Source organism: Gadus morhua, chromosome 13 (assembly GCF_902167405.1).
Source record: "Gadus morhua chromosome 13, gadMor3.0, whole genome shotgun sequence".
Lineage (NCBI taxonomy): Eukaryota > Metazoa > Chordata > Actinopteri > Gadiformes > Gadidae > Gadus > Gadus morhua.
Genome location: NC_044060.1, coordinates 17,629,939 through 17,700,112, shown reverse-complemented (window position 1 = coordinate 17,700,112; position 70,174 = coordinate 17,629,939). Strand labels below are relative to the sequence as shown.

Here is a 70,174-nt window from a genome sequence, read left to right as displayed (position 1 = left end):
GTGATCCAGGCCCATGCAGGGATCTTTTGGAGGGCAGTTAATCAAGGATAAAGGGGGGCATTTTTTCTTCCAAGTCCCCTTCAATGCGTCTGAATGATTTGTGTTTGATTTGGCTCTCAAATCAGATTTTGGCACTCAAGATATTTTTCGCTAACAATACTCCATTTTAGCCTGCAGAGTAACTGATATCCAAATAGTTTCAACAGTTTTCCCCGTAGGAGTGTCAGCCAAAAGTGGGGGAGAAAAGGAGAAAAGAGAACGATTTTAACTGAATTTATGTGTTTCTACTGGTTACTATGTGATTAAAGAAACAGCTCAAAAAAACACATTTATTAACTCTTCCCCACATCTAAAACACAAATGTTTTCTCCATCTACCATTGGAATACAAAGAGCAGATCTGTGTGTTGTGCATTGCAGTATTGTGTCTAGTAGTAAATTAAAAGTGTGTGTTCAATTGCTTTCATAAGTCTGTTCAGTTCAGTTCTGATTCCCTCCAAGACTGGACGAGACCAAATCATGGCCTGGAAAATCTGAAAAACATTCACCTCTGGTACAACATATGGTTTGTAGAGGCATATCTTTTCCCTCAATCATGTTCCTGGATGCTCCCATAAATGAATGCATTTCTGCTGGAAGGCAATTTTAACTTACAAGAAGCAAAAAACAACAGCATTAAAATTAATTATACATAATTTTTAATCAGATATTCTCATATCTCGGTATGAAGAAATAGTGCAGTTCCCGAGAATCAAAACCTCCTATTCCTGAATTCTTTGTGTGGGATTAATACAGGACTATCTTATCGTGTTACCCAGAGCCGGTGACTGGTAAAGCACACACCTAAAAGGGGACTCAAGATAAAAGTGCCTCTATTTCCGACGACAAACCTACATTTAGCGAGCTTGAACGTTTTAAACCGTGGTCAATAGGCCAGAAGCTGATAAGAAACTCGTTTATTAAAACGTATTAACATGATCAAATACAGTCTCCTCAACATGAAACGTATTCATGAAGGCATCTGAAACATGTCAACTCTGGACTGCAGCGATCCCAAGAGGAGCGGACTTGGTGAAAAGGCAATCTCCCGTCTTAATGGAGAGGATGACCGGGGAGCCAGGCAGTGGCTCCGCCCTCCTCCGCCCTAGAGAAGAGGTGCAGCTGGGCACACCGGAGAGCCATGCAGGGCCTCCGCTGGCTCCATCTAAAAGACCCAGCATTTGCGATGCCGTCCAAGCAGCTGAGTGGCACAGCTGTCGGCCTTACTAAGTCTATTTTTGACCACATTGGTCGCTTACTATGTGACAATCATGGAAAAGATTACCACACCATTAATGAAGCGAGGCGGCCCGCTGTGGAAGAACTCAGCTCGGGTAAACCTGCCGGGTGGAATAATGTTGTGCGCCGTTGACCCAGGAATGGAGAGCATCATTGACCGAGATGGATGGCCACACCTTTGTGTCGTAGCAGCAGAGATGCCCTCAGAGCATGACACAGGGAATTTTTCACAAAAACAATCCGATCATCATAACATTAGTTGAAACCTGAATTAACACAATGTTTATATTGACATCTTTTGCATTTTCACAGATCATGAAGTTTATGAACTGTTTATTTATAGCTCACAGGAGGTGAAAAAATAATTGATACCAACCAGCAACCTGTTATTGGGTGGAGAATAGCCCTTGACCGAGGATGTATGTCGCTGGGGAGCCTAACCTGGAAGAAGAACAGATAACCACCGTAGCTCTGGAGGTCTCACTGGCGTTTGGTTGTTTGTCTGTTCTGTTTCTCTGACCAGTGCAGATGTTCCTTCCACTCCTGGCCTCCATGAGACCTGGGACAGCAGTCTGGACAACATAGAGGCATAGAATGAGAAGAGGAGCAGCTGGATGTGATCTCTTTCGCCCCCCGACCCCCAGAGGTGGGAGGTTATTGTTATGACTGTTTAAGACAAACGCTATATTCGAGCTTTGTACGTTTAGACCTGCTGAGACCAGCCAAGAGAAGCAGAATCCACCGTCTGAGATTCCTGTCTTCCCAAGGGAGGTTCCCAGGACTAGGATGGTCCTTTGGAGAATTTAGCTTTACAGATCAATGTAGTCAGAGCTAGTTGTTTATTAAGTTAATCACTTGCTTAACTCCATTCATTTACCCCGTTTTTCTAACCTAATATTATTAATACAACCTCTATAATTAATCATATTGTGTAGAGAATTCGCACATTATGATGAATGAACAAGGACTTTGGCAAACCTGTTGGCAAACCAGCAGAGGGCATCCTGTCTGTCTTTCTAAAGGCCTATGCATGACTCATACACGTTCGTGTAATATACAACAACAATGGGAGTTAAATTACATGAGTATAAGTGCATCGCATCACTAGTAATATTCTTATTAACTCGATGGCCTATGGGAGATCCTTGAACCACACCCCACCAAGCCAATGAGCTCAATGCGTTTCCTCATGACGCGGAGTGATGCTTGGGGGCCAGGAGGCTGGCGAAGAAAGTCCTGGGGGGTCCCACTCATTTACCCTCCCCCCACCCCTCCGGCTCGCTGGGAGGTAAGGATCAAGTCGGCATCCAGCCCGCATCCAGCGAAGTGCTACTTCCCGGCAGCGAGCCAGAAAGCGAGACAGCTGTCGCAATGTGCGTCTCAATTCTCTCTCTCACACTACATTTAGCATTAAATACTACGAGTGTGTTAGTAGTCTCCTGTTGTCTCCCAAATGGCAGTTGCAGAATAGTGTGAACAGGGGAAGATGTCTCACATCAGAGTTTCCTCTCTAGGCCTCTACCTGCGAGGAGGAAGTAGGCCTACCATCAGCATTCGGGACACACTTCAAAAGAGCTGACTAATTGTTTAGGAATTTGTGTGAAGCGATCTAGTTACGTATTCTCCATACGACTATTATATGTTGGATTAGATATCACCCGTTTGTCAACATGATGGAAACTTTATTTAAAAATGTTGCATTCAATTGGTTGGAAGAGTCTACATGCCACTGATACTGAGCAAGGCTGCCCCCTATCGTCATAGAGTGGGCATCACAGGTCACACCCCGGGCCCTTCACATCAATATTCTATTTTTTTCTTGACCGTCCAAACCCTAAGCTTTACTTTTATAACCGATTACAACGAAAACTGGGACTACTCTTAACTATGTCATACTTTACTTTCATTTTTGGCGGACTATTTCAAAAGCATCATGGGGAAATTACAAGTTAACAATTCCTCAAAAGCGACTCGAGCCATTAACGTCAATGACTCCATGACATTACATGACATCACATCTACTTTCATCTCAATAATGACATGGTAACCCGACAGTATTTAGCACCGTAGCAATGTTGTTAGCCACATGCATTAATTATGTGTCCTACTGGCTGCTCAGCATCCATTCCATTATCACATAGGGGGGCTGACTTGAGGTCGCACCATGTTCAAATCAATGTAAGTTTACGGCACAACTTTTTGAGCATTTGAAGAAGTACCATGTTATCCCATTGCATAACAACTTTATAATTACTTAATCTGTGATATTTTCATCATTGCTGCCATTATGGCCTATTCTAACTATATAAATATTTAAACAATGCATCAATATGTCGATAGTAGGCCTATATTTATTTATAGATATCTAATATTTAGTTCACACATTTATTAGGCCTATACCATATGATGTGTTTCTATAATAATAATAATAATAATAATAATATATATAACATATCCATAATTGTTAGGTAAACTTTTATTTGTAGTGTTGTCTATTCATATAACCGATTTTCAAAAAAATGTAGTGCCCTCACCACTTTTCCTTTTTCTTTATCAACTATGTCCCTCATTGGTACAGTCTGACCAGCAGAGGGCGCCAGGTCGCCATTTAGTCAGTTTTGTCTGTAATGTTGGTCACGTCTGTGCAATAAAACGAAGTTGTTCATAATTGACAAACTCAAACCACATGCCTAAAACCGAATACATCCGTGACTAAAACAGGTAATATTTGTATTTAACCGTTACACATTACATATTTGGACGAATGTGGATGAACCTGAAAAATATATTTTTTGGTCTGCTCCTCAGGTCTCAAAGTAAAGGTAGTTAAAATAAAAAAACGGAAACAAATGGGCATTTAAATAGGAGTTTCTCACTGACAGGAAAAGGGCTATCAGAAAGGAAATGGAAGTAAGAGCGTGTCACACACACACACACACACGCACACACACACACACACACACACACACACACACACACACACACACACACACACACACACACACACACACACACACACACACACACACACACACACACACACACACACACAAACAAACACACAGGCACACACACAGACACACACACATACACATGAGGCTCCGCCTACAGCCCTTGGCTGGCCATCCTGTAGCGTGTTTCTGAGAACAGTTTGAGGCAGGAACCCCCCCCCCCCCTCCCATCTGCATGAGCCATGGCTGCCTGCTTGTATTTTGGTAATCGTCATCCTCCCTGACCTGCTGGCCCGATCCTGGCGCCAGAAGTCTCCGAGCCCCCCCCCCTCCCTCAGACCCCGCGGATAATTTAAACCAGCTGTTGCAAGGTGCCTCACTTGGTCCCACCCACCACACACACTCACACTTGCCTTCTCCGGAGCCCCCCCGGGGTCGTCCATGGAAAACACCAGTAGGCCGCCCGGGGCTCTGGAAGCCTTGCATGGGGTCTCTCTCTGGTCTTGACTAACTGAATCCAAATCCCATTCCTTCACTGTAACAGACCTCCCGTAAAGTGTTGTTGTGTGACTGTGTGTGCATGTGTGTATGTCTGTCTGTGTGCAGGTGTGTGTGTTTGCGAGAGAGTGTGTGTGTGTGATTGTTACATTTACATTTACATTTAGGGCATTTAGCAGACGCTTTTATCCAAAGCGACTTAGAATAAGTACATTTGTCATTAGAAGTGCATCAATATATCGCTGTCGGTACAGTAAGGATGTTCATAGAACCAAGTGCAAGTACAACAATCGCTAGGCTAACCAATTCCCCGTGTTACCGCAATGATAGCAGCTACTGCAGTTGCTACACAGTTAAGAACTACGTATGTTTGTGTGTGTGTGTGTGTGTGTGTGTGTGTGTGTGTGTGTGTGTGTGTGTGTGTGTGTGTGTGTGTGTGTGTGTGTTTGGTGCGCGTCTGTTTGGTGTGTGTGTGTGTGTGTGTGTGTGTGTGTGGATGGACTGCTGCTGTATATTAAAACATACATTACTGTGAGTGTGCCGTCAGTGTCATGGGGTTTATGGTTGTTGTTGTTGTTGTTGTTGTTGTCATTGTGCTCAGTACAGTTACACTAGTAGTAAGAGTGACCCACATTCCCAAAACCATTCACCCCTGATCGTATGGAATGTGTTTCGCTAATATGGAATCACAGAGCACACTGATTCGATTTATCATTTTTCGCTCTGCTTGTTGTTTGTGAGCCTCTCTCTATCTCCGGCCCCTCGATTGGAGTCACATGAAGAGCATGATGAGTGCCCTCGGTGATCCAGAGATACTGGGGAGGGCATTCAGATACGCCATTGGTGGAAGGGATGAGAGAACCAGAGAGAGGGAGAGAGAGAGATAGACAGAGAAAAAGAGAGAGAGAGCGCAAGAGAGAGAGAGAGAGAGAGAGAGACAGAGAGAGAGAGAGAGAGAGAGAAAGTCCTCAATGTGCCATGAATAACTTTCCCCCTGAAAGAAATTTCTGGAGCAGAGGACAGGAAGTGTGTGAGTGTGTGTGTGCGTGTGAGTGAGTGCTTGTGTATGTGTCTGCATGTGTGTGCGTGTCTTTGTGTGTGCATCAGTATGTGCACCTTCATCCATTTGAATGGGCTTTTCCTATGATATGCACGATTTTGTCTGGTGTGGCAGCACTCTGTGCGAGAGGTGCCTCACTGTCTAAGGCCTGACCGCAGTGGGACCCAGCTCCAAGGATCTGGGGAACCCAATGCGTTTGATCCCCTCTCCCCCAAATCCAACCTCACTGCTGAGTAATGGATTGTTGGGGGTTCTGCGGGTGTGAGTTTGTGTGTCTCTGTTAGTACGTGTGTGTGTGTGTGTGTGTGTGTGTGTGTGTGTGTGTGTGTGTGTGTGTGTGTGTGTGTGTGTGTATATGCATAACAAAGAAAGAACAGTCACGCAGACGGAAATAAATAAAGAAAGACGGAAAACAGACAGAGAGAAAGACAGGCTGTCGGAAAAAAATATTGTGAGAATGAAACAACGAATTAACAACAAAAGCAAACATCTGGATCAGAATCCTTCGTGGATGGGAAGGTGGGGGGTCGGTGGTTGGGGGGGGGCAGTAAGTTTGTTGCTGGGCAAAGTCTAGCTTCTATGGGAAGAGTACTGGTTTGCAGCGAGGGTCTGAGGGCAGGATGGAGGGGGCGTGAGACTGGTACAAAGGCTCGTTCTGCTGGAGAACTATGGAGGAAAAAAAATAGTTCATGCTGCTTTGGGATTTCCTGCCTTTGCCCTGACTGCCCCCCTCCCCCTCTGATCGGGCCCGGCCCATACGTGGCTCTTTAGTTGACAATAGTTTCCAGAGCAGAGACGTATAGCAACAGTCCGGGCTTCAAATAGAACCTTAAAAGAACTGCAAGTGTAATACAGTCTCCAGACCTTGAGGTTCTGAGCTAGACCTTTTGCCGGGCCGTTTTGCATACTTCCATTACTTCCCCCCCCCCCCCCCCTCGAACCTCCACCCTCCACTTTTGAGCCCATGAATAGTTTAGAACGGATCGCCACATCAACACTTGTCTCCTCCACTCTCGGTTGTGCTGTGCTTCTTGGCATTCCCTGCTTTTAGCTTAGGACGGCGATATCTGATATGTGATCAACTACAGCTGGAATACACATCAGCCCCCCTCCCGTCCCCCCATCCCCCCCTTCCCCAAACCCCCCTGTCGCCTGTGAACACACACGCACGGCGGCCCGTGACCTCTGCACACACAAACACACTCACCCGCCACTGGCGTTAGAGCGCAGGGGAAAGGAGTGGGGGGACAGGTGCCTTCCCATTTGTCGCCCCCGCAGACGTGTCGCCTGGGTGTCAAACTGGAGGTGGTTGGTGGGTTGAGGATGGGGAGGACAGGGGGGGGGGCTCTGTGCCAGTATTGAGGGATGAAGGGGACGGCATAATGTAGTACAAACCACCCCCCCCCCCCCCCCATCCCAGCAGCCCTTCTCTGCAGGGGGCTTTGATCTTAGGTGTGAGTGTCACAGCTCGAGGGACATGTGTTGTTCATTAGCGGCGTGGTGAGAGTGCGGGAGGACTAGCCGCTGGACCCCCACCACCACCACCCCCACCACCCCCACCCCCCCAGACTGCCCCCACCAAACACCTCTCTGTCGCCTCTTTGTTTGGGACACAGTGGCGTGGAAGTGGCCGCGAAGATAAAGCTCAGCCATATTATTGCACTTCCCGCCCTCTAGCGCTGCTCAGCCGTGTTAAAGGCGTGAAGGCATTGGGTCTTCGGCCACAGTGTGGTCTGACACAAAAGTCACCTCCTATACCTCAGCTCACCTTTGTGCTTGTGTGTGTGTGTGTCTGTGTGTGTGTCTGTGTGTGTGTGTTTTGTTCACGTTGACTGGATTCAATATAGAACAGTGGTGTGTTTTTGTGTGTTTTTGTGTGTTTTTGTGTGTGTGTGGGGTGGGAAGTGTGTGTGTGTGTGTGTGTGTGTGTGTGTGTGTGTGTGTGTGTGTGTGTGTGTGTGTCGATGCCGACCCGATAAGGGAAGGAAGTCCAATAGACGGGTTTCATTGAGGAGAGCCGCTGCCAACAGGGCCTATCCTGCTAGAGGAGGGGGGGAAATGGAGACCAGATGTCTGAGATCCAGCATGAACATGTCATAGCCCTGAGACCCTGTACGCTCCTCCTCGGCGCGGTATTGGTGGAAGCCGGGCTGTTCTGCGTGCTGTCATCGGGAACATGCCTCGGCCCCTCTACCACCTTGCCTCTCCTCTGATGGATGGACGGCGTCTCCAGAACCGTTCGCGGAGAGAATCATGGAAGTCCACCCTTCTAGAATCAAAGCAGTCCCAGCGGTTCTCTGGGCTGCCTTTCTACTGCTGTTCTTTAGGTTTCATGCCTCTCCACATTCCTCACATTTCAGGCTAACTTCCCATATCCTTGGGCCTCGGATGGCAGATCTCTCAGCGCTCTCTCAGAGTTCTTTCTCTTGTTGGGGAAAATAACAAGCAACGGAGTAATGACTTAACAAGCAACAGGATAATAGCTTCAGCATGTGCAGGGTGGTGTTTGTCTATCTGTGTGCATGTGTGTGTGTGTGTGTGTGTGTGTGTGTGTGTGTGTGTGTGTGTGTGTGTGTGTGTCTGTGTGCGTGTCAGCGTTCACATGTGTGTGTGTGTGTGTTTGTGTGTGTGTGTGTGTCAGCGTTCACATGTGTGTGTGTGTGTGTGTGTGTTTGCACGTGCACTCTTGTGCGTGCTTGGCCGTTGTGTGTTTGAGTGTGCGAGTGTGTAAGTGTGCCTCTCCCTGGGTCCATTGTTTGCACAACACAGGCGGTGAAAAAGCCCCGGCACTTGGGGAGCACTGCATGAGAAGCTCCAGCGCTGATGAATACGCTGCACCCTGCCAGGGACTGTCAGGGGCCTTGACTCAGTTTAACGGAGGGCCGCCGGACCCCCTGGCCCGCCACTGCGACTTGGATGATCTGGGAGGGGGGCGGGGGGGGGGGGGGGGGGGGGGGGACACTAAGGGTACTTTCCATCGTAAACGGCTGCTGCCTCGGACTCCCACACTTAGAAGGAACGACTTGCTTTTCAGACATGCTATGTTGCAGTGGTGTGTTTGATGCATGAGAGTTTTGAGAGTCTGTGAGTGTGTGTGTGTGAGAGTATGTTAGTGTGTGTGTGTGTGTGTGTGTGTGTGTGTGTGTGTGTGTGTGTGTGTGTGTGTGTGTGTGTGTGTGTGTGTGTGTGTGTGTGTGTGTTTGAGTGTATGTGTGTGTGTGTGTGTGTGTGTGTGTGTGTGTGTGTGTGTGTGTGTATGTGTGTATGTGAGTGTGTGTGTGAAGAGTGTGGGCGGGTGAATGACTGAGTCAATATGACAGCTGTTCATACTGTAAGAGTGAGTGTGTGAGTATGGTGGGATTGTTAGTGTTTGAATGAGTTGGACTGTCTCCCCCTCCGTCGTCGGGTGTTTTGAGGCGCCGCATCTGCTCCTGGATCAGCGTCTCAGCTGTTTCCTGGGCCTCCATTCTCTTTGATCCCCCCCTCCCCCCTTCCTGGTGACAAATGGGCACGGTCACCTCAGCCTTAGCAGTGACAAACCGATCTGGCTCTTTTTCCCACCGTCGACTCGTCAGTCTCCTTCACACATCTCACCAACCGAGAGTCTGCCAAGGCACCTTTGTCAGACTCAAGAAAAAAAGAGCGACATGAATCAACAACCACTCCGTTGTGGGTCTTTCTTTTTGTTCGTCAAACTCAACATAACAGTGCCAGCGCGTGATCCAACACGTCTCCCTCTGCCTCTTTCTCCTCCTCTTCCTCGCAAACAACAAGCTTTTTTAACCGTTATCCAACAAGGAACTCCCTTGAAAGTCTCAGCGTCAAGGGCCGTCGCGGAGCCAAATCAGTTTCCCATCGCACCAGCCCGAGCTGATGTAGCTCACACACACAGGCTGCAGGTCCTGACACGACTGCAGAATCGTTTACACCGGCTCTGTTTCATTTTTTCTTTTTTCTTTCTCTCCCTGCCATGGCCTCTGGCGAGGATCTCAACGCAGCTCCGCTCCTTCTCTGTCCTGGGAAAATAAGTTCAGGTGCATTACACCGTACGCTGACGAACAGGTGCCGTCTGTCCTGGTGTGTCAGGTGGAGAAGAGAACCGGTAAACAGGCAATGAGCAACAAGCCACGCTCTACATTGTGCTCTTTGTTTCCCCTCAAGCACCCAAGCCAGGACTCTTTGACCTAGGATAGACCCCTCAATGATACACCGTGTGTTTGGGGTCCGCTTTTAGGGTCCTCCTTTTGTTAGAAGCTTTTCAAGAAAGATATTTTCTTAGTAGTTGTTTATGTTTTTCTATGTGAATAGGATTATTGAGCAAGCATCCTGTGCACATCCTGTGCTGAGATGCCACACAGGAATTTGGGAGTAACGTTAGTCAAGGAGTTTGGGTCAAGCTACTCTCTGAGAATCTCTTGTTTCCTGTCTCTGATTCTGACTTGAGTTTATTTTCTCCTTACTCCTCCTAGTTCTGCTCCAATCCAATCCGGCCCATAGTGAGGCAACTCCTGGAAGGGAAAAGAGAGAGAGCGAGAGAGAGGGAGAGAGAGAGAGAGAGCAAAGAAAGAAAGGGGGACAGAGGAAAAGCATAAAGCTCAGGCGCCATCCGTTCCCTTAAGTTCTCCCACCTCTCCCTCGCTCTCTCTCTCTCTCTCTCTCTCTCTCTCTCTCTCTCTCTCTCTCTCTCTCTCTCGCTCTCTCTCTCTCTCTCTCTCTCTCTCTCTCTCTCTCTCTCTCTCTCTTTCTCTCTCTCTCTCTCTCTCTCTCTCTCACTCTCTCTCTTTCTCTCGCACTGTGTGCTTCTCACTGGCATGGAGTCTACAGAAACACATGTCTCTGATCAACTCCAGCCTGCGTCATCAGTTAGTAAACTCCAGGCTCCAGGAAAACCAACAGAGAGCACATTCATAGCCGGCGACCCTGTGACTGAGTGTGTGATTCATTACTCTTTAATATGCACCACCCCCCCGCCATCCCCCCCTCCCCCCCTCTTCATACACACACACACACACACACACACACACACACACACACACACACACACAGACACACACACACACACACACACACACACACACACACACACACACACACACACACACAGACACACACACACACACACACACACACACACACAGACACAGACACACACACGCACACACACACACACACACACAGACACACACACACACACACAACCCCATCCTTTTCCTTACCAACCACGACCACCACCTCTTCAATCCTAGCCCTCCCAGCCATGCCCTGGCCGGGTTGAATCCATCATTAGACATACTTGTGGTGTCGGCACCGCTGTCCTCTCTCTCTCTCTCTCTCTCTCTCTCTCTCTCTCCCTCTCTCTCTCTCTCTCTCTCTCTCTCTCTCTCTCTCTCTCTCTCTCTCTCTCTCTCACTCTCTCTCTCTATCTCTCTCCCCCTCTCTATCCCCCAGATGTGGTGCGTCATCGCCCTTGGTAGGTCGGTTATTCCTTCAGCTGAAAAAGAGTGAGATCCTCACTTTCAGCGGAAGTTGGTGCTAAGTCAGCTAATATGCCGCAAGATGGAGGCAGCAATGATAAAGCAGGAAGATATCCCATGGGGGCGTTTGCTGAAGGGCTCTCTAGAAATGGGACCTAATGGTGGCATTGTGCATCGAGAAATGATTGTACTTGCTGAGGTTTTTATGATGGCGGACCGGGGTAATGAATGAATGTGATGAGGTGAGGGGAGGTCCGGGGAGGGGGGTGCAGGAGGCCACAAACCAACTGGAAGCATCGAAAATTCGCATTGGCCTAATTTTCCGGAAAATTGTTTTTCAGGTTGAGAATATGCATTTGAACTATCAAGGGTACGCACACTATCTATATGCTTGCCATAAAAAAGGGCTCTTTGGTTTGGTCTAGACAGAGGAGATTTCCTGGGGGAAAACGTCCTAGGTTGCACGTGTTATAGCGAGAGTCATGTTTATAGGATGCTGACAGCTACTTCCTGTCAGACCAGGGGAGCTGCAGGACGGCCACTCCCTGGGCTGCAAAAGAGAGACAGAGGACCTACGTGGTATCCTCTGCTGATTAGCTATTTGCTTTGAAACAAAAACAAAAACAGCAACAATAACAAAGAACAAAATGGCCCCTGCACGGCCACGGGATGGCTCTGCACGAGCTCAGCCCTGAGTCTGTGTACTTCCCGTCTATCGTGCAGCCTTAGCACGGCTGCACCGGGAGTGAGAGCTGCCCGCCGCTCAGCTGGACAATATGGCGATGTGTGCTCTCTCTCTCTCTCTCTGTTGCTATTAGCTCCGGGGTCCCGGCCCCTCTGCAGCATCTCATACCCTAAACTTCCCCCACCACCTCAACCCCCACCGACAACTACCATCCGCCGTCAGCCGGCCACCCCGCCCTGAGGAAAGAAGCCTGCGAGGCTGCTTGGGTGGGACGTCCAGTGGGGGGAGGGGAGGCAGTGCTGGCTGGGAGAGGAAGGAGGGAGAGGAGCAAAGGAGGAGGGCTTAGCGGCTGCAGCAGCAGAAACATACACAGCACTGGGGGCTGGATCTCTGGACTTTTTTTCCTTTCTTTCCTTTTTTGCAAAGTAGGACAGCATAAACTCCCTCTTCCTGTCGGCCTTGTCTCGGAGGGGGGAGAGACGATCCTTCTGGGGAAGCAATGGCTGCTTCTCGACAGGGACCCGGCGGCAAATACACACACACACACACACACACACACACGCACACACACACACACACACACACAACTCAACGTATACTTACACACACACACAGACACAGGAACGCTGATACATAAATAGAAATGCAGCTGTAGAGGCAGGCAAAGTGAACGGCAAAGAGAGAGAGAGGGAGAGAGCAGGAGAGAGAGCGAGAGAGCGAGAGAGCGAGAGAGCGAGCACTACACAAACACAGTGGGCTTGAGGAATGTTAAACACATGCTTTATGGAATAAATAGCAGGCACTTTTGGTAAATTACAGTGAGTGTTCTGGCAGTGTTAGCAGCGCTGCAGGAAAGAGCTCTCCGATTTCAGACTCCACCGACCTCCCATCTCCCCCGGAGGAGCACGCGGAGGAGCCATGATGTATTTTAATTTCTCTATAAAAAAAAGAGAGGGAAAAAACAGTTAAAACAGTACTTTATGATGTAGCAAAGAGCCCCTTACAGTAGGGAGTACAGATCGCTGTTGTCGCATCGTACGAAGCACTGCGTGGGAGAAAACGGAAAATAAATGGAGCGAGTTGACTTGGTCAAAGTTTGAAAGTCATCACAAAAACCAAGGGGGGGCGGCGAGTGAGATGTGTGCGACGGAGGGGATGTAGACTTGATGCTGTGTTGCTCAAGCCTTCACCTAAGGACAACATGTCACCATCAGATTACATCAGCCAGTCACATATCTGACAACGCACTCGCACACACACACACACACACACACACTCACTGTTTCCCATCAACAAAAAACATAATCAGATAGGCCTAAGTATATATTTATATATATATATATATAAATATAAACCACATTTGTTTTGTGGACTCACGAGTGTTATAGATAAATATATCTATGTTCATAGATATCTATAGATATATATAACTTCTTACCAAAATGAGGCCACAACTAAAGCGTCAGATTGGAGCCGGTTCACGCCTGCTCACAGATATGTGAGCATAGCACGACTCCGATTCCAAGTCTCCTTCGTGTGACCGGGAAACGCGGTGAATCACTTATTCACGCTAGGACTGTCTTCAACGCTGGCTGAGGTCGAACAGCACAGATTTCCCTGACTCATTGGGGAATAGAGAGAGAGAGAGAGAGAGAGAGAGAGAGAGAGAGAGAGAGAGAGAGAGAGAGAGAGAGAGAGAGAGCCAAAGAGAAGAAGAAGAGCTTGGAAGAGCTTACCTCACTTTCTTCTGGCCCCGTTCCTACGCCCACGCACCTCCCTCACAGACACGCAGACAGGCGAACAGGCAGACAGGGACCGGGCTGGTTGACTTAGCTGAGTTCAGCCGCAGTCTGAGCACTGTGTGGTGACTCACGGTCTATGCAAAGGAAATGGAGGAGAGCACTACGATAAACCAGAGGTTGAGACGCAACACCTTACAACACCAGGATGACAGCACGTCTTGTTTCATTAGAAACCAGTTAAAAAATGTGTTCAAACCTACTGACCTTCTAGGACGGTTCCGTATGCAGAACCAGGTTTTGGATCTTTCCAAACACACAATCCAATCTACATACACACACAAGAACTTGCACGCACGTACGCACACACAAACAAACACACATACCGAAAGTGCACACACATACACACAGCAGACAAGCAATTAGGCAATAAGACAAAAAAGGGAACAGCAGAAGCCAGAAGCTGGATTGCGTTACCCTTTAGTGTTTGTCTAGTGCGTCTGAGAACGTGTGGCAGGTGGACACCAGGAGCAGGTGCAAATCAGTTGTTCCTGTACATCGTTCGGTTCACCTCCAGTACAATGGTCTATTGACTTATAACACTAGAAATCAAAAGACCCCTCCTGTTGAGCCTAAGTCAACCAGTTAATGGTTAACAGGATAACCAACGGCACAATATGACAATTCCATTGGTATGCTGCTTTTTTACTGGGGGATTTTTTTCATAGTGGTTGGGATTGGTTTGAGTTGTTGCTATTCTTCCATTGGGAATTGGTAATCTGGATCAGAGGATTGGAAATCATGAGTTTTAATAAACATAAATTACTTTATTGAATGAGAATTCATCAGTTATGAAATATGACAAAAAACATAACACACAAGCATGGTATAAAATTGAAATAAGACATCTTAAAATTGCACAACAAAAAAGCCATAACATTGTAAGGAAAGTTTAAAATCCGTCTCCATACAGGCCATTTAGCGGTCCTGGTCACATATCAGGTGTCCACGTCTCCATGGAGTAAACAATAAAAAAAGGCACGTTCTTTGGTCCAAACCGACTTTTTTTCCAACTATCTGGTGCTAATTTCTACTAATACTGCAACTGACACTTGTATAAGAACACAACTTACCAAATGAGGTAAATTAAAAGGCACGTTTTTGGTTGTAACACGATTTCAAGGCAGAGAAACAATAGAACTCCTAAAAAACAAAATGGCTTTAGTAGGCATGGCCAACACTGTGGTAACCTGGAGTGCATAAATTGCATCGTCTTCCTCATCATTAGGAGGGCAGGCGACAATGGCTTTGCTATTTGCTCAAGTTCATCTGATTAGACTCGGATCTGGGTGTCATCAAAACATGGGCTTACAAGCCATCTACACTGGAGGAGAAAAAAATAAAAACAAAGAATAAAATCACGAAGGGACTAACTGATGCCATTCTTCTGTGTGGACACACTTCCTTCTTTTTCATGAGCTCACCCGGCCAGTGGAAGTCACCTGCTGACACTAGCAGCGAAGGTCATGGCTGTTGCACCTGTTGGCCCCTCGTCTCTCTGCACTATAGTACCAGCGACAGCTGTGTCACTTATGGGTGAGAGAGAGTGTGTGTGTGTGTGTGTGTGTGTGTGTGTGTGTGTGTGTGTGTGTGTGTGTGTGTGTGTGTGTGTGTGTGTGTGTGTGTGTGTGTGTGTGTGTGTGTGTGTGTTGAGAGATTTACCCCACCCACGCACTCCCCCCCGTCACTCTGGGCAGGTCGGACTAGATCCTGGTCCTGAGCTGGCCTGCCACTAAGCCCTTCTGATGATTTAACTTATTTGGTCTGTTTAAGAAGTGGCCCGTCAAAGAGGGCCAGCACCTGAGCAGAATCTCTCAACTCAGCACTGATCCAGCAGCCCATAAAGTATGAAGGACCAGAAAAAAAAAAAAAAATGAAAGAAGTCCAAAGTTCATAAACAAGATATTGTATCTGTTCCTTTTTTTCCGCGATCCAAATCCCGGCCGCAGCCTTTGGCTTGTCACGGTACGTTGGCCGTCCTCTCCAAATGAACCCTGAGCACCGCGAGTCATGCTCTGACGGCCCTGCTGGTGGTCCTCTGGGCTGCGTTCAGCCTTCCACTAGGCCTGAAGGCCTTCACACAGGTCCCTCCATTCCCCCCTCCAGGGGAGAGGGCCTCTCCCCCCCCCCCCCCGGCCCTCAGCCCGTGGCGGAGCTGGAGCAGCAGCCGGAGGAGCTGTGTTTCTGCAGCAGGGACATGCGGCTGAAGGTGCGAGAGCACACGCCGCACTGGTACTTCTTCACTTCGGCGTGCGTCTGCAGGTGGGCGCGCAGGTTGGAGCGGTCGGCGAACGCTCGGTTGCAGTGTGGGCAGGAGAACGGGCGCTCACCTAGAGCACAGGGAATGAGGAGGAGGAGTGGGGAGAAGGGGAAGGAAAACAAAGGGTCAGACACACATCATATGACTCGTTGCCTACGACTCCTTTTGTCCCTACTGGTGGATGGCCTTTTGGCAGGTGGTGCTAATGATTGCCCCCCCACCCCCCACCCCCCACCAACACAAAGAGCCAGTCAGGCGTCTCCGGCTTCACAGGAGTGGACCGTTAACACCTCTGAGGACCTGGGCTCCCAACACATTCTGAAGATAATGAGCAGGCACATGGTCACAGGCACCCACAGCCTGACTGATTTATCATGATTCAATCAAAGGCAAATGAGATTAGCGCAGTGATGAGTATGCAGTAGTATGGAAGTAAATGCTCAATGATTGCAGAGGAGGGGGGAATCCTAGATGTTCTTTGTACCCTTTGTCAGAGGAACTCTAACCCCTATCCTGTACTCCTCCAGAGCGTCTATAAGATAATGTTGCATGAACATTCAGGGAAACAAGGGATCAATGATTAAAAGATCCATACAGGGCCTGCCAGTGTGATTATATCAATCAACTCGACTCAAAAATCTTTTTTTCCCTTTTTTTCTTAAAAAGGCACCAGCCAATGACAGTCCCATCACCAACGTCTGTTGGCAAAAGCTCAGTAGAGGTGACCCTGCAGTGCCCGGCGGCCACGGTCTCACCTGTGTGCGTGCGGATGTGGCCGCGAAGCAGCCAGGGCCTGGAGAAGGCCTTGCCACACGTGGTGCACACGCAGGGCAGTGTGTGCGAGCGGATGTGCATCTTCAGGGCCCCCAGGCTGGTGTACTCTTTGGGGCAATGTTTGCAGAGGAAGGCCGGTCTGGTCGCCAGGGGTGACGCCGCAGCCTCCCGCTCCTCCTCCACCTCTTCCTCTCGGGGAGACGAGACGGCCAGGCTCTTGACTCCCGTGCACTTCATGCGCTGCCGGGGGCCGTACGTGTGTTTGTGCGTGTGCGCGGGCTCGGGGCTGGGGGGGTCGGAGGTTCTCCCCTCGTCCTCTTCTCCGCTGCTACTGGCGCTGCTGCTGAGGCTAGAGGGGGAGCTGAGGTCCAGGGGCCCCACGGCGGGAGAGGGCTCCAGGGAGGAGGCGGGCAGGTAGAGGGCCGGCAGCACGCTCAGGTCCCACACTAGGCTGGCGGTGAAGCAGGTGGCCATGTTGTCCCCGGGTGCGAGCTCCGCCAGAGGGTACCGCTCCAAAGAGAGTTCTGAGGGAGGGAGACAGGGGGTTGAAGGAGCAGTCACAAGTTTCAAATAAGTAATGATAAGGAGATGAGGGTGATTCATCAACCGCTGTGGTTTAGGTTTTAAAGTAGATCCAATAGGAGTAACTTTTGTTGTTAACCCCTTTTCTTCGATGACGTAGTCGAATTGATTTTGTGTTTGGGTTCTATCTTTACACCCTCTTCCTGTCATTTAGAGAGTGAAGAAGTTAGAGCCATGAAGTTTCATCGGCCGTTTCCTCCCACGTATTCACAAGGGGTTGTAACATGAATGGAGCTCTGTCTGCAGAAAGGGGGAAAATTGCATCTAACGGGCCCCAACTTGATCGGGGATTTTCTGGTTTTGAAGGCATGCACAATAACAAAGTTTACGCGATTGGTTGTCTCTCGATAGAGTAGGTCTATATTGCGACATTAGAAAAACCCACTTACGATCAGACATAGGCTATTTAAGAAAACAGGTGGTTGCATTTTATAGGCTATTATAAGCTATAATTGTATCCAGTTGTGTGCGAAAGCATTTATCATTTTCAGCATTAAGTATTCACTTTTTTGTTTGTTGTACTCACCATTGTAGCATTCCAATTCACTGTAATTCGGCTTTTGTTTGGCAAAATATTTCTTTACCAAAAATGATCGAGGCATTTTTTATGTTTTGGTGTTAAATTAATGTGAATGGAAAAGTATCCCGCAACCGCGACGCAGAATTATCCAATTAATATATCCCTTGGATTCTTAAAAAAGTAAGAAGGAAAAAAAAACATCCAAATGTGGTCCTTTCTTCTACTTTTAAAACTAGACTGTGAGTGCGGCGGTCCCAAGATAACTAAATGTTCGCCTCTGTAGAAACACTCTGACATAAGCAACAGGGGTGTGCTCGCCCCGAGGGCACACCCCTCCTCCAGTCCTCCGCTAGTTAGGAGGCGAAATGTGCGTAAGAAGTACTACTTTACGCACAGACATTCTACAACATCAATTCGTGTTTCCAAGCGATAATTGTGCAGTATAAGTGCATCGCCCCTCAAATATAATGTCAGATGCCACTCATGCCAGTCATCTGTATAAATAGTGTTTGATTAAAGTTGCCCATCGGAGGCAATGTAGGCTAGTATGCAGGCTCGCCTCATTCGCGACCATACAATCCACGTGGGTGCAGTCACTTCACAAAGTTACACAGCAATTGAAAACGTACTATCTTCTCTGACATGGACACTCGCATCACACTGGATGCCTAACTGTTTGTGATGCAATATACATTCGCAACCAGACCCATATCCTAGAAGGATATCCTCTGAGCCAATTTCCAAATAGGGCTACTGCGACCTATTTAAAGAGAAAGATAATTAAGTGGGATTAATCGAATCCCTAATGTTAGATATCCGTGTGACATAACTGTGATTGAAGGATGCGTGATTATTGAAGGTTGCAGTCTCCTGATGGCTGTAACATCGCATTGGGTCAGGTGGTGCCTGCGGCATCTTATGACCCAGCTTGGGCCTAGCAGAGAAGGCCCTGCTGCCAAAACAATATATTTTGGCAGAAGGGCCAAAATGTATATAACTAGTATAATTATCATTATTGGAGGTGGGGGAAATGTTTTTCAGAATTATTTAGAAAAAAATATCCCGATCCCTGTTATAAGTTGTTGAAAATATTTGCAAGTAACAAAAAAATACATTATTCGTTCCCAACATTTGACTTAAATTATACTTCTCAATCGTCATCAAGGCCTTTCGTGTACTAACTCATATTAAATCGGCAGATATTCCAATGGGAAAGATATAATGGAATGTACAAAATATCACTAGCCTATTTCTTTAATGATGAACCATATTCCTATTTAATTTAGTGAACAATTTAGATAGTATATTAATTTTCAATTCTACCACCTGCAGTACCCTTGCGTACCACCTATGGTAGACGCACCGCTGAAGAGCAGTGGAACAGGCGCAAGGTAACAATTCTGGGCTTCATGAATTTATCAGAAGAGCAACTGCTCCACCTTCAGGATGTATGTGGTAACGTCTCCGAATTTTGGACAATAAATCACTACGATATATCTTATTATGGGGATTTGGAAAACACATCTTCATGAGACGCTTGCATTATTAATTAGTTTGTATTCTTTTTCTGTGTAACTAAGAACTTTCTGTTCAACTTTTTCAAACCTGAGAGCAAAAAATGGAAATTGATCCCAGATTTATATTAAAGGCATAGCGCTACATGCCTCAATCACCTACAACCATTTATTAAGGTTCCAAACAGCATCCATATTAACTTTAAAGAGTTAATAATATAAAATAACATCTCACGCAAAATAATAACATATTTCTCGTCAAGCAAACCTACTTTTTTAAAGGGACAGCGTGGTGGTGTCTGATTGGTCGAATCCGTGGAAGGGAGGGGCTTCGTTGGCCCTGTCAGCAGTGGTCGATTTCAAATTCGGTGCAAACAAGAACACAAAGAGAGCCATATTGCAGCATATCATAAATCTTCTTAACAAATACATAAAGATATATGCTGCTGGTCTGCACGTTTCCTTTCGAGAACTGCAACACGATTTCCGAATATATTTGAGGTTCATCATTCGCGGGTAAGTAAAACACAAATAAATGGTTGTTATGATTATCGTCACACTGTTTTCTTACGTTGTTAATGACACTTGTTCACTTCAATAAATGATGGATAACTCTGGATTGTTTCCATTTACAAAGCGAGTGCGACATATCGCTATAATGACGAAATAGTAATGGGTCCTTCATCTAACCAATATTTGAAAGCTTTTAGGCAAGCATCTGTCCAGTACATCAACTATAAAATCAAAAACCAACAATTCGCAATGCCTTTACCTTTAAGTTAAAATCATTGGCATGTCAACCATCCTCTCTAGACTTTTGGTTTACTGTTGCTATTGCCTATTCACTATCAAGTCTTCTGCCCTTTTTCAATCCACATCCATGGCAATGAATGCAAAGCGTATGCATACACTGCACCGTACAGTATTAGACCCTAAACCTCCACGCCAACTGTTCTGGTAAAATGAAGCATTCAACTCCGCAGGAGATGCAGCCCCCTCCTCCTTGTTCTGACAACATATGGCCCATAGAGTGGTGTCGATTGTTTAAATGTATTACATGAAACCTTATTGGTCGCTGTAGTCAGCTGACGAGGTTGCCTGAATTTAATTAGGACAAAATAATAACGGGTTTCAAAGTCATGATGACCTACTTTGAAAGAGGAGAGGACCTTTGTTGTTTGATGATATATAAAATACGAGGTGATATGTCAAAGAGATTCGATATGTAAAAATTGGGGATTTCTAAAATTGTATATACCATATTATCAAATAGTATAACAATAAGTCAGTGTGTGAAGTTTCTGTTCAAAGGCTGGGCCACTGTATCCAATATAGACTTAACTCATCCTTCTTTTCTCTCTATGCACAACAGCAGCAGACAATCAAGCTGGGAGAAGCCCTTCATCGCACCACCTGACCTCTAGAAGAACAGCAAGGGACAACGTCCTGGCTGGTGGGAGTCAGCAGAGATACAGACATGTTCACTGCAATCGCCCGCCTGCTTTTTGGTGGAGAGGAGAAGACTGCCGACGATGCCCAGCCCAGCGGGGAAGTGGTTGACGAAGGCTGGCTTCTGCTGAACCATAGAGGTTATTTGTTTTTGTATTATTACGTCGCTTATAGCGTCCATTCCTGTTGTCAGTTGTACGAACGAAGTATGTCACAACAGGCAGCTCACCCGAGTGCAGTTTTTAGTTTTTCAAACATTAATGGTTGATATTAAAATGTTCACCCTGTCCTAGTCGATGTGTTCATTCTATATGAACGATAGGACCCCAACAGCGGCGGTGATGTTATGCCCCATGTCTCCACAGAGGCTGTCAGCGAGGGGTGTTCAGGAGAGGAGGACCAGATTCAAGGTGCTGTGTTGACGCCTGCTCTGAGTGAACACCCTGACCCTAACCCAGGAGATGGCAGCGGGTAAGAAGGGAATGAAAATCTCCACAAAAAGGTTGTTTCATATCTAGACACACCTAGAGTCGAGGTGCCTCCTGAGTACCTAAAGTTTCAGAACACAGACGGTTGAGGATACAGTGTCCAGCTCCTAGACACTGTATTCTAAACTCTGGCTTTGAGTGTGCAAACCAAGAGATGTTTTTGAATCCATTTCCGACCTGATTTAGAGATGTGATTTCCTGTTCGCCTCACCTGGGTACGTTTCCTCCTAGGCTGTCAGAGCCGGAGGTTCTGGTGGACCGCAGCGCTCTGATCGCGGGGGTCCTCCAGAACGTGGCGTCCCGGGCCGCCGCGCTGGCCAAGGTCACACACGCCTCTCGGGTCCAGAGGGCTCAGGCCGGGGAGAAGCGCCGCCAGCTGACGCGGAGCAGTCTCCAGCGGCAGAACTGCGCCCGCCAGCAGAGCGAGAGCCACAGGTCCCACACACACCGCGGCGCCTACCTGCAGCAGCCGGGCTGCCGCAGCCACACCCACTGAGCAGGTGGACACAAGGACCGAGCGCTCGGATCAGCGTCGGAACGCCACACGAGAAGCTAGAGATAATAAAGTCATGAATCCACCTCATTTATATCCTTTCTTTGTGCAGCTCCAGACAAACCGATCCATGTGAACCCTGTCTCCACAGCAAAATATTATCAAAGCAATTCAGCAACTAAAATCGTATGAAGTTTGACGTCTCGTGGGAAGAGATGCGTTGTTTCGTCAAAGCCTTCTGCATTTCAAGTGAAGCTGAATGAGTGACATACCTACCGTGTGATTTTCTAGCATGCAGTTACGGAATGTGTTACAACTTTCAAAAAACAATAAACATGAACTGACTCGAGAGAATGTCCTCGATCATTTAATGATCATTTCAAAACCTACTTGCCCACAACGATACTATGGTATAGCAGAAGTAGATGAAATTCAACTGGCTCAGTAAATGATAAATAATATTGAATGAGTTGATGAGAGATATTTGAGTGGATTTAAAGGAACTTTCATTCTGTCATGTGTTCACTTTTTGTAGATAATGCCACAAATAGTGTGGATATTATTAGTGCTCTGCCATAATGCCATAATAACAATCTATTATTCGGCAACCCAATGAATCAACGCCAGAATGTATGCTATGCTAGTAGCATTGACTGCATTCCTTTGCTTAAGAGGGCCATTAAGAAGTATAATTATGAAGCCCCTCAGGTCTTCTACTAATTGGATACTAAAGTGCTTGGTGTTTCTTCGCACCTAGCAAACCAATTTTTGTCAATCATGTGACATTCATCACACTGAATGTCATGACAATGTGTTAAGACTATGTAATTGATTTGTTTTGACGATTATTTGTTTAAGCTGATATTAACAATTGTGGTTTGTTATGTGTGCTTGTGTGTGAGTATTTACAGATGGATGGCTGTACAGTATTTATGTATATACGCATATCTGTGTGTGTGTGTGTGTGTGTGTTTGTGTGTGTGTGTACTGGTGTATGTGTACTGGTGTATGTACTTATTGGCGTTCTTTTGAGTGTATTCGTATGTGTATCATGTGTATCTTTGTGTGTTTCTATGGATATATATTTATGCACGTTTCTGACGTGATTTGTGGGGGTGTATTGGTGTATATGAACATGTATATGTTTAGGTGCCATATACCATTTCATTGTAAATCTTTTATCTTCTTGTATCATACCATTTATGGTATGGTACAAGACTACTACTTTCCTTATCTTATCTATTTCATTGTATCTTGTCTTCTGTTGTCTACTGCTGCTACTGGAAAACTTGACTTTCCTTCGGTTTATATATAGCATTTATCTATCACTTTGGGTTCAGTGTCAAAAAGAAAACAACTCCATACTGAGTTTGCTGCAATGCCAGAAAGGAATTTTACAAAATTAGTGAATACTTTCAATGGTTAGACACAAGGTCAAGGCTTCACATTTGAGAATTCTGTTTCAATTAATGCAACTTTTCTAGTTTGAAAAACTTGTTCTGAGTTCAGAGGCTCCTGTCTCATGTCATACCCCCAATGGGCCCCCACCTGGACATACAGGTAAACCCACCACCTTCAGGACTACATTATTTGAAAGTTGTGACTCTACATGAAAAGGACCTCTTAATCCCAATTAGGTTTAACTTTGTTGTCTACTAAGAAGTATATGGAAGAACCTCACTCACTCAATGATGGCAAAATACCTAAAGTCTTGGCTATAAAAAGGCTTTGTTTAGTCTCTTATTTGGGAAGTGATGTGGCCGGAAGAGGGCTACCTTGCCTATCGATAGTGTTACGTGTACCGTCCAATAGAGGGCACTCCTGCGATAAAATAACTTTGGAGTCATCGGATCCAAACAAACCAAAAAAACATTTATGCATCTATCACGAACTTGGCCTTTACTGTAAACATGACACATAAGAATTTGACCCACCAGCCTACGTATGATGTATATCTAATTATGAAAACATGTCCCTCAAAGGAGCCAGGTAACGTCTGAAGAGCCAGAGGAGTATGGAAGACGGAAGTTCAGGTGGAAACGAGAGCTGCACACACTCGCACCTCTGCATTCTGGTTTCCTTCTGGGAAACTTGTCTCCCTATAAGTTAGGCAACTTTTCAGTTGCCTAATCAGTTAATCTCCTTTGGGTTTGCATCTTCCTTTTAGATTCATTGGCAGGATATCCGTAAATGTCTGACGTGTCTATTCCGTGGAAGTAAGTGGGTAGCAGGTAGGAGAACGAGTGGAGGCGTGGTCGGTTTCACGTTAATATCAGCTGCTCGTCGAAACTTCCTTGTTCAAAACTAATGAAGAGGAGGCTAAGACGTTAACGCTACAGTGTTTCAACAACGAACTGATGAAGTTGAAATGGCATTTAGACGGGGTAGGTACTACACTTTGTCACATGTAGCATAGACTCAGTGGATTTCTAGACCATTGCAAGGGGTTCAGGCTGGGGTCAGGTGTTCTCATCGGGGGGGGGGGGGGGGCATAAGATCGTGTAAAGTAACGTTCAACGTCAGTGGATCTTTGGCAGGCAATTTTTTTAAATTAGGTTTATTATTGTCCTTAACAAGGTCCATGTCAATGTTTTCTGTGAACATTGTAATTATTCACTTCACGATTCTCGTGGGCGGTTCCTACAAGCATAGTTCAAAAGCAAAGTAAGCAGGATCTGTGAGAGTTTCATACCTGGAGATGGTTACATATGCAGGTGTTTACTTATTTGCCTTGCACATTAGATTATCCACGGCTATCGATTTTAATTGATTAGTTCTGCGAACTTTTGCTCTTCCATTGGAATTAAAAAGGATTTGCACCTTTTTCCCAGGTTGAATTTCTCTGTCTTCAACATCCCTTCTGCTAAGCAGCCTGCCAGGTGATCCAAAAACAATCAAAGATACATCCTACAACCTATATACTTTATTTTAAAATTCAACAAAATGGAAAACAAAGCTGTTGGAAAAGAGAAATTCTTTATAGTCACTCGGGGGAAGTCATGGAAAGGATTCTCCCGGGGATGCATTGGTCGTGTGGAGGAAGAGAGGCAGGATGGAGAGGTGTTGGGGCTGATGTACACTGGCACCAGCAACACAGGCGGCCCCAACAGTGGGGGCACCGTGAAGAAGGAAGACACGTACCCCCTTACCCGTCACCAGGCCCAGCTGCTGCTCTTTGTGCCCATTGCAAGCAAGCGTGTTGAGCTGATCTGCGACCCCCAGCTGTTCTCTGCCATCTGTGAGCTGTCCCAGCATGATATAGTGATGGTGAAGTACAAGAAAGGGCACTTGCCAGCGCTGGTTAAAAACCTGATGAAGATTGGAAGAAAGGAGAATGCAGAGGACCTCCATATGCTTGGGTTCGAAGTGGAGTTTTTGGTATGTAAAAGGTCCCTTATGTGTTTCCTTTCATCATTCAGTCCAGTGGGCGAGGAACTTATCCTAGCATATTTAGTCTTTTTTTATTTTCTCTAACTATAAACAGTAACTACATAACTGGTTGCCACCGTACAAATAAATGTCAATGCCATAACATAACAACCTATAGGACATGTTCTGACAACTTGAGAGTAATGTCACAGCCTACTTGCTTTTACTCCAGCTTTGGTGGTTAATGTTGGAGTATGGGTTGGTTCCAGCCAAGATATTATTTTGTTAATATGTATCTTCTATTCAAAATAGAACAGTGTTTAATAAGTTATGTTCTGATTACTTCAGTTTTATAAGCAGCCCTGGAAGATATGTTTTTGTTATTCAGTTACTTTTTACTTCAACCTCTCCCACAAATCAGACTTAAGTCTTTAGTCTATAGGCTGACAAGCTCAAATCGCGGTGAACAAGGCGTTTCACTTTTTTAGCTTCATATTTGTTTTGACCAAGGCGGGGTTATGTTAGCGTGTAATTGGTGAACACCCACACGGCCAGCAGTCGTTAACTTAAAAAAGAAGTGCTACAAAGGTTTCAAATCTCACACCGTGTAGAGTCCATTTTACAAATAAACTTATTAAAATCCCCTTTTTCATCCACTTCCCCTCAGGAAGTGCAGATAGCATAGTAGGACTGCTGTATCCGAGATTACCCTCTAACTAGCGGTTTTTATTTGTTATTTGTTCTCTCTCGCTTTCTCTCTTATAGGACCAGGAGAAGAGTGCTGGGACCAAGAAGCCAGCTCCTCTCCCTCTGTTCAACGCAGCAGACATTGTCCAGGTGGTCCCTGGCTACACGGTCCCCTTTAGGCCTCACTGGGCCGATGGACACCCCGGCGGTAGGTACTGCATGGTACCAGGTACCATGTTCTACATAAGGGTCAGACGTTAAATGACTGTACCACAGCAGAAGTACAGGATGGGAATAATGATCATAATTATTAGTATAATTATTATTAATATTATCTAGATAGGTATCTAGAGCTAGCCTCCCAACATTTCTGTCCAATACAAGAGGGGAAATTCCTTCAATTATTTATGCATTCAAATTATAGTCTCGGAGTAATTGATGTTAGGATGTCACTGCAAACAAACATTAGCTACGTTACAATAATTTGCAAAAGAAAGACAAACCATCACTCTGGAAATAGCTTTTTAACATTCCATTACCAGGCTTTATGGAAAATACCAGTAAAACACTGTTTATATTCGCTAATGGAACCCGAACAGTTACAAAACTGTTTATTGTTATTGGTAAATGGAAAACCTGTCTATGACCCGCATCTTCTGTTCGGTTTTCCAATACATAGAGATTGTGAGTAAAGCAACTGCTTCCAACATACATGCGCACAGTAAAAGCAGAAACATGGGATCTGATTAAGATCAGATCAACAACATTTTACGTGAGCAGACAAAAGTGAACCGGAAAAACCTGAGATTGTCATGCTGTAGAATGCCCGGCGGCGCATATCACATGGCCCGGCACTTGTGCACATTGCATGCTCACGAGTTGTGTCGCATACCTGGGATGTAGACCTGTATTGTGGAATGACTGGCGGGCCATATCGATCGGTGTCAGTGCTTGTGACATAACCTCTTGAACCACACCATGGGATAATGTTGAACCGCCCCACATGTCACCAGGTGTCGACAGGAAGGTGGTGTCACGCATCAACTCCCTGCCCAACATGAGGACGCGTTTGAGGCCGAGCGAGACACGCACGGACCAGCGAATCACAGCGAGCCGTGGCCCCGCAGCGGACGAAGCCCCCCTGGATGTGGGCTCCATGGTGGAGGTCACGTCCAACACGGGGGCGACTGTGTACGGGGTCATCCGCTGGAAGGGTGTACCTGTGGGCAAGACTGTGGAGTGGGCGGGTATCGAACTGGTGAGATTCAAGACGTGGTTTAGGGTCAAATGCAAAAGAATTTCAGCAGCAATCGCTGGCAATGACATTGCCAGCATGACATGTATGGTGGATATTGCAGTAAGTCCATCAGAATGTGTTCCGAGTAGGTTTTTAATGTGGCGCGGGGCCTTCATCTGTCCCCTCTCCGTCTTCCCAGGACTATGACCTGAATGGCTGCTCAGATGGGATTCGTGGAGGTCAGAGATATTTCACTTGCCCAACGGGCCGGGCTTTGTTTGTTCCCATGACGATGTGCAGTCCTGACCAGAGGTTCCACGGCTCCTTCAACAGGAAGAAGACCCTCAAGAGCGTCGACATCCCCCCTGGTGGGACCCTGACCCCCCCCCCCCCCCCCCCCCACTCCCACCGTACTATTTATTGGTAGATCCCAAATCAGATGGGATGTTAATGATCCATGTTTGTTTGTGTTCAGACATCGAGTCGGACGATTCTGAAGAGGACACGCCACCTATCTCTGAATCCCAGGCCGCGTCTCTGTTAGTGGGGAGGATGAGAGGGATTCAGGGGCATTTCAATTCTTGTTACCTCGATGCCACGCTCTTCAGGTAAAGCTAGTGGGTGCGCATCATGTGATTCCCAGTACGTCCTCCTTATATCTACAAAATACACCCTTCATTAATATATATTTAAAAGCAGGTTTTTCTTTCTCCTGTTGCAGTTTATTCTGCTCTTCCACCGTCCTGGATAGCTCCTGGCAAAAGCCGGATTGGAAAGAAGAAGCCACCTGTCAAATACTGAGAAAAAAGATTGTCAACCGCTTACGCAGGTTTGCTGACTTTTTCTTGTCACTAGAAAGCTGGCTGTTTTGTTTTGGTGCTATCAGGGAGTTCTCAGAAACTAGAAGCTTTTGTACATAACTTAATGTGATAAATGAATAGATAGCTTTGTTTCGATTAACCCTCAAATATAACAACGTTTTTTTTTTTTTATCAGTATCTTAATCCAGATTGGACAATGATAGTGCTCACTGTTCACTGACCGTCACCTACTCCGTTCTCTCCAGAAAAGGCTTTGTTCATGCCGAGAGTGTGATGAGCCTACGCAAACAGCTTGGCTGCCACACTTTCCGAACAGAGGAAAAAGGTAGCCACTGCTTCTTCTTATGATTATCAATGTCATGTTATTACTATCAGTTGTTATATCTGTCTAACTTTTCTATTAATGATCTAATAAGAAAGGGTCATGTCTTTGCATAAATTGGATTTTGCACCAGTCTTTTGGTCCTAATTCTGTCCTGATGTCCCTGGCCCTCTTTCAGATCCTGAGGAGTTCATCTCAATTCTGCTTCAGCGAGTTCTCTGCATAGCACCGCTGCTTAAACTCAGGTCAGGATGAGAGCCAGCCCGAGTGTAGAGTTAGTGTTTCACTGACTCGTGTTGAGTTGCTGAGATGGAACCAGTGTTTCCTCATAGGTCCAACATGGAGAAGTGTGAGGGCGCGTACACCTACCAGATCATCCTAGACAAAGAGCAGGCCGGGAGGGTGCCGACCGTTCAACAGCTGCTGGACGCTTCCTTCCTGTCATGCAACCTTAAGTTTGAGGAGGTGGGTTGACGTTCTGCGAAGTAAACAAGACCTGATGATGTAGACGGCAGGTGGCCATTCATGTATGGATATCAAACGCCTATAAACCGTTTGTGTGTGTTGCCCCACAGGCCCCATCGTGTCTCATATTGCAGATGCCGAGGTTTGGAAAGAAGTACAAGATGTTCCCACACATCATCCCCTCTACCCATCTGGACCTCAACAATCTCCTTCACAATGGTGATGACCGGGTTCCACCTTATGAATTCACATTCTAGGAGCAGGATAGTATAGGGGTTCAGGTGTTCGACTCCCAGTCAAAGGGCTCCGGGTTTAATCCCCAAAGTCTCTAGTTTGTGTCTTGCTGTCGGCACTTTCCTGAGCAGGATGCCCTAACCCCTACTTGCTCCTTTATGAAATGTATTGATACAGTTTTATCTTATCTTATCAGCATTCACTATCCATTTTGGATCAGAGTGTCTGCTAACGGACAAAAATGTAAATGTTAGTTAACATTTACAACATCGAAAACTTCGAATACTTGTGTGACACACTTTGTTTTGAAACAGTGTCATTTTTGACACTATTTGGAATCACTTTTTACCTCTTTAGCTCCCAGAGAATGCTTCATCTGTGGGCAGCCAGCCACCAACGAGTGTGTACAGTGTCTGCAGGACCGCAAGCTCCAGCCAGGGAAAATCAAGCAGTACTGCTCCGTCTGCAGCACACAGGTAACCAGAACACTCTACTATTCAACCTGAGTACCAGGCCGAATATTAAAGCTTTTTTATCTTGCAATGTCGTATATAGTTTAAGATGTTGATGATTATATTAATTAGAATAATTATCTATACATTGCCATTCGTTGTGTCATACAGTGCTGTGAGTGCATACATTCTGAGCATGGCACTCTTTATTGACTGTTTTTTTATGTGCCATGCCCAAACAGATGGGACCAGATGCTATTTGTTCCCCTTAAATCTCTCTCCATCCTCTCCCTCTCCTTAACAGGTGCACACTCATCCCTCGCGGCAGGGACACCGCCCCAGAGCCCTGGCACCTGCAGAGCCGACCACCGGTGCAACCGTTCCCAGACACCCAATGGAGCTGTTTGCCGTCCTCTGTATTCAAACCAGCCACTACGTGTCCTTTGTCAAATACGGCCCTGACCCCCACTCATGGCTGTTCTTCGACAGCATGGCCGATAGATGTGGTGAGAGAGAGTTCATTTTTTTGTGTGCGTGTCAGTGTATTTTGTTACCCATCACGTAACATCGCTTCACCTAAAAAGAAAATATTAAAATGGGACTTTTCCCTAAAGCCTCACCTTGACTCTTAAGAAAAGGCGACTTTGTTGTTTATGCTAATGCTGATTTTGTTTTGCCGCTTCTGCTCGCTGCACTTAAGCTTGTCTTGTGCTCAGGGAATGCTCCGCGACGATTTGAGAGATAACATTGCTGGCTGACACAGAGACGTCATTAGCTCCACGTGGGCTGATGTCTTATCTAAACCCCGCCCTCCCTCCCTCTGTATCAGGAGACGACCAAAGCGGTTACAACATCCCAGAGGTCACGGCTTGCCCACAGCTCGGCGACTTTCTGTCCCAGTCGGAGGAGGAAGTGGCCGCGGTCGACCCCTCCCGTGCCGCCGAGCCCGTGCGCAGGTTGCTGTGCGACTCGTACATGTTCCTGTACCAAAGTGCGTCCGTGCCGCTCTGTGAAGAGAGCCGGCTGTCACTGCGCCAACAGGAGGGGGGAGGCTGCGAGGGGACGGACTGTTCCCAAAACAAAGCCACGCTAACCTTGTGATTCTCCACGGCCACCGGGGAAAGGCTACGGGACAATTAGGTGGGACACAAAACCCTGTAGCCTTCTGGAGTATTGTTGAGAAAAGCTATTTGTTGGAAATGAGGATCAATGACCTACAACACCACTTTGAAAGTGGTGTTCCAAGAGTGGTGCTGGGAATCTTTCTTAACTGTATATGAAGTATGAGACTTATAGATGTATGTACAATTTGAGGGATGGTCGTGCAGGTCACATCTATGATGTTATTATTCTATATTGGTGTGGTATCAGGTCTTCTTCTCAATAAATGGAAGAAATGTTGGAATCCTTCAACGTTAAACAGTGCAATATTGTACTTATTTTTATTTAATGCGACTGGAATGAAGTAGTGACTTTAGAAAATAAATACCTTCAGTTAGTCTCTTTTTAGTTATAATAAAAGTTTAGAGATGCATTCGTAGTATAATTATAAACAAAGCAAAGAGTTATTTTTTGTGTATACTTCCATGCACTCATTTGATACATTTACATGAGGACAATAGAGGAGAGAAAAGTATATTGTATAATAAAAAATGATTCGTTCAATGCAGAGTAGGGGATGATAATCTTGCTATAGTTTGGATTTTGGACATGTAGGATTAAACCCAGATGAATACATAGTACCAGTAATATTGCGATCGTTAACAGGGAGACGGCGACCCCTAGCGGGTTTGCAGAGGTACAGCACTAAGCCATTTGAAATTCGATAGTACTATTTTTCTAGGAGAACATAAAATACATTAATAAGCAAACTGATTTAAGTGCTACAATAAAGAACAAGAATAAAGTTTAATTATTTTATAATATTAGTTTGCAGTCTGAAAAGAATTTTTTCAGCCTGCTGCAGAAGATGGATAGGGTTTCAGCGGTCCTGATGTCAGTGGTGAGCTCGTTCCACCATTGTGAATCCAGGACAGTAAGGCCCATTCCCATTTCTACCCCTTACCCCTTCCCCTTCCCCCTCCTTCTTGTTTTTAAGGTAAAGGGGTAAGGGGTAGAAATGGGATTGGGCCTTAGTCCCAATCCCATTGCTACCCTTTACCCCTTTACTTTACCCCTTCAAAACAAGGGGGAGGGGTAAGGGGTAGAAATGGGATTGGGCCTAAATTATCGATATTTTGTTGAGTGGCTGCTGGGCTCTCCATTAGGAGGTAGCAAGCTTTTGGACCGTCATAGGTTACGGGCTGGGGTATATTGTTGGAGGATTTTCTGTAGAATTGCTCAAAGCCATTGGCAGCAAGCCAGAGACTTAACTCGGATTGGAGCAGCCCCTGGTAGCCAGTGTAGGGTGCGGAGGAGTGGTGTAGTGTGATAGGAGGTGAAGTGTGGTGTGGTGTGAGGTAGGTTGAAGACCAGCCGAGCTGTGGATTGTTAATGTGGTGACTTCAACTGGTTGTAATGGTAGTATAACTGTGTAGTTGTATGAACAGGACCTCCCTGGAGAGGTTTGGTCTAGCTGTCTGTAGCCCTCCCCGTTTAGGGGGTTGAAACCTCAACCTCAGCATCAGCTGGACCCACAGGTTGTCCACCAGGTCCCCGTTGATAGTCGATCAGCATAGTACTGTGTTAATTACAATAGCATGAGGAAATCGGGACAAGTAGCATTATTTATATTCATATTATTTAAATTATTCATATTATTATAAACATTATTATTATTATTCCTAGTAGTATCCCTAGTATTATTCATATTGGTATTCATACACATATTAATCTTTATATTATTATTATTGTATCGTATTTATCAAGTTAGGATAAGGGTTATGACATTCTTTCATCACAATTTGGGGTGCTTGCCTTTACTGCCACTCTGTGTTTGAATAGTATATTGCAATAAACTGCTAATTTGTTGAGTTGTGAATATCTCATGGTTCCATGACCGATTGTTTAGACTGAAATGGCCCAAACAAAAAACAAATGTGCCCACATCAATTTCAAAGGAGAACATACCAGTATTTTGATTCTCTTTAATTGCTGCTGACATATTATGGTAATTTTCTGTTTAAGTGCAGAATTTTAGACTAGTTTGATTATGTGTCCCCCAGAAGTAGTTATCGGTATAAAGTCTCTTCAAAGGTTTCAAATCAACACTGTGCATTTGGCTACTGTAGAAATACATGAGTGTAAGCTTCGTCCACTCGGGCAAATTAGCCTTCTTCGGTAGACTATCGCTGTAACGAAACAGAAAACAAGGGAGTTATTGATTTCCGGGCCAGACTGTGTGCAGTCTTCTGCTTCCCCCAGAAGTTCTTCTATAACATAGCAGGGCTGCTGGATCCAAGATAAATGATCCAGGCAGGATCCAGCAATCCTATTCATCTTTGGTCCTACAAAGTTGAACTATTTGGGGAAGAGGCCACGGAACCTGGGCCCGAAACCAGGGCCACTGTGGCTTATGTACTTAGTCTTTTTCTCTGCGAGGAAGGTTCCTCAGTGAGTGAAATGACCCGGAAGTATCAGGGGCAGCCATGGTAAGAGCTGTTCAACTTCTCTAAATGCCATGGAAAGGGGCTCCAATGCTTCCTTTCTTAACCACTTGTACACTGGACAATCCTCTACGAATGGACTGGAGATAATGCCATCCCACAATTGCTTGCAGCAGGAACATCTAAAACGACTAATCATTCTGCCGTTCACATAAACAAATGATCAACATGACCAATGACAATTATTTTACTACAATCATACTAATTGAGATCTATCTCCATAAATATGACCGGACAGGAGTTTGAGCGTGAGTAACCATATCAATGTGAAAATTATTTAATTTCCCTTCTGTGCATGGGAGTCTTTACCTTTGTTTTTTGCATGAAACGACACAGTATAAACGCATGGGGCAAAGCATGCAAAAGCTGCAGTTTTAGTTGTCCATCTTCGGAACGTTGTAATTTTATCATGGCGGACCCACGTCCAACACATCCGCCGTCGCACAATGACGTAGCTTAGTGTAAATGCATTGGGATATTTTAGCACCGCTGTGTTTTTATAATTCACATCTTTCCTTGACCTTATTCTTTTCTATCGAGGTAAAGGAAAAGATCAGATGTAAGGGATAAAAACGTGTAAACTTCGAAAATACATGTATTCTCAATCAAATCTAAATTAATATGTCATGGATGATTTAGGTGGAGATATAGAATACATTGCAGTGATATAGAATAAATTGCAGATACGTTCTCACTGAACTGAACTGATACTGAACTACCATTGATGATAGAGCGCACACACACACACACACACACACACACACACACACACACACACACACACACACACACACACACACACACACACACACACACACACACACACACACAGTTTGTATTTTTGATATAACAAGATGCAAAAATCTGCATTTTAACTTGTGTCTTGTAAAATTGTATCAGCACTCACGTTCAGATCTGTATCGTGTACCGCAGTGTAAGCTATTGCATTAACAAATATTGCAACGTAAAATAGTCCAAGTACAATTTAAATACTGATTTAGAATTTCCATATTTCTCTGAACAATTGAAAAAAATACTCTAGTTGACGCAATAAATGAATAAGTGGTTGTAATTTGGTTTCGGTGTACTTCAGCGGTGAGAAAGTTGGTCCGTTTTTGAGCCTGTAGGAAGGGGTGAAAGGTCCCGTGTTTAAATTACTTGCGCATGCGCATCGGTGTACAGACGGGACTTTGTCTGCTGCTCGTGAATTTCTTTCTTCATTCTGCCAGCAGCTTCTCGCCGGTGATTTAACTGCACATTTCTCACTTAGTTTTTTTTTCTTCTCAGCCCGACAAAGCATAGGAAATGAGTGGGGATTACTCCCATAACAACAACCAGGTAATACAAAGCATGGCTTATCACCTCTCTAAAGTTTGACTCCAGTTAAATCCGATTAATTTATTTGATGGTGTATTATGTGGTTTGGTTGACAGGTTGGCTAACTGTTACCAGAGCTAACTCGCGCTAGCTCGGCATGTTTTGTAGCCATCACATTTGATTGTAAGACTTTGCTAAACAACACTCAGTTATATTTGTTAATTAAAATGATGGCCATGAGAGAACAATGATTTCTTAATATCTCAATTACTGCATCAGTATAAAACGATGTAAGAATAGCTCATTAAGTGAGCTTTGCCTCGGCAGTAAAGGCTAGACACACTTTAGTGCCATGTTACCAGCCAGCGTAGCATGCTAACCCTAGCAGGCTAACCAGCAAGCTAACTGCCTCCCTGCCGTCCACCAAGTTTAAAGTTAGTTAGCCGGCTTTCAAGCTAACGCTATCTAAACATGCTTATTTTTTCTACATTTTCAGATTGACTGTGGCCCTCGAAACAACGGTGAGTCCACGATATTGTGTCGACAATACAAAATGATGACTCAAAATTTGACGCGTCTACACAATTTCATAACGTTAGTTCTCAGCAGAGGACAGAAATGGCGACCAGAGACTAAGTCCTCTCCCTCTCTCAAAAGCGCCTATTGTTCAAAAAGAAGGGCTTCAAAAGGCATTTCGGCCATTTATTTACTCTAATGGGTCAATTGTTTTAGTACATTCTGACGTATTTTACGTGTTAACATGATCCGTTTTTCTTTTTAGTGTTCTCAGATGCCACATTTGTTATCTGAAAGTGAGGGTTTGGGGTTTGCGGACTTAGTCTCTACGCCATTTTCTTTTTTCGCTCTAGCGGCCTGGCTCTACTGTAGCACTGAACATGGGCTATGAAGTGCAGATGGCTGTCTGGAAGCGAAACGCGCAGGGACAATACTCGATCCACTCTCCATCGTGCAGGTTTAGATAGGCCTTGCACGTTGTTTCAAGTAAACGTTCTTTCCGAGATGGCGTTTAAATATAAAATAGTTATCCATGGTTTTTAGTAGCATTAGCCATTGAAACCAATCTGGCTACAGTTGCCTTGTGGGGCAAACAGTTTTGTACAGGGCACACATTGAATACAGCATCTATATAGATATGTATGTGTCTATGTGTATATATATAGTTGGAGGCTTTTCCACGGGATGTCCCTGATCAGAAATTAAGCCCCAATTAACTTTACAAAAAAGTATTCTAGAAATTATTTAAATGTATTTATTGTGTGCCATTGTTTTAATGTGGACGGTGCATTATTTTATATGTTCTGTCACTGCCCAGGGCATTCTATAAATACAGCTGTTATAGGGCAAACTAGTTCTGGCTTTAGATTATGGACTTCTTGGACACTGTCATAAACAGTGTATGTCGTTTAATTGAATACTGAATTTACAAGACGGTTGTCTACGGATAACTGTAATTGATATATTTTAAAGGAGACATATTATGGCAGTTTCACAACAAGTAAACATAGTATTTGAGTTCCAGAAAACATGCTTTTGTAGCCGTTTGCTGGAAATAGCTTTTAGGAAAAAGAAAATCTTGCCTACCGTAGTATTCCCCTCTGGTTCAGTCCCTTCAGAATTCGCTGTTTCTGGTGTCTGTAGCTTTAATGCAAATGAGCCTCTGCCCATTGACCAATGAGCTGCCGGACCGAACAACTGCATGGAGGAGAAGTTTGCAGACTCCTGTAGCTCTATATCTATATATGATAATATTATGTATGGGTATTTGTATAATATTATATCTAATATCACGGCCAAAAGCTATGTTGGCCTCGGATGTTATTATGAATCATAAAGTCTGCGTCTGACGTCTCTGGCACTTTCACAACAAGTAAAGACTCGTATTGGGGGCTATCTCGGCTATGTTCTGATTGGAGGCGAGTGGGGAAGTGGGAGGTAATATTCAAGGCCCCCTCCTATGTAGGAGGGGACGTCGAAACTGTCTCACTGTTTTGGTAACGGGGTACTTTCAGAAATGCATATCTCACTCAAAAAATGTACAGACTTTTTTCTAAGTTTGTACTCGCGTGTGAGCACCAGAGACCCAAAACAAAACCCGAAATCCCAGGAAAAGGGTTGTTTTCATATGTTCCCCCCCCTTTAAGGATCAAGGGGACGGTTTTCCTTAGTCGCGTGTGTTGTGCTGCTAAACCAGCAGCTGTTATCATAGTCTAAATAATCATGTTCTGACTTGAAGTGAGTTCGCTGCATGTGTTCCTCTTTGTTCATAGTAACCTTTTAGAATAGATCACAACATACCAGTAAATGAACTGTCCCTATTATAACCGCATTAATCTCAATATTCCACTTCATTAATTTCATCAGTCCTTTAGGTAAGGCATTTCGGCTACCTACCAAACCTAACTTATTTTGTCAGCAATAGTTAGCTAGTAGTTATGTTTAGCTTAAGTATTGAGTATAGATTCATCTGCATGTGTTTTCTGTTTAAGATTGATGGGGCATGATAAGCTCCTCATGTTGTCAGTCTTATTTGGCCATTTCTGTACATCTGAAACCAGAGAAATTGTGCAATCAATGACTGTTTCCTGCTTGCCGTTAGGAGGGTTTTCTTAACCTCTGCTAAACAACAGTTTTTTTTTAAGTTAAGAAAATGCATAGTTGGCTTTGTTTGCATGTTACAACCTGTCCTACATTGCATATCAGCATCATCAAATGTAGTGACACTAGGGGATGCTGTCTTTCCATAAAAATGGATCTTTGTGGCACAAGCATTTAACCAAATTATTTTGTTGAATGGGGAAAAAGTGGACTTGAATTTGTGAACATTTTGTTTGTCATCCGTGGTTTTATTAGTAGTAGTTTGTATGAAAAAAGGACTCTCCTCCTCTTATTCCTGTATTGTCCCAAAAAAATAACGCAATGTGGTAATGAAGAAAAGCTGACGTCCATTTCCTTCATCCTAAGATCCTCACAAACATAAAGAGAAGCACAAAGAACATAAAAACAAGGACCACAAGAAGGACAAGGAACGGGAGAAATCCAAACATGCCATCAGGTAGGGCTGATATCCTATTGGGCAACTACATGATTATGTTGCGTTCTAGCAAATGTTTTTTGTCTGCTGGACCTGCAGGATATATCCTGTGAATACTCATGACTCTCCTCTGATTACCAAGTTTGTCGTTGCGCCATTGGTATTGAATTCCAACCACTCTGTTATCAAAGCAATCGTAATAATCGAAATTGACGTGGTGTTTGAGTTCTGCCTAAAGACGTGTTTTTATGTTGTTTGCCTCTAAAACTCCAGTGACCACAAGGACCCTTCTGATAAGAAGCATAAGGACAAGGAGAAGATGAAGCACAAAGAAGGCAATGCAGACAAACACAAGGACAAACACCGGGACAAGGAGAAGAGGAAGGAGGTAATTATCATACAAATTCAATGTGGCAATCTTCGTCGTTCTCTAGACCTGGCTAACTTGCAGGGTTGTTTTTTTTCAAGCTCCATCTACCTGTTATATGTATAATACAGTAGGAAACCTTTTCTTAATTGTATTTAAGCTAATGTGTGATTTACATTCTAACGTGATGCATTTCTTTCATTGGGTAATGGGTGTCCTGATTCAAGCAGGGGTTGACACATTCTAAACAAATATGGGTGACATTATTTGTCGGAATGTCCTTGAAGTACTCTTGTTATCGCAAATTTAACCCAGCGTCAATAGAGTCAAATCGATACGCATCCCTCTGTGTAAAGCCGAAAGGCTCGAAACCATGGTTAGTTTGTATTGTGAGTTGAGTTACATGGTACCACCATAATAATTTTCCCATCTCACTCTTGGGGCTGCAATTTGCACATCTCACTGAATCATGCTCTTGGGACTGCAACGGGACTAGAGGATATAGCTAAATGGACTGTGTGCTAATTCAAGATGTACAAAAAATGAGTACTATGAAAATTGGTTTTCCAATAAGAGGGCCTGCTGTGATTAATGACTGAGCTCAAGCAGTAATGTTCCAGCCTTTATTTATATATAAATTCTTGACTATTTTCGTCCTTAATTTTGATCCTCATTTTCAGGTGAAGTCTGCCGACGGCAAGGTCAAAAAAGAAAAGGAGAACGGCTTCTCCAGGTAAAGCTTGAGACATTTCACCGTCCACTGCCTCTAGCGATTGGCACACATCTTTTAAAAGAATGGGAGAGGATTGATTTTCTGGGATGTCTTCTTTTCCAGCCCCGGCCATGTGAAATCTGAGCCCGAGGATGACTTTTACCACTCTCCCAAGCAGGAGAAGACTCTTAAGAGGGAACGTGAAGAGGACTTTGAGTGAGTTTAATCAGTCCACCTTAATGCTGTACTAGCATTGGTGTTTTGTTTTGTCATGTTGGATATGGAAGTTGAACCGAGGGAGCTATTTAGAAAGTTGAATTTATTATCAAATATTTTGTTAAATGTGTGGGTTGACGGTTGGTTTGTTGTTGCCACCCTGGCTCACTGATAGTTTCCTCCTTTTCAGGTCAGAATTCAAGCCCAAGAAGATCAAAATTGAGAACGACAAGGCCAAGGGCAAAAAAAGGAAACAAGAAAATGAAGTAGGAGACATTTACTGTGGTCATGAGTGATTATGCATTTTAGGTTGGATCCCATTGATTAATGCTCCTGCAACCTTTTTAAGAACGGGATGTTCCACATGATGCCCTGCTGTTTATACTGCACACTACTCCGGCCCGGGTTGAACGCAGGCTCACGCCCTCCTGTGTCTTTGTTTTCAGGACGTAAAGCCGAAAAAGACTAAAAACAACAAAAAGGGAGAAGTCGCCGACGGCAAGAAAAAGGGCAAGAAGGAGCCGGAGGAGAAGTGGAAGTGGTGAGTTCAAGGACCCGTGTGTCCGTAGTGCGTTTGAGCTTTGCGTTCCATACATGGCGGTGCAACTATTTTGCGGCGGGTGGAAGGGTAACCGTGGCGCTGTGACGCCCCCAGGTGGGAGGAGGAGCGCTACAAGGACGGGGTTAAATGGCAGTTCCTGGAGCACAAAGGACCCGTGTTCGCGCCCCCCTACGAGGCTCTTCCCGACCACGTCAAGTTCTACTACGACGGTTTGTCTTTTTAATCCCTTTTTTTTTTCCCAACAGTCTTCACTGTGCGTGTCTATTACCTGATAATCGGTCTGGTGGTTGACTGTTCACTATGATTTCACATGCGGGGCTGTTGGCTCAAAAAATAAACCTGGCCCAAGCACATGCTCGAGCAAAACCTAATCAACCAGATTGACCAACCGCTGCTTCTCATTTGTTTGTTTATGATTCAGACGGATAACCTCCTGGCTAGGATACCATTGTGTGGGATGTTTGGCCTTGGTAGTTTAAGATATAAAGAGCTTACTGATGGATATTTTGATGTGTTCACCAGGTAAACACATGAAGCTCGCCCCAGCAGCTGAAGAGGTCTCCACCTTCTTTGGTAAAATGCTCGACCATGATTACACCACGAAGGAAGTCTTCCGGAAAAACTTCTTCAAAGACTGGAGAAAGGTAGGAATGAGAGTGGAAGGGAGTATTCACATCTATTGTAGTCTTTAAATAAATATTTTCAAAGGAGTTTTATTTTGGGAATCGTACAAGATCGGATTTTAAGAATGCTGTCTTCTGCTGGTCCTCATAGGAAATGAATTCTGAGGAAAAAAGCAAAATCACAGATCTGAAGAAGTGTGACTTCAACGAGATCAACGACTACTTTAAGGCCCAGTCTGAGATCAGGAAGGCCATGTCTAAAGAACAGAAACTGGTGAGCCATGCGTCCCATTAAATGTTACATTATATTCGTAGTTGTTATGAAATCTATGGCCAACGTCTTCTGCTGTTAACCACTTGTTCTTCTGTGTGGTAGAAAATCAAAGAGGAGAACGAGCGGATCCTGCAGGAGTACGGCTTCTGCCTCATGGACAACCACAAGGAGCGCATCGCTAACTTCCGCATCGAGCCCCCCGGCCTCTTCCGGGGCCGCGGGGACCACCCCAAGATGGGCATGCTGAAGCGCCGCAGCCGTCCGGAGGACATCATCATCAACTGCAGCAAGTGAGTGCCCTTCCCTCACAGGGGAGGACGGGCTGCACATGGAGGGCTTCGTGGTCACTGCAAAAACCATGACTGCTATTGATTGGCCTGATATTGAGATTAGTATTTATCCAACAGATTATCGAATTTGCCAACCATTAGCTGACACCTTGATGACCAGTAGGGCTTTGACTTTTGGCCAAAAATCATATTCGAAGTTCGTTTGTTTATTAATATTAGTATTCGAATATATTCGAATATTTATTAATAATATTTTGACCATTAAATGCCTTCAGTAATACCTGGGCTGAATCCGAGTACTTAGTACATACTATTTATGTTCAGTGTCTACTACTTGACCGTACTACACTTGTAGTACGGTCTACAGCTATGCGTAGAACGCCTACAACGGTCTACAGCTATGCGTAGAACGCCTCTGAACTCTTCCTTACACCGCCGTAACTCCACCGGATGTTTGGAGATGACGTGTCTCCCCTCAGATGCCGGCAAAATTACCTTGATTAGTTACCTGTTTTCCATCTTGTCATCGTTGCTATTAAATTAAAAATGTCTCTTTTTACTTAATTACTTACTTTACTTTTTTACTCTTTTTAATGTCTTTTTTTCGCCGCTTTCTATGACGTCTTTCTAAGCCGCTGTTGGTAGTGTCGGGTCAGCCATCACTTCTTCGTTCGTTACCAGACTCGTAGTCTGGTAACGTAGTGACCTACCGTTGTATACTGTGGCGGTAGTACGCATTCGGAAACGTTTTCCGTACTACACAATGCACACTGAGCATTCGGACACGCTATATTTGTGGCGTACTACAAAATGCATACTATAAGTATGAGTATTCGGATTCAGCCCTGGATTGGGCTTTGCGAGGTTTGTTTACAGGCGTTGCTATGGTTACCGGTCTTGCGTGTTCCAACTGTTTATTATGTTTCTAATAAATCGCTGTCTAATCAATACTTCATTCACTGCCTCTTCCGTGGATATTACAATATTATGAATAGAATGCATGGGTTCTCCGACGTCTCTCCCTCTTGGCCTGCCCATAACAGGTTCGAATATTAAGGGCTGCCTAATATTCGTTCGAATTATTTTTATTTTTTTTGATATTCGAATTATATTCGAATCACGAAGTTCGAAGTCAAAGCCCTAATGACCAGCCGTTCTTTCTTCGCTCAAAGACAATATTGAATGTCAGTTATTATCTAACAATGGCAGAGAAAACATCTGCATAAAATTGAAATTGCGTCGCATTGATTTGTGCGTTGGCGCTCCTCACGCCGAGCATCATCGCAATACTAGCGCTCTTTATGGCAGTGCTTGTGATTCCTATGGCTGCTTATTGCTGAGATTTTAACGGTTTGGAGTTGAAAATAAAGCAGGCGTACAAAGGAAAAAAAAAAACATTTTAAATCAAATGATTGACTTAAATCAATTAATTATGAAGACTTAAGTAAATGTAGGCCTTATCATGGTGTGTCAATATTCTGACTTGACGTCTCCTCCCCCCCCCCGTCTCTCCCCCCCCCCCCCCCCCCGTCTGCGCCCCGTAGGGACTCAAAGCACCCCAAGCCTCCCCCCGGGACCAAGTGGAAGGAGGTTCGCCATGACAACAAGGTCACGTGGCTGGTGTCCTGGACGGAGAACATCCAGGGGTCCATCAAGTACATCATGCTGAACCCCAGCTCCAGGATCAAGGTACACACACATCTATTTGTCTAAATTGATGCTGGAAAGGGTTTATATCAGTAAGGGCTTTGACTTCCAGCCATTCTCAAATGCCTCTCGCACCACATAGCGCTAACTATGAACAACCATTTTGTATATAAATTGGATCTTCTGACCTGTTTTTTCTGCATAACCTTCCGTGATGTGGCACTCTTTGGCTCATTGGCGTGCAACTGCTTCCATTTGTTAATCTCATGTTGGCCTTTTTAAAACCCCTTTTTGATACTGTAATGGTTCTAAATCAGAGTCGTGATTATAAAGCGTCTGTCTGCTTTGTTAGGGGGAGAAGGACTGGCAGAAGTACGAGACGGCGCGTAGATTGAAGAAGTGTGTGGACCGCATCCGGAGCCAGTACCACGAGGACTGGAAGTCCAAGGAGATGAGGATCCGCCAGAGGGCCGTGGCGCTCTACTTCATTGACAAGGTGAAGTCCTGAGTCATGGTGGAAACTAGACCCCAGTGCAGGGGGGTGGACTGACTGTATGGGCCATCTACTGGAGGAATGCGGTCCTGACTGTTTAACTGACGCCCTGCTGTTTTGCCCGTGACCAGCTGGCTCTGAGAGCGGGTAACGAGAAGGAGGAGGGCGAGACGGCGGACACGGTGGGCTGCTGCTCGCTGCGCGTGGAGCACATCAACCTGTACCCCGAGAAGGACGGGCAGGAGTTTGTGGTGGAGTTTGACTTCCTGGGTAAAGACTCCATCCGCTACTACAACAAGGTCCCTGTGGAGAAGAGGGTAAGGATGGTGGATGAGCGCTCTGGAACAATGCGCCCCCTTTTTTTCTTTAGTTTCGGTCTAAAATGTGTCCTTTTGTCTCTCAGGCGTTCAAGAACCTTCAGCTGTTCATGGAGAACAAGGCCACAGAGGATGACCTGTTTGACCGGCTAAACGTGAGTACAGTGCATCACACCATCGCGGTCAAATTTAGAGCCAACTCATGAAGGGACATTTGTGTTCCCAGCTTTAAGTATGTAGTGGGGTCTTCATAAAGCATGATGTCTTGTATGGTGTTTAGAGCATGTTCTCTTCCTCCAGACTTCCATCTTGAACAAGCACCTGCAGGAGCTGATGGACGGACTCACGGCCAAGGTGTTCCGTACCTACAACGCCTCCATCACCCTGCAGCAGCAGCTGAAGGAGCTCACTAGCCGTAAGCACCCACCCATGATACCGTCTCTGGCAGCAGCCCATAGAAGCTCTTTTCAGAGCTGTTCAGAGACTTATCTCCAAGCCTAATTCGGTGGAAAACCCGTTTTGGCGAGGCCTTAATTTTACAAGCCTATACCTGGCTGGCAAAAGCTGCCTTTTCATTTGTGGAAGCTGCACATTGCAGGGGGTCTATAAATGACGTGCATAAAAGTTATGAGGCTTTTTGATCTTTTTCCAGCGGATGAAAACATTCCAGCAAAGATCCTATCCTACAACAGGGCCAACAGGGCTGTGGCTATCCTGTGTAACCACCAGAGGGCAGCACCCAAAACCTTTGAGAAGTCTATGCAGACCCTCCAGGCGAAGGTAAGCATCCATCAGTACATCTTGTTCTAAAACGCTAGTGACTGGTCTGTGTTTCCACTCAAGCAGAAATTGTTGATGTTAAGCTTTTTTTTTATTGAAATGCTTTGCCCAAACCTTTAACTCCCTCATTGCTGAAATGAGAAGATATAAGCTTTCAGAATGGAACAGATATATTAGAAATATTCGTATTCACTTATATTGCGTCTAATTTCTTCATTGTATAATATAAAGCGTGAATTTTCCTGATGTGGGCAGTGATGTGCAGTTGTTTTAAAATGTCCCTGCTTTTAATTATTTTAGATTGACGCAAAGAAGGACCAACTTTCAGACGCCCGGAGAGAGCTGAAGAGCTCCAAAGCGGATGCTAAAGTACGGAGAGACGAGAAGTCCAAAAAGTAAGTGTATCCGAAAGATGTGTAGAGCAGCGCAGATATTGGAGAAAAAGGACACATGTGCGTTGCCCTTCAGGCAACGCACATGCTCACCTCGCCGCCCTCCTCTTCTATCAGGACGGTGGAGACCAGGAAGAAGGCCATTTCCAGGATAGAGGAGCAGCTGATGAGGATGGAGGTGCAGGCGACCGACCGAGAGGAGAACAAGCAGATTGCACTGGGCACCTCCAAGCTCAACTACCTGGACCCTCGCATCTCTGTGGCCTGGTATGACCCGTTACACCACAGCATTGAGATGACCCCCTCCAGCATGTTGGGCTGTACAGAGTCCCAGAGCTCTGATGGCTCAAAGCTCTAAAAAAACCCACAATGAATGCAGTGGACCCAAAATGGCTACTCCTCAGGGTGGAAATGGCTGACCCCTTGTGGTTTTCTGTGTCCTCAGGTGTAAGAAATGGGACATCCCCGTGGAGAAGATCTACAACAAGACCCAGCGGGAGAAGTTCGCCTGGGCCCTCGACATGGCCGAGGACGACTATGAATTCTAAGTCAAAAAATGTCTGCGTTTTTACCTAAATGACGCGCTCTTTTAACAGACATCTTGTTTTTAGCTTAAATGACTTTTCACCCGGTGGCCAGACCCGATGAGGGCGAGTGTTTGTGTGTACGTGTGGGGTTGGGCGGACGGGAGTGGCCAGACGATGAGGTGGCTTGAGTGCGTCGTGCTGCCTGCTGACCTGAGGCGATACACTCATCATCAGAGCTTCGAGGGTTTCCCTGTGGTCTTTGCGATCCCCATCCTACACTAATGCCCCACCTCGCTCACATGCACACATTGGAAGGGTGGGGGGGAAGGGGGGGATCTGGAAATACCTGAACTTTGAACTCTGTGGTCCTTATAGCTACTGTATTCAGCAAAAAAACACATGTGTAATTTTATTTCTGTCTTGTAAGCCCACCCATGTAGTATTAATGAATTCTATATTTTGATAGAAAAAGCTAAATCAGAAATTCCTTAAATACACCCAGGCGCCTTTTTTTTTTTGGAGGAAATGCGAAACTCTTGTTTTGAAGTGTGCGTGTACGTGTGCAGGAAAGGGATTCAACAAAATCAGTGTGGGTGACTATTTAAACTGGATTGTGTTAACATGTAACAACGTGAAATGCTGGGACAGGGCGACGAAATACTGCAACCGTGTCGATATTTAACAAGCAGAATGTGAATATTAATTTACAGCCTCTATCAGGGATGTCTTTAAAAAATGTAAATGTGAACTTTTTTTTAACCAATTAAGTTGCCAGCGCCCTCAGTCTGTGCGTAGGCCTGTCTACATTTGATTTTAACTGAAATCATTTTAATGATGACGAGGAAAGAATATCCCTATTCTGTTACTTGAAGATGATATTTTAATGTATTTTAAGTTGGTCAATGGAGATTTTTTAATTTCTTTCTCCCCTTTCCTGACAAGGTGTTTGTGAGAAAGATTTCAACTTTGCCAAAAAAAAATACCAATCTGTTACAACACAAGGCAGGTTTTTCTAATGATGTTTGACGGAACAGACGCGTAACAGTACATTTGATGTGTGATCGATTTGCGAAATGTTCTCACTCGCAACAGGAGGATGATGTTGGTGTCTAACAAAAAAGAAATCAACGTCCTCTCCCTGTACCATGAGGTTCGTCATGGCCCCTGATCATTTGGGTTTCTACGCACCGCTGTAGGTTTCCAAATCAATAAAACCCCTACAACTCCAACGTTGGCATTCTGTTTTTTTTTGTTTTTTGTGCTCCATGTAAACGCATGGTTTCTGAGAGCAGGTCTGCCACCCCTAACATGAGGGCCTCAGAGCCCTAAGCTGCATGTTGATTTTGGACTTGATGCCTGGAGACTTGCTGCCAAAATCCTTCTTGGAGAATCTGCATATTTGCTTTAACATCAATCTATAATCTCCTTCCTGTGGAAAATTTACGACTGTTGGAACGAGGACATGCGTAAATTGAAATGTAATGTTGGGTACGGAATCTGAAGTGAGTCAACGTAGAATTCTTCTATTGTTATTCCACACTCCACCTCAGGAAGGATTTCGTATCGTTTGCAAGCATCTGGCCAACCGGTGTCCAAATTCTTGGTGTATAAATCCACTGTTGATTTTTCATGGGGAAATTGATCTAATCCTCATTTTCATAACCTTTACCCTACATAACATCAACATTTTATTTTATTTGGCAAAGGTAACCTCCGTGTGATTATGCTTCCTATGGTAGCGAAAATATTTTGAACTGCAGAGGTGAATTTCGTTTTAGATAGACGAGGTCGACTTGCCACTAGGGGTCACTATACATTAGTCTCATATTTACCCCAAAAGCTTTGATTGTTTCTACCACCGCCAACCCTTAACTAATTAATATGCAGACAGTTTTTTAAGTGTGAATCTCGCTAGAACTCCGAGTGTAAGAAGATGGGGAGGCGTTAATGCTTGGTGAGTATTCTGTTTATTCTGTAAAGATTCAGAAGTTTAGAAAGGATGATACAACAGTGCTTTATGATCAAGAGTTTTTCATAAAAGATTTAAGTGATCTTAACACCGTAAGTCCAGATTCCATTAGTCTCAAACCAAAATATTTTTTGTAACATTCGACACAAGTGCATACACTGCTGGTAGGAGAGTGACCTCCAATTTCACTTTGGATGGTATAGCACCGTTCTTAGCTTTTTAGCAGCTCAACAAAGATGCAGCTTAATAGGATTTATGTAGTGAATGTATGTTTTAAAAGAACACAAGAATATTCAGAGGAGGGGGAAAAGCACCTCCAAATTTGGCTCTCTAGCTACCATGATATCTCACTCTGTCATGTCAAGGGGTCAAATTGATTATTTTTGCATTTAACAACATTATTCATTTAGTCAGAAACAATAATTGATACAATTACAGCTTAAACATTTCCAAGTGTACAGAAAGCAGCACAAGTTATTATTTTTCCACAGATATAGACCAACAGTGACTATTGTTGCACGGGCAACTTATTGTTGCACTGACAATCTTTTTTTTTTTTTGGAAAGCGCAGCAGCTGAAAAGCTAGGTGATAGCCAGAAGGTGAAATAAACACATGGACAGAGCTGAGTAAGGCAACTTTAGCGTGACAGGCTTCTCTCCACATTGGGTTTGCAGGGCAGTGTAGTGTATTGATTTTCACAAAACTATCAATATGCTCACTCTGGGGCAGTGTGATTTTAGCATTGCTGTCTTCTTTTCTTTTTTTATAGTGCATTATATGGTTATAGTCTCTTGTGTGTAGCCAACATTTATACAGACCTAAAAAAAACATATTTTGATTGCATCTGGACTTACAGTGAGTATAGGATTGAGTAAATAGAATTTAACAAACAGAGTAACGGAAACAAGTACAATTCAAGGCAGTGCTGAAGTACTGGTTGCTAAAAAAAATAAAGAAGTAAAAAATAAAAGGTTCACAAAGCTAACAAGAACATTTCCTTGACACATCCTTTTTTTCTGTTTGTCCAGTCAGTACAAACCATCTTTTATAGTGCAGTTTTATTCATATATATATATTTATATATAATTCTCCCTCTGCCCAAAACATTATCCGTTGCCATTCTCCTATTTTTTTCCTCTCTTTCGGGTCAGTATGCCAAGTCTAGTGTGCGCGTCTTCTTTCCCTCTTTTGTTTTTTTTCCTTCCGTTAGATCCGTCGCTCCCCCCGGGCCGAGCTCCGTGTTCGCCCCCCGCCCCCCCCCCACCCCACCCCACCCCAACCCCCCCCAACACGACCACAGAGAAGCATGAAAAGGCGTTAAAACATTACAGGACTCAAAAAAGGTGAGAAGTTTCTTTCTTTTGATGATGGCAGGAAGTGATGGCAGGTGGGTGGTGAGAGGGACGGAGGGTGGTGGTGGAGTAGGGGGGGGGGGGGGGTGTAAGGGAGGAGGAGGAGGAGGAGGAGGAGGAGGAGGAAGAGGAAGAGGGGGATATTCACAGTTACAGTCAGAATCCAACGGTCCAGCTACAATCACTTCTGCTGTCATGATGATCACACACACCAGGGGGGACCGGGCAGCAGGCCGGGCCGACGGGCCCCGCCTCTGGTGGGGGGCCGGCCAGACCCATCACACCTCTAGCAACTCCATCCTCAGGCGATCCCTAGACACACACACACACACACACACACACACACACACACACACACACACACACACACACACACACACACACACACACACACACACACACACACACACACACTAGGTCACATGTCACATACATGAAGTGGTGTAATCTACAGCGAACATTCTCATAATAAATGCGGGAATAATGTGGTGCTTTGTGGATCCAGATGATGACCATTGGAAACAAGCCCCTTTGGAAAATCCATCTTAGCAAAGACAATTGTCATAATTTATTCACCTATATTAGCATGCCCTCAATCTATAATTCAATAGCCCAGACTCCTACTGATCTATAAATAGCTACTCAAACACGGACCTTTGATTGCTTGAATAAGCTGCCTATCTGTATCCGTATGCCCTTCCCCTACCTGTTTTACACTGTCAGTCATAACAACTTCCCTGTTCATCAATTCATCACATAACAACCACCACCCTGTTCCTACTGTCAATCAGAATAACCACCCTGTTTATACTGCACATCACAACAACCGCCCTGTTTAACATCGCATTACAATCCCCATGTTCAGTGTACATCAGACCATAAACACCCTGTTCATCATGGGACTCGACATACAACCACACTGTTTATAATGTGCATCACAACAACCACCCGGTTTTACTGTACTTAACAACTTCATCGTGTGCAAGTGTTTTTATTGTTCAATTCCACAATCTGGCGAAGGACATTCTTGCAACAAGGCTAGGGTCAGGGGCTCATTAACCGGATGAATGTCAGCTAAGATTAACAGCACATATTTTATACTGTACACGATAACAATCACACAACGAACCGAGAGACAGACGTTGTGACCTACCTGGCCTGGCTGGCATCCGTCTGCTGCTCCATGAAGGACTGGTTGGCCATTGGCTGCGGGTGGTCCTTCACGCTCTCCAACCAAGGGTCCTGCAGGACCCCAGGTGGCACTGATGTCCCGGGCCTCCCTCGGTCCCCGGCCTCTGCGGAGCCCATCAGGCCGAGCAGCGGGGAGTATGCATCCTGCCACACCTCGCGCTGACACAGGTTGATGCCTGCTCCCGCTCCCTCGTTGTGCATGGTCTTGTCTTGCTCCGGGGAATTCCTCCGCACCATCAGTGGGTCCATTGGCGTCTGGCCGTTAGCCTCTCCGCGGGCGTTGGCCTCCTCCGACTCCGTTGGCAGGCGCTGGTAGCTCTCCAGCCACTTCCGCTGGCTGTTCTTGTGGATGTAGCGGCTGTCGCTGAACCAACGCACCACCTCTGACTTGGGCAGGCCAGTCATGATGCTTAGGTCCTCGTACTGCTGGCTGCTGGGCCAGGGTGTGCCGCAGAACACTTGCCGGAGGATGTGCACCTGGTGAGGGGTCATATTGCCCCAGGGGGATGGAAAGGACGGCTTTGATAGGGGACTGTCGAATGTATCTGGGTTCATTGTTAAAGGCGTAAAAATATCCATATCTGACTTAGGCTCCAGGTCGTTCATCTTCTGTTTCTTCAGGTTGATCTGGATGGGATCGAACTTTACCTCTGGACAACACGGGTCCTGCTCAGGGGGGTCGTCCTTGATGAGTTGCTGCAGGATCGACATGCCTTTGATGGGGAAGTCCTTGGTGAACGGGCCCTCCTCCAGAGGCGACAGGCTGCTGCAGCTCTTGGTAATGACAGTGGTGCTGGTGCTTTCGTTTGGGGAGTTGCTGGTTGCATGGTTGGGGAAGTCGGGAACACTGTCGTTACCTGTAGTGCTGGGGCAATCACTACTTATACTGCCGTTTTTGGTGTGTTGGTTCGTATAGTTATTGCAGTCGCCATTAGGCTTTGTGAACCGGGACTGCTCGTGTTGAGTCATAGTGCTGTTGTTGTTATAGGTGTTGCAGGGGATGTCAGTTATGCTGGTGTTATTCACAATCACTTTACTCTTGGTAGTGGCACCACCTTCCATCTCCATGGGTATAGTGTCCATTTTGACGTGCGTGTTGCTGCCGTGCTCCTCATTATTGCTCGTGTTGTTAGAGCAGGTAACCATTCCGTTAGTGGGGCTGTTGCCGTTCACGTGCTTCTTTTTTCCAGTTTCCCCGCCGTTACTACAACTGGAATAACTGCTGATGCTGCTGCTACTGCTGCAACTGCTGCTGCTACTGCTGCGACTGCTGCTAGTGCTACTGACGCAGACACTGCCTCCCGCCATGTCCAGGCCATTGTTCTTAGTTGGCTCAAGCGGTGGTAGGTGGGTGTTCTTGCTCAGCACCTGCGCCGTTCTAACAACAGATGGAAACTTTGGGGGGTAGGCTGGAGCAGAGTAGGTGACCCTCGTGACCTTGGGGTTGGTGGACATGTTAGCTTGTGTGGTAATGACCCCGGTGGATCGATTCCTTAAACTGCCGAAGGGGATATTGGGCATGGGGTAGTGTGGTCCTACTGGGCCCAATAGGGCAGGCTGGGAGGTGACGGTGCGGTGGGTGACCATGTGACTGGCATGCTGTGGCACTACCGGCTGCTTCTGCTGTGGCTGGCCCTGGAAAACAGTGTTGAACATCTTCCTCCTGGCCTCTTCAATCTCCTCAGGAGACCAGCTGATACCCTGCTTGAGCCGCTGGGCGGTGAACCACAACTTGATCTGCTCCTCTGGGAACTCTGAGACCACCGTCAGATAGCAGAGCTCTGCTTTGGTCGGATAGGGGAACTTGCCAAAGGATGTCTTCAGGAAGCTGCTGGTGTCCATGGCGGCATGGTAGGTCGGGATGCTGCTTAGAGGGATCATCACCTTTGGAAGGTCTTTAAAGGAATTGGAGGAATGGGAGGAGTAAAGGGGAGGCGTCTGCTGGTGAAAGACTTGATTGGACGTCGTAGTGGTCACGCGGGTGACGGTAGTCCTCGACATAGCTGGGGCACCAGAAACATTGAGAGCCCCGTTTTGGAGTTCAGGCACATTTGTCAGCATGTTGAGGTCTACATCCTTTCCAGTGTCTATCTTTCGTACCTCCACAGTGTGGGAAACCACTATCTTTTTGTGCTCTCCCTTGGTTTTCATCATCTTTGCAATGGGTGTTTTGGTGAGAGACAGCCCAGACTCTCTGTAGTCTTCCCCACTTTCAGTGAAGAGACTTTGCTCCACGGTGGTCAACCCGTCCCTCTTGTTGACTTGGAGGGAGGCTGTGATGGAGCCTTGCATTATTCCTCTGTGGGCCTTAGCGTTATGCAGAGCCAGGGCCTCAAAACGGACAACTGATACCCCGCAGTTGAGGCAGTAGAAGGTGGGCTGTGCTCTGAAGTCTATGTGGCAATTATGCATGTGGTCCAGAAAGTAGTTCAGGTCTCTGGACTCAAACCGACAGTTTGAGCAACTGTACGTGCCCCCTTTCTGTCCCCTGTTGATTTCGGGTGGTTTGGGGGACGTGTGTTGGTTGTGACCGGACCCGTCTCCAGAGATGCTGAGTATGCTATCTTCTGGGATTGTGGGCAGGAGATCTGGCAGGCAGCCCATTATGATCTCCTCACGCATGTGCTTGGATTTGGATGGTATCATGCAGGGCACAGTGGACTTCCTCTTGCTAGCCATGGTGCAGTGCTGTGTGTTGTGTGTGTGAGTGACTGGTTGAAGGTCCGGTCTGATGGAAACAGAGGGCGGGTGGATAGTGGAGAGGTCAAACAGAGGTTTAGTGTCATGGAGCAGTTAATATGACATCACAGTGTTGCTTCATGATGGCCGGTCCGCCTCTTTAGGATTTCTGGTCCATGGACAAGTTTGCCTTTGTAGACTGCTGGAAACCTAGGACATAAGAGATTTAAAATGAAAAAGAGATTGTCAAAAAGATTTAGCAGATCAATTTCATTCAAATTAGTGCATAACTCGTCTCCCAGTCAAGCTTGGCGATTTCCCCAAATTTGGAAATACAGAGGAAATAATGAAAGTTCATTGTTGTTAGTTAAGACATGTTCTGGGGCGTGGATTCCGGCCCATGGGACCATTATCTGATATTAAAAGATAAATCATGAAAACAATTCTTCAGAGCATCAATATTTTTAGGGAGACAGTGTTTACATGTATTATGTCCACAAGAATTGTGAAAGGCTTCACTAAATATCTCACTGCACCATGTCCACATGTCTCATTAGTCCCATATCAGACACTCTGCCTTAATGGAGGATTGTAACAGATGGCCTGGTAGATTTCTGTTATATCCTTGGATCCTCATTGCTAACCACTTCTAGAACTATCTTGAATATGGCCTTTTGAATTTGACTAAAGTATAAGATTCCGTCAAAGTAAATTAGGTTCCGTTGTTGTTCTTGATCATAGTACATTAGGACTCATTAATTACTGAAGGAACGAGTCATTTCATTATTTCCATGAAGGACTGCCGAGTTCATCCTTCAGAAGTGTTGAGATGTAATTTAGAAAAATGTTAATTGTCCACACCAAGAAGTGTTCAAGGAGAAGCTAACAATGCGATTAAGTACCGTCACCTGCCTTGCTGCACATATTCTGAGATCCCGACTGAGTTGAAGTGTTTTGTTCATTTGACTCTGTCGGTGCCAGATGTGTCCAACGCTGCCAGCAACGTGACATTGTGATGAGCAACCAAAGGAAAAGTGAAAATATATTCATAACTGTTTTTAGGCTTTAGGCTTAGTGTTCCACTGCAGACACGTTATTAATTAAAATCATTAGAAAACGTTTCATGAAATTTTTGAAGGTATGTTAGGAGTTTGTGTCAAATGCAAATGAGAATCCTGACAGGGGAATTAATAAAAAATTAGTGAATGTTTATCACTGAAATACACTGGGTCAACCTGACCGGCTTTTTGGATATTTCTGAAAAGCAAACATATGATAGTTTGTGACAACAACCTACCCTTGTATGACTATTGGTCAAGTGCGTGCAGATACACATTCAAGCATTCTATAACTGTGAGTGTGTACTTACTGGGAAATTGCTTCGCACAATCATGTGCTTCACATTAAGGCCAGCGACTATGCTGCCAAGATTGGATCCCAGCCACATTTAAAATTTGACAGAGGCTATATTGTACAATCCAATCATGACGCAGTGCAAAGAACCCTATGGGTGCATCATATGATTAGTACCTGACCCAGATAGTCATGTCGGTAGCATGTTCTAATAAATTGCATGTAGTATGAGGATTCTTGCCTACATGCCTATACAGTCTGAGGACTCAATACAATATTTGACTCTTTAAGCATTGAAGATGATATCTAAGCTGCCTGTCCCTTCGTAACACTGGTGGTTGGAGGATAGTGAGAAAGTGTGTTCACAGTGCTCAACTCTTCATAAAGGTCCCACTGGAAACAAGTAATATCATATCTAATAGAGATTTTTATGGCTCTGGCCAAGGCAAAGTTCATATCTGCCCAGTGATTGTTTATCATTGGTAAAGATATCCATTGTTATCTTCCCATACGATACAGTATGCGAAACATGTTGCCTGGAAAAATATAATAAAACATATGCAAGTCAGAGCTCTCATTTCAATGCCCTTTCGGTGAACTCCCGACACACACTGCACAAACACACACACTCACGCACACACTTCCTTTTTACCGTTCCCCAGCTTTGTGAGACCCGCAAATGTTTTATGTTTGACACACAGCTGAAAACGTCTCTCGCTCAGTCATTAGTGATCCATATCATTTAGCCTGCCGCTTTCCGTGGAAAACCCATCATTTAGAGCCTGTTTATGCTGCGATTTTAGCACACCTTAACCTTTCATGCTGGATTATGGAGATGGCGCAGTGTTTAAACGGCACATACTCGTGACCGATTGTATGTCTCACAGCATTAGCACATGTGCAAAAAGTGGACTTTAATACATAGGCGTTTAGCAGTCCTGCCGTGCACTCTCACCAGAGCCGACTCACTGGTGAATAAAAGATGAACCTGTTCCAGGACGAACGTAAAATCTAAATGAAAGAACCAGCTAATAGGACACGCTGATCTCCAGACAGACTGCAAGGTATCCTTGATAACCTCATTCCTTTTCAGACCTTTAGACCAAAAAAAACGGTAACCAAACACAACAAACAGGAACAGCAACTCCAACAACGACAACAAAAAAACTAGGTCAGGAGCATCTTATGCACTAATCCTAGTTCAGTGCACGCAGACGTGTGCATGTGCTGTATGTTACGCCGCTGGAGAGGTCATGATACTCTCCCGTTCTCTCCACAACAGCGCACTCGATTAACCCCTGGTGAGGACAAGGGGTTCACAGAGTTTGTTCCACTGAACTAAAAGGGATTTTGGAAGGCTGTCCTCACGCAAGAGAGGCATCTGATCATGCACATCCAAAACATCTGTGTGAGAGACCTTTGTTATGCTGTTCCATTCTGGAGACTCTTTTTCTGTACGGGGAGATTGGTCCTCGTTTGGTGTCCTTGTTGATGTGGTTGCCGCTTGCATTTTCTATTGTTCATTCTTAAACAAATAATGTTGTCTGTTTTTCTTTTCCTTCTTTTCTTAAAATGGCAGAACAGTATAAGTCGCAAGATGTTTGGACATAGCTGAAATGGGGGGGAAATTATGCTGCAGAGATGGCAATTTCGGTCAAGGCAATTTGCCTTGTCTGGTGTACTATCCTACAGCGGGCCCAGGGGGATTCTCCGTGACAGGACAGACAACGGCGAAAAACCCGCCTTGCTGCATGTGAAACCTCCAAAAAACCAGTCACATTTTTTTGCTTGGAAACTTATGTAAAAAAAAAAAAAAAAAACAGGTCACCGATCAAAAGAATGGGCTGCTTTATCTGGCGAGGGAGACGTGCGATCAGACACAAGACAAGGGCCTTGCAGATGGAGAGCCATTGAAAGGAGCTTTCTGAAAAGCCAGTCCTCGTGTTTCAGCCGGCGAGCTAGACAATGTTGAGACGATGGCAGTCACTGGTGTGTCGTATGTCCCCGCGCCGGCCCTGCCAGCGGCTGCTTGGCATACGTGGAAAGGAAAGCGCGGTTTCTTTCTCACATGAGCGGACGAGGATTGAAAAAGCAATAAGGTGATGGACCGCAGACAGACTTCTCTCCACTTCCGGGAGCCACGAGGGGCCAACGGGGATGTGTGTTAACGACCACCCAATACAAAATAAACAACCATTTTTTGGGGTGTATAAACCTGGTTATATTACACGCGTCCCACTCCCTCGCTACCCTCTTGTCTTATTTTATGTCACAGTGATTTGTTTTACCATGAGGTTTCCCTCTCGCACCCTTTAAACATTTCCCTAACAACATTATATTTACATCTCATTAATAATTGATCACTTGCTCCACAGTTTTAAATTACAAACAGTGCGCTGCTCCTCTTTCAATAAATCAATTTCAAACATGAAAAAGGCACTTCGTTCCTTTCATCGCCACATAAATTGCTTCAGTAATTATAGTATTTATAAAAAAAAAAACATCTCCAATTTGAAGTGGGCTACTACAAAATGGAAGGCAGAGGCGCGCTGTGGGGCGGTCGCTGGAAATTACTATTCAATCAACAAACACCTCCAGTGAAATCAGAAAAACCCCCCACCGATGTGTTGGGGGTCACCTACAGCGGACACGAGCGCCACAGCGATTGGGCCATTTGTCTTGGGGCTCGTCGCAGAAATAGGTGAGTAGAATGGAAGGAAAAGGAAGGACAAAGGAATAGGAAGTGAAGACAGTTAGGAGTGAATTGAGGAGGGGGGGGGGGGGGGTGACTGATGATAATGACACGCAGCGCCATTTCAATATTCCAGGCGCACACACTCACACACACACGCACACACACACACACACACACACACACACACACACACACACACACACACACACACACACACACACACACACACACACACACACACACACACACACAAACGCACACACACACACACACACACACTTCAAGCCTCCCCTGAATAATATTTAACACCTGCACCATTTTGAAATCTTAAATCTTTGAAGTAAAGAATCTGCTTCAGGTCCCTTGATGTCGGAAATGGAAACCAGACTAATGAAAAAAACGCCAGTGATATCATTATTATTATTAATATTACACCGTTTAGTTCCAATATTTGAGAATGTTGTTCAATATCAATTTGTATTTTTTTTTTGTATTGTATAAAATCCACTGCCATGATAGCTGAGAGGCAGCGTAGCTAGGGGGAACTCACGTCCGATATATTTAAATTATCCCCAAATCTGTCGAGGGAGAGAATTCTTCTGCCAAGCATCCATTAAATAGATTAACGTCATGTGAGAGGATCAGCTGGACACCCGAATAGGAGCCAGAAACAGATAGCAATTACTGGGGAATTACACAGTGAAGCGGACTTGAAACAACATGTCCTTTACAAAAGTGGGATCCGGCCTCGGCAACTCTGAGTGGCACGCGTTTTTTCCGGGGGGTATTTTATTTGGGTTTTTTGGCTGGTCCTGTCCACTGCGGAGACGTGGGTGTCTCCTGGGTCCCGTCTCACCGGCCGCATGGAGAGCAAGTTGTGTGTTTTGTGGGCTGGGGATGGGGAGGGGGGGCCATCTTTGGTCCGGTGGGGTACGCTGGCTGGCCATGAAGGAACAAACGGTGGCAGGGAACAATCAAGAGTCATCATGGGGTCGCTAGCCTCTGCGCTAATACAGCCTCACACTACACACACACCCATGCCCCAAACACTGCTGCCAATCTTCCTCGGTAAGTGCTGTTAATATGTTTGTGTGTGTCTATGTACAGTCCATATGTGTATGTGTGTTTGAGTGTATGTATGTGTGTGTACTTTTGCAAGAGTGTATGTATATGTGTGTGTGTGTGTGTGTGTGTGTGTGTGTGTGTGTCTATTTGTGTGTGTGTGTGTGTGTGTGTGTGTGTATGTGTGTGTGTGTGTGTGTGTGTGTGTGTGTGTGTGTGTGTCTATTTGTGTCTGTGTGTGTGTGTGTGTGTGTGTGTGTTCGGTACGTGTGTGTGTGCGGTCGGTATGCGTGTATGTATGCATGTGTGTGAATGTGTGGGTCTATGTGTATGTTTGTGGTCAGTGGGTGTGAATGTGTGTGTGTCTATGTGTATCTGTGCGTGCGTGTCCCCTGCCTGGGTCGCAGGTGTTGTCAGACGTCTTCAACCTCCTCAACATACACCCCTCCCTCCCTCCCTGGCCTCGCTCCCTGGCCGCCCACCCCGGCTCTACCTCCATGCCTGCAGTCCCGTCCGCTGGGAGACCAGTCGGCGGTGCCACTCATGTGTTAAAATCGCCATGGCAACCCCTCTCTTCCCCCACAACACTACACACAGAAGGGCCACTCGCCCACACCCACCCAACCTCAAGACACACGGGCGCACACGCACACACTAACACCCACATAAGGAGGCAAGGTACACACACACACACACACACACACACACACACACACGCACACACGCACACACACACACACACACACACACACACACACACACACACACACACACACACACACACACACACACACACACTCACACACACAGTCTGACTCAAGGTACAGACACACAAATACACACACACATGCAATTCCTAAGGCTGAGTCCAGTGCAGGACAAAACTTAATCCACATGGGCCTGGCAGACATCTTTAAACAAGTGCATTCATGGTTTAGTCTGTTTTCACATCACTTGGTTGAGGTCAATGGGGACTTTTATTTTCTAGACACAGAAACATGCCGTATTCCTCTGTTGCCTTGGTGTTTATGGCACCGGATTTGCGTTCCCGGGCGTGCATTGTATACGACGGCAAACCGCCGTTCACTAACAAACAGCCGGAAAAAAAACGTACAGAGAGAAAAACCTGAAACATAATCGGAGGGAAGAAAGCGCCATATTATATAGAATAAAAGAAGGAGGTGCCGACCGTGAGTGTAAATCAGGACAGAGGTCCGGGCGCCACATCTCGACGCATCTCTCCTGAAGCCCTGTGTCGTCTCCTATTAAAGCCAGCGCCATTGAAAACCTACATTGTTCCCCTAACCCTACTGTTGCCCTGATGAATGACAGACAAATAAACCTTGGTGCACGCTGGGGAAGAAGAAAACACTGACTCATGCATCCCTTTTTTCACCACTTTTGGGTAAATAACTCCTTCAGTTCTGTCGCCAAGACTACAGGCATTGATTTGGCAACTTAAAAAAAATAAAAAGAAAGCAAGAAAGAAAGATGGCGCCGCGCGGCACGTTGCTCCTCGGTCCATCCCTAAGATGGCTGACACCAGAGGCTCTTTTTTCAACTGCCAGAACTTGGTAAATGCCAGCTCCTGCTGACCTGAACCTTTTTGTGCACTAAAGTGGCCGTTGCTCATGAGCCCCTTGCCCTCTCTTCTCTCCATGATGTGAGCATTGGGAGGCTTCTTTCAGGGTTGAAACTGCGCACACACGCCAAAGCCTGTATGAGAAGAGGCAAACCTCTGGATTTGATATGTACTACTATGCGAGGGGAACGAAGCAAATACCAAGCCAAAACTAAAAGTAAATGTGTGTGTAAAATTACATTTCTTCTGTCTTTTGTTTGTTCTATTTACAAAAGGCAAATAAGGACAACGGGTGAAGTATTCTGCTCGGAACAGGAGACATTTCATGGATGTTTTGTTCGAAAACAGCCAGGAAATTGATGTGGCTGGCATTACAGTTGATTTTCCTCCCAACTTGAGGAATGTTATACACTTGATGTCAGCTTAAACGGCAAATCACGACCACATGACCTTCCTCTGTCTCCCTCCCCGACAGGAGAGCAGTGGTGAGCCGTCGGGGCCACGACACAATGCCGGCCCTGCCGGCGTCTCTCTTCGCCGGAACGCTGAGATCCTTAAAGTACTTTATGGTGTAAGTGCAGCAGCACAGGGCAAAGTATGCTGCCGGTGCCTTTTTATATTTGCAGAGGTGAGTGGGCCCACCGGACCCATTACCCTGTATCTGTGTATACAAACCCTCTGTGTTTTGGCCATAACTAAAACTGTGAGCTGTTCCTAATTGCAGAGAGTGAGGGATGAAAGGCAATATGCGTGGCCTCATTAGAACAGTTCCGGGAAGGGGGGTGGGGTGGAGGGGCAGGGTGCGGTGGAGGGAAGGCAGGAGAGGGGGGGGGGCGGGGGGGGAGCGTTCCCAGGCACCCACAAAGGCGATTGACATTCCCCCAGTGCAGCACCGGCTTTCGTTCAGGAGAGAAGCCCCTCCACAGGCACCTTACTCCCTGGACCCAAAGCGGGAGAGCCCGGCTCAGTTCAGGCTTGGCAAGTGACAGAACCCCCCCCCCCATCCTCCCCCTTTGTTGTGTCTGCAATCACACCTGCAGAGTGAAGAATGTGAATGAAGCAGGGATATGCTTGTGTTGTGTGGATTACACAGAGCTTGCACCAGCACATTAAAGCTGAGATATATTCTGTTAGGACACTCCTGGCAACAGGGGAGTTGCCAGAAAATTGCCAAATGAAATGTGGTATATGTGGTAATTGTCAGGTCTCAAATGGACCATATATAAGTCACAGGGTTATTACAAATGAAAAGGGCTGCTCTTCTTGCTGCTTGGCCAATACGGGTTTTTTTGGTGACAGATGTTTTGGACACAGGACCCACACATGGCAACATTAGTCAGCAAAGAGGTCCCTCCCCTCAGGGGAAAGGGAGACACATGGCAATCATCGTTACACCAACATGTCATGTATGTTCATACAGTACATGTCGCTAAAAATACATTGGACTGCGTGAGCACGAGTAATATTATATCATTACCCAGAAAAGGGTTTTTCAGACAGAGGTGAATTTGTAACCATTATGCAGCCGATATAGACAACGTTGTTTAGAGGGAATTTTTATGGTATGTATTATGAGGAGCCGCGACAAGCCTTAAAAGAAGAGGAGGAAATGAAATAGTTTTGTACGTGGTGATAAGGGCCTGCCTAACTGCTCTAGAAAAAAAAAAGATTTGTTGGGGAGTTAAAAATCAATAGGAATTCATAATAGTATTTAGCATGCAGATACGATTCGTGGAACCAGACTAAATTAATCTGACGATGACTATGGCTACTATTTGAAGTTTGTATTTTTTCAGAAGCGAAAGTCCTCACTTTAAGGCAAAAGGAAACATTCGCCGCGTTGGTTAATAAAATAAGGAGATACGTCACATTCTATAGCGTGCGAGAGCGCAAACGAGTCGATGAATACATTCTTCTCGTAAGTGTAGCAAACTGGCGCGTTAACCCGTTCACTTCGCACGGCTGTGGGCAAACACTGCCTCTCAGCTTACTTCTCACCACAGATCGGCTACTCTAGCAAAGATAAAGCCTAATGAATATTCCCCAAAAAAATCCTTACTCCGCACACCCTCCACCCCCCACCTACTGTCGCCATTTTATACATTGGCGACTTGATATAAACTGCCTAGACTACAGCACCATATAACATGCAAAAGCGAGGCATTAGTTTCTGGCCACAACTTGGTATCGCACACCCGTAATAACAAGTATGACCGTTGGATTGTTACATATTATTCTTACCTTAATGGTTGGCCCGGGAGACGGAATCCGACATTAATATATAAATGAATAATATTAGATTAGCTCCCTTCGTTCAGCTTTGAGAGGAGGGGGTGGGACGTCTCCTCAAGTGAACCCGGTGAACTGGCGTGAACTCGCTAGTGACCACATGCAAGGTACATTACCTATCCTGGTACACAGTATGGACAGCAAACAACTATGGTCGGCGGCGCAGGACGAGGCAGCCAAAATTATAGCGAGTGTATTTCCTATGAACACGTGATTCAAAGCGTCACCCAAAATCCAAAAGCCCTTTCATCTAAATTTTGGAAAGGGCGGGGAGGGGACGGGGATTGTAAGGGGGAGGGAGGGTGATACGTACATTGGGCACAGGCACATTTGGGTATGTTGTTAAGGGTAAGGTCTCGGAGCGTCTACGTATACAATGGCGCCACGGAGAGGGCTAAACGGGTGAAATATATGGCGAGGGATTTTGGTTTTTACTGTACCCACCACACGCTTTGGGAACCCTAATGTATTTTTTATGTAAACATTGTGAGGTATACATTTTAAAGATTTTCACATAATAAGCATTTTGATAACCCTCGTGACCTTGTTTGGCCTTCCATGCGTCAAGACGCGCGGCGTACGCTTTGCTGTATGCTGTCTACAGCACACCATCTTTCTAAAACACAAACACTTAAAATTACTTTCGCTTTCTGAATACCTTTGTCAAATCGAATCCAATATTTGCAATACATAGCACTTGCTTCCAATGAAAAATACTTTAAGCGCCATGGCGCCTAATAGGATGATCACAATCATAGCATTTTCATTAGAACCCATTATTGACTAAGTGAATTCCACACATTGATTTGATTTTTTGGGAACCATCCGAAGACACTACAACGTAAACAATAATACCATAACATGTACATACATACATACATACATACATGAGTATAATCTAACTGGCTATATGGGACGTACAATCATTTATAACATAGGCGTACATGATTTTATAGTGTGCGTAAAATCAGTTTCCACGTCAGTCATTGATTAATCTCGTTCATTCCATGTGGCTGTTGTGGGCGTTGTAGGCTACAGTAGTAACCAGAGATGGGTGAGTCAAAGAGGGATGTACTTTAGGTTTGTTTGCCTCCAAATGAGCCAATGAGCGTCAACTTGGCCCAGAGTGACAGTCTCACAATGCATGGCCGGAGCGCAAGTGTGCGTTGACGACAACGGGCCAGCCAATGCTGATCTTCGACACCAGCAGAGGGGCAGGAGCAGAGGGAAAAAGCTAAAATACAAATTTCGTACCGTGAATCCTCGTCACCTTTTAGGCCTACCTGATACGTTGCGGACTCATTTTAAAAGTTCTAATGATGGCGGCCTTGTCGCAATGTTTAGAAGATTCACCCGCAAAGTGGGCTACCAAAAAGACAAACGATTTGAATCTCCAAGAGTTGTACAACGAAAGTCACCGACTTGCTTTGGAGGAGCTTGTTTCCTGCGGGACCGACAAGTTTATGGACTTTCTCAAAAAAGAGAGAATTCCCAACTTCATCTCGGATGAGGAAATACAGCGGTTAGTGCGGAGTGCTGTGGTCCCTCGGTGCCACTCGATCCACGGGGATGACTTTGAGCAGTCAGTTAGCAGTTCAATGGACTGCTCCTCCGTTACATATTTCCCCGAGATCTCCGATGTTGACCCCCCGCTGTTGGAAGTCGGCTGGCCAGCTTTTACTACAGGCTCCTACCGAGGAGTTACCCGTGCTGTTGCACATTTTCAGCCAAGCTACGGAGAGTGCATTTATAGCTGCAAGGAAGCTGCACGACGAATGATTAAAAGTGCAAAAGAGGTACGGATATTGCCAAAAATGCAGAGTAAACGCTTATCGTGTCGTTTTTGGATGCAATTATTAATTATATCGTAATAAGTTATAACACACACACAAACACACGCACACACACACACACACACACACACACACACACACACACACACACACACACACACACACACACACACACACACACACCAACTAACTTCATATGCAGGCCTAAAGGGTTTGTACATTGGATTAACTATATCACGAATGGACGTGGCCATGTTCAAGACTTCCAGGCCCCACACACACACACACACACACACACACACACACACACACACACACACACACCTATATATATATATATATATATATATATATATATATATATATATATATATATATATACTGTACGTGTGTGTGCGTGTCCTAGTGGATTCATGATTCATTCCAACGAATTTGGGAAAGAATATGTTCCTTAATGTTGGATATGCTTGTCGACCTCAAAAGGGAGATGTGCCCGTGCTACGCCCTCATTATGTGCCCCAACCTGCAACTTGAGCGTCATAAAAAAGGAACGTGCTCGAATCGGCGCGGAATGAATAGAACAGCAAAACTCTACGTATGCTTCTTTATGAGTAGGAATGTATCTAAGTCTTTGTATTGTATGTGTACTATTTAACATATTTTCTCTTATACAAATCATACAACATATAAGAGTTAACATCTTGAAGGCTGAAGAGATGGGTAAGCCTGTATTATATGAATTTGCATTTAATATCATACCCAGCAAAGATCAACCCAAATAAATAAATATATTATTTTAAGCAGCGCAGCTCCAACATTTGGGAAGACAATGGGCCCACTTGTCTCCAGCACAGAAATGATTTGTTTGCTGACCAATCTTTACAGCTCATTGCCATGGTAACAGACCAGAGTCGATAGAAAGCTCATCAGAGTGCACATTACATGGTGCGTGTGTGACAGAGTCCCACTGCGCCGCGTGTTTGAACGAGGGCCTTGAATTTGCCAATAATAAAATAAAAAACCCAATCATGTGCCCCATCTAGTACTGCAAGGCTGCAGTCTCAAATGAAATTCATTGTATTACCTTGGTACTTTTCCATTGCAGGTGATTGCCATAGTTACCGACTCACTCACAGACCTGGATATCTTCAAAGATCTTCAGGAGGCATGCACCCGCCGAAATGTGCCAGTCTACGTCCTCCTCGACCAAACCAGCGTTTCTGCCTTCCTGAAGATGTGCAACGATATCGGCATCCGTTTGGACGACCTGCGGGTATGTCAGCCATGTGTACACAGGGTGGTGTTTTTCTGCCTGCCCCAGGACAATTGGAAACATATCTTTGCATTCATTTATTTTGCCTTTTTCTTTCATACAGCAAATGAGGGTGCGATCTCTCCGTGGCACAACATATTACCTGAGATCTGGAGGCAGTATATCTGGAAAGGTCCACGAGCGCTTCATGCTTATTGATGGAAACCGTGTGGCAACCGGTTCCTACAGGTAGCTCACCAGGTTTCCCTCCCGGTGAAACGGGAGACATAGCTATACTGGCACAATGTGGCGACGGGTTTCTGTTCCACTGTCAAACACTCACCTCATCAAATAGTGCTGTTGCCGGATAAGGATTGATGTTCTTGGTGTCGGCAGGTTCAACTGGACCGACGGGCGCCTGAACAGCAGCAACCTGGTGGAGCTCTCTGGCCAGATCACAGAGAAATTCGACGAGGAGTTCCGCATCCTCTACGCCCAGTCGCTGCCCCTCAGCACCCCGGCCCCCCCAAGGGCGCGCACCAGCGGCGGGCACGAGCGCCTCCTCCTCCTCAAACACACCAACGCCATGTCCTCCCCGCACAGCGCCGGAGCCGGAGCCGGCGCACACATGCTGTTCCTGACCAGCACGCCTGGTCGAGAGCCGCGGGCCCTGGCGCCGGACGGCCGGCCCCCCCGTGACCCCCTGACCGGAGAGGCCGGGTCAGGCTCCTCCGTGCTCGGGGATGAGTGGGCGGAGAACCAGCCGCAGCACATGGAGGAGATGCCAGAGATCCACAGCGAGCCTCCAACCGCCCCGACGCCAGATGCCCCCAGCGAGGTCGCCACCCAGGCTCGCTGTGTCATGGTGGACTGTGGCTCTCAGACCGACCCCAGGGGCCTCGGCCACCCGAACGGCCCTCACCACGCACCAGAGAACACTGTTGCTCCATCGCCCACCGCCGAGCCATCCACGACCACCGCCACAACAGCCAACCGCGAGCCAACAACGAGCCCCACCCCGTACCCAGCCGGTTCTCCCCCCAGGGGGCTCGGCCCCGTCTCCCCAACACGGTGGGTGTCGGGACCCCGGTCTCCGGTCGTGACCCGCGACCCAGCAGCAGGTCCTAACGCCGACGGCAGCCTCCGGGACTGCTTCACCAAGCTTAGCAGAGAGCGCCAGCTCCACTACTCGTCCATCCGCAGCAGGCTGGAGAGCATGGTGAGCGTGTTGTCCCAGAGGAGGGAGCTGGCGGATGTCACCAACGTCAGCCACACCACAGCCGCGGCAGCAGTGAGGCCCAGGGCCCAGCGAGAGTGTGGGAAGGAGCAGAGTGCCGGGATGCAGCCTGGGGAACATGTGAGCATGGGCACTTGGCCAAGAGCCAGATGTCTCCACTAAATATCTCTCTTATACACTGCAAAGAGTTAAACGCTTTTAGTACAATTCAGGAGAAGATGGAGGGTTTTTATGGTTGATTTTAGGGTGTGCTGGGGAATTTAACACTACTATACTTTTCTGAAAGAGTGGCTTTATGTACCTCAATCCTGTGCCTTTTTTATGTCTACGTGTTTTCTTGTCTGGACGTTTTTTTACTTTTGTTCTTTTGTGTGTGTGGGAGTCGGAAGCTGGGATGATGCAATACCAAAGCGGATTAATTAAGACCACCCAGAAATCGAGTTAGAAAAAGTGCAATAATGCTTTGGTCTTTGTTGTTGTAAGTGATACCCTCTACTGAGAAAGGTAGTATCTTCAAAACGTAGTTAGACTAATGAATTTGAACCTAAAAATAATCTGTATAGTTAATATAATGTAGCACTTGGAAAATGCTGTACCTGCTGTAACTACATGGTAACATTCCAGAATAAATCTCATTCTATGATCAAAAATATCTTTCTGATATAGTTACAGTATTACGAACGTCTTTGATGCCTTACTCACATTCCATAAAATTAACAAAGCATGTGTGTTTGAAAAGTTCCATTACATTCTTATCTAGCAATAAGAAATAAGAACTCAAAGACAAAAATGAAACTTGTTTCATGAAACATGAGAATGAGTAGTGAGTTGGAAGAATTACAAGATAAAGCACAGAGATGGCTAACAACAATTTCCACTAGTTATTCTATCCCATTCTGGTATGTTTTCCTCACTCTATTAACTGAGACTTTCTTGACTATTGCTCTCTCTGGCTAACATTAGTTTAATGTGCATTCAATGTTTAACAAATAGTTCAGAGGGAAAGTTGCCAGAGAGAATCAACACCATGCCTTGTTGCTTCTGTGCACTCCTCTGATTGGTTGGCAGACATCACCTGAGGTGCTGGCATGGCAGCTGATACTAGAGAGCCAGAGAGAGAGAGAGTTCAGAACACTGGGAGGTTAAGGGTGAGGGAGGAGAACGAGGCACGAAGGAGAGCAACAGATAACTCACTGTTTCACACACAACACTGGAGCCAACCTATACTTTTTGTAGCTTTGCTATCACTATTTATATTTGAGTGTTTTTATATTATGTTATTTATAAAATTATGTGTTATGGGAAAATGCCCTAATACTGCTGTCATGCGAGGCCAGGAATTATTATTATAATTGCCATATTGTCATAATTGCTATTATTTCAATTGCAATTTTTTTGCATTGTACGAAAACACTACTTATGTTTATTCAAACTCTATAGATAATAATTATAGATATAATTGGTATAATAAATTGGAACAATGGAGCAATTATAATATCGACATAGTTTCTAATTGCCGAGACCACAGCAGGTAGTGGTAGATCAGGAAGTCGGTAATATTCCAAATAAGGTTATCACTGCCAATACTGATTGATTTAGCTCAATTTATCAGTTGTATGCGAGCCTAAATGGAGCTGTTCACAAAATAATGTGGGAGTGGGAGTTTGGCCAGCAAGTGTGTGTGTGTGTGTGTGTGTGTGTGTGTGTGTGTGTGTGTGTGTGTGTGTGTGTGTGTGTGTGTGTGTGTGTGTGTGTGTGTGTGTGTGTGTGACTATCATGGGTGTGCGCATCTCTCGCAAGTCAGGCACATCAAAACGCTGTCGTATTTATTATGTAAAAATCGTGCACTTAAGGGAATTGTTCTACGAGTAAATGGAGTGGTGTTAATGTATGAGAGGAGGGTGGTTGATTTTAATTGGCTGTTGCGAGACATCCAGTCGTGTGCTAATGAACGAAACAGTAGGGGACCCGCACAGCACACAACAATTCGCGCAGATTATTTTCCGCTCGTTGGTAAATTTCTTCCTAATAACGTGACAATGTGCAAAATATTTCCAGGGCTTCAATTGCTTTTGTCAACTACATTCATAGGGCATTTGTGCTCAAGGGCGCGTCGATGACTTCTCTCAGCCACCAGAGAGAGCTCTGTAATTGGAAATGAATTGAAGCGCGTGCTACCTTTCAGAAAATCCGTCTTGATATTAGGATACATACCGAAATGTGCGTTTAGAATTACGCAATATTTAAGGGTAAATATTAGCTTGATGAATTGTACGTATTTTATATTATTTTATTTATATAACATTTGATTATGTATGTGTATATATATATATATATATATATATATATATATATATATATATATATATATATATATATATATATATATATATAAAAACACAGACACATCCTCTGTCTGGGAGTCTTTGTATAACAATAAACTGGAATCATTATAGGCGTATACTCGTTTTTTAAATGATTACGAGGTGGCTAGAAAAAGTAGACACTGCCACCAAGTGATGTCTTTTTGTTATGATTATCCATTATGTTTCAAAGGAATTTCTTATACTGGTTATAACTCTTGTTCTGGCAAAACAATTTCTACTTCATATTGGTTTATAGAAAAACAAGTTTTTTTTATGTAATACTTCAACCTATCTATGTCACTCTGTGGTAGTCATTTAACGTCAAGCAAAGCAACAATGAATGTATAATTCAATATAAATTGATTCATTCATTCATTTTGATTGAAATCATTATAAAATGTATAAAAGAAGAACCGCCTATTGATTTGCCCAAATAAATGAGTGTTAGTTAGTTTGATGGTCATGTAGCCTCTCACCCTTACGGTGTCCCAATGGACAACAAAAAGCAGGGATGACCCACAAGCCTCCCAATTAAATATCCTTGTTTCCATCACAGGTTAGGGTTATACTGCCCCTCTCATTGCCTTGTATTGATCAGCTCATCATCTGCATGCCACACACATCACAAAACATCACTAAAATATACCCAGATTTAATTTTCAATAGGACCCTAACCCTTACCCTACATGAGGTTGAGTGAGTGAACACAGCAGGAAACAGAGTGGGTAAAACCATCAAGAGACTGTCGATGCTCGCTGCTGTTTCTGGTTCTGGAAGATGTCGACTGTGCGGGGCAGGTCACATAACTACTAGAGGTCATCTGATTCCAAGTTTCTTTTGCTTGCAGAAGCAGGTTGACAGAGTGAATCCTTGTCTCTACAAGTGAGGCTTTCAATTAGACCAACTGTGGCTGATGAGGTTGAGGCTTGATTACCGTACCTTCATTAGTCAGAACATAAGCTATTGCCTCTCCCCAGGGCACCGTTTGGCACCAATAAAAACAGCAAAGCCTCTTACTTCGTATTTTACACTTACATTTACCCTGCACCTAAACAAATATGCAGACACATGCTCACGGACACACACACAAGCACACACACTTGTCTACTTGTTTACTTGTTATCAGCTTAAAAACAAATATACACAAACAGACAGACACACACTGACACACAGAAACACACACACGCACACACACACACACACGCACGCACACACACACACACACACACACACACACACACACACACATACACACACTCATTGGTCAACTTAAATCAGCTTGGATGGACCTTGGAAATCCGGTCGTTGTTTTTAATTAAAAAACAAAAAAAACTAAAGACAGCTAAAACAATTGCTGGTGCGGTGAGCCGTCCACCTTATCAACCGTCCCTGTCATAATGAATCTTGTTGTCCATGCCACCTCAGCCTTGTTTCCCATGAGGGCAGCGGAGGGTAGTCACCACTCTGTGGAGGAGGAGGTTGAGGTGGTGAAGGATGAGGAAGCCGCCGTCTCGTTCTGCCCCAGGCCACAAAACACTGATAATGAATGTTCATCTCATTGGAAAATAAGTGCACCCATAGGCCCAGGGAAAAAACGTGCGGTCAGGATTATGCCGCTGCCGCTGCTGGCCAGGCGTTGTTTGGGGTTGAGTGAGTCAGTCTCCTGACAGTGACACGCACGTTCACCCAGGCTGCATGATAGCCTGTCACTCCCCAGTTGTTAAAGCGCTGATGCCACTCTGCTGTGTGGGCCGGTGCAGGTGGAAGCTAATGTACATAGGTCCTTTGTGCTAACTGCATTGCAAGGTTTAACATGCGCACACAAGCGCCTGCGCATGCACACGCACGCACCCCCGCACGCACGCCACCAACACACACACACACACACACACACACACACACACCCACAAACACATAAACACGCACGCACACACACACTGTCCAACAGCAACGGGAGCTGCTATTTTTAGACAGGTACAGCTGCTCCTTAACACACAGCCCCTTAAAGCAGCCTTACGCAGGAGATTTATGGCAGAAGCCCTCGTGAAACAGCTGTAGCGTCTCACCACTTGCTCAAGGAATACAAGCTCAGGTCTCTCCAGCAGACCCCATGTTGTTGAAGTAACCCCCTTTATTCGCCGTTCACTGCACCCCAATTCTCACCATGGCAGGACAGGACAGCCATGCCTTGAGTGTACGGTTTGTTGTACTTTTAGTGCCGGTAGGCCTACTGTATTAACCTCCGGGGCTCAGGACATCTGGCGTGGTGGAGATGAGTCATTCGTTGCTCATAGGATTCTTGTGGCTTCACTATATCCCCGCTACCTGGTTGCAAAAGCACCTCTCGGCAGTGTGTCAGTTCAGCACCCATTCCTACATTATTTGTTTATCCAAGAAATTCCCTCCCTATTCTGATAAAACGGAGGTTGCTATTTGCTCATGTCTATATTTTCCCATTCCTGTCCTGGATACGATCGGATTGTATTTTGTCCCTGCTGGCATGTTTCCTTGTGGCTCTGTGTTGTCCCAACACTCTGCAGGCCTTGGTGTTCCTCAGATACACCCTTTACCACTGTCCTTTTCTCTCTTAGTCACAACCACAACAACACCACCAGTGTTCCCAACAACTCCACTAAGTCCCAGTATATATCCAGGTAGTGCAGAAAAGAATAGACTGTCTGTCCTTTTTGTGTGGGTGTGTGTATGTGCGTGTGTGTTATTGTCGCGTTATCAACTCAAAACAAGCACAAGGCGTTAGCTTGTGTTGT

The 70,174-nt window shown here is 45.4% G+C and overlaps 5 protein-coding genes and 1 long non-coding RNA gene across 9 annotated transcripts; 3 read left to right on the top strand and 3 right to left on the bottom strand.

Moving 5' to 3' along the window:
- Positions 1-14,490: 14,490 nt before the first annotated feature.
- snai1a (snail family zinc finger 1a) lies at positions 14,491-19,755 on the bottom strand. Of its 2 annotated transcripts, none has more exons than XM_030375047.1 (3): positions 19,667-19,755; positions 16,760-17,302; positions 14,491-16,074 (listed from the first exon to the last, which is right to left on the bottom strand). In XM_030375047.1, the coding sequence occupies exons 2-3, from the start codon at positions 17,250-17,252 to the stop codon at positions 15,884-15,886; spliced, it is 684 nt and encodes a 227-aa protein (XP_030230907.1). In that variant the 5' UTR covers positions 17,253-17,302; positions 19,667-19,755; the 3' UTR covers positions 14,491-15,883. The 2 variants fall into 2 exon arrangements, with proteins under 2 accessions (XP_030230907.1, XP_030230906.1); XM_030375046.1 differs by lacking the exon at positions 19,667-19,755 and adding an exon at positions 17,887-18,167.
- Positions 19,756-23,702: 3,947 nt separating this feature from the next.
- On the top strand, positions 23,703-30,831 carry cyld2 (cylindromatosis (turban tumor syndrome) 2). 2 transcript variants are annotated; one of them, XM_030375044.1, is made up of 14 exons: positions 23,703-24,208; positions 24,656-25,202; positions 25,959-26,088; positions 26,894-27,138; positions 27,317-27,485; positions 27,593-27,725; positions 27,839-27,946; positions 28,184-28,263; positions 28,439-28,505; positions 28,593-28,725; positions 28,836-28,944; positions 29,317-29,435; positions 29,716-29,917; positions 30,241-30,831. In XM_030375044.1, exons 2-14 carry the CDS (start codon positions 24,768-24,770, stop codon positions 30,510-30,512), a joined length of 2,202 nt encoding a protein of 733 aa, XP_030230904.1. In that variant the 5' UTR covers positions 23,703-24,208; positions 24,656-24,767; the 3' UTR covers positions 30,513-30,831. The 2 variants fall into 2 exon arrangements, with proteins under 2 accessions (XP_030230904.1, XP_030230905.1); XM_030375045.1 differs by lacking the exon at positions 23,703-24,208 and having other exon boundaries at positions 24,630-25,202.
- A 1,649-nt stretch (positions 30,832-32,480) lies between these two features.
- On the bottom strand, positions 32,481-34,105 carry LOC115556706 (uncharacterized). Its single transcript, XR_003979119.1, has 2 exons — positions 33,326-34,105; positions 32,481-32,701 (listed from the first exon to the last, which is right to left on the bottom strand). It is a non-coding gene; the product is annotated as an uncharacterized LOC115556706 (long non-coding RNA).
- A 93-nt stretch (positions 34,106-34,198) lies between these two features.
- top1a (DNA topoisomerase Ia) lies at positions 34,199-45,814 on the top strand. Its single transcript, XM_030373942.1, has 21 exons — positions 34,199-34,354; positions 34,830-34,854; positions 37,316-37,406; positions 37,659-37,773; positions 38,433-38,485; positions 38,588-38,680; positions 38,871-38,946; positions 39,127-39,221; positions 39,336-39,451; positions 39,765-39,886; positions 40,017-40,139; positions 40,242-40,429; positions 41,974-42,118; positions 42,429-42,572; positions 42,701-42,886; positions 42,973-43,041; positions 43,187-43,301; positions 43,539-43,666; positions 43,967-44,061; positions 44,176-44,325; positions 44,504-45,814. Exons 1-21 carry the CDS (start codon positions 34,322-34,324, stop codon positions 44,604-44,606), a joined length of 2,265 nt encoding a protein of 754 aa, XP_030229802.1. The 5' UTR covers positions 34,199-34,321; the 3' UTR covers positions 44,607-45,814.
- A 719-nt stretch (positions 45,815-46,533) lies between these two features.
- zhx3a (zinc fingers and homeoboxes 3a) lies at positions 46,534-61,010 on the bottom strand. 2 transcript variants are annotated; one of them, XM_030373939.1, is made up of 3 exons: positions 60,711-61,007; positions 49,061-51,987; positions 46,534-48,219 (listed from the first exon to the last, which is right to left on the bottom strand). In XM_030373939.1, the coding sequence occupies exons 2-3, from the start codon at positions 51,775-51,777 to the stop codon at positions 48,186-48,188; spliced, it is 2,751 nt and encodes a 916-aa protein (XP_030229799.1). In that variant the 5' UTR covers positions 51,778-51,987; positions 60,711-61,007; the 3' UTR covers positions 46,534-48,185. The 2 variants fall into 2 exon arrangements, with proteins under 2 accessions (XP_030229799.1, XP_030229800.1); XM_030373940.1 differs by lacking the exon at positions 46,534-48,219 and having other exon boundaries at positions 49,057-51,987; positions 60,711-61,010.
- Positions 61,011-61,916: 906 nt separating this feature from the next.
- fam83d (family with sequence similarity 83 member D) lies at positions 61,917-65,764 on the top strand. Its single transcript, XM_030375576.1, has 4 exons — positions 61,917-62,554; positions 63,657-63,824; positions 63,928-64,052; positions 64,200-65,764. The coding sequence occupies exons 1-4, from the start codon at positions 62,075-62,077 to the stop codon at positions 65,200-65,202; spliced, it is 1,776 nt and encodes a 591-aa protein (XP_030231436.1). The 5' UTR covers positions 61,917-62,074; the 3' UTR covers positions 65,203-65,764.
- The last annotated feature ends 4,410 nt before the right edge of the window (positions 65,765-70,174 follow it).

Bases quoted from the DNA above. Each gene is read 5' to 3' on its own strand.
- cyld2 (XM_030375044.1), top strand. From the start codon at position 24,768: ATGGAAAACAAAGCTGTTGGAAAAGAGAAATTCTTTATAGTCACTCGG. The intron at 27,139-27,316 runs GTGAGATTCAAG...CCGTCTTCCCAG, and splicing joins AGTGGGCGGGTATCGAACTG to GACTATGACCTGAATGGCTG. The intron at 28,264-28,438 runs GTAGCCACTGCT...GCCCTCTTTCAG, and splicing joins TTTCCGAACAGAGGAAAAAG to ATCCTGAGGAGTTCATCTCA.
- top1a (XM_030373942.1), top strand. From the start codon at position 34,322: ATGAGTGGGGATTACTCCCATAACAACAACCAG. The intron at 38,947-39,126 runs GTAGGAGACATT...CTTTGTTTTCAG, and splicing joins AAAGGAAACAAGAAAATGAA to GACGTAAAGCCGAAAAAGAC. The intron at 39,452-39,764 runs GTTTGTCTTTTT...TGTGTTCACCAG, and splicing joins CGTCAAGTTCTACTACGACG to GTAAACACATGAAGCTCGCC.
- zhx3a (XM_030373939.1), bottom strand. From the start codon at position 51,777: ATGGCTAGCAAGAGGAAGTCCACTGTGCCCTGCATGATACCATCCAAA. The intron at 48,220-49,060 runs GTAGGTCACAAC...GTGTGTGTCTAG, and splicing joins ACGGATGCCAGCCAGGCCAG to GGATCGCCTGAGGATGGAGT.
- fam83d (XM_030375576.1), top strand. From the start codon at position 62,075: ATGATGGCGGCCTTGTCGCAATGTTTAGAAGATTCACCCGCAAAGTGG. The intron at 62,555-63,656 runs GTACGGATATTG...TTTCCATTGCAG, and splicing joins TGATTAAAAGTGCAAAAGAG to GTGATTGCCATAGTTACCGA. The intron at 63,825-63,927 runs GTATGTCAGCCA...TCTTTCATACAG, and splicing joins TCCGTTTGGACGACCTGCGG to CAAATGAGGGTGCGATCTCT.
- snai1a (XM_030375046.1), bottom strand. From the start codon at position 17,962: ATGCCTCGATCATTTTTGGTAAAGAAATATTTTGCCAAACAAAAGCCG. The intron at 17,303-17,886 runs GTGAGTACAACA...TCCCTCCCTCAG, and splicing joins TGAATTGGAATGCTACAATG to AACTCTCTTTGGAGCGGTAC. The intron at 16,075-16,759 runs GTGAGACCGTGG...CCTGTGCTCTAG, and splicing joins CCACATCCGCACGCACACAG to GTGAGCGCCCGTTCTCCTGC.